The sequence below is a fragment of the Neovison vison genome, chromosome 1 (assembly GCF_020171115.1).
Source record: "Neovison vison isolate M4711 chromosome 1, ASM_NN_V1, whole genome shotgun sequence".
Lineage (NCBI taxonomy): Eukaryota > Metazoa > Chordata > Mammalia > Carnivora > Mustelidae > Neogale > Neogale vison.
In genome coordinates this window covers 122,013,073-122,085,161 of record NC_058091.1, presented here as the reverse complement: position 1 = coordinate 122,085,161, position 72,089 = coordinate 122,013,073, and the positions used below count along the sequence as shown (strand labels likewise).

The window sequence follows — 72,089 nt, the reverse complement described above, 5'->3', positions numbered from 1 at the left end:
CTTCTTTGGAGAAGTGTCTGTACGTGTCTTCTGCGCATTTTTTGACATGATTATCTATTTTTTGATTGCTGAGTTTGAGGAGTTCTTTATAGATCTTGGATATCAGCCCTTTTTCTGTAGTGTCATTTGTGAATATCTTCTCCCATTCCGTGGGTGGCCTCTTAGTTTTATTGACTGTTTCTTTTGCCTTTGGAGATGTGTCTTGAAAGAACTCCTCAAACTCAACACCCAAAAAAGAGATAATCATGTTAAAAAGTGGGTGGAATACATGATCAGACACTTGCTGTGTCTCTCCCTCTCTGTCACATAAATAAATAAAAAATCTTAAAAAGAAAGATATGGTTCATATACACAATGGAATATTATGCCTCCATCAGAAAAAAAAAAAGAAAGGATGAATTCCCACCTTTTGTATCAACATGGACAGGACTGGAGGAGATTATGCTGAGTGAAATAAGTCAAGCAGAGAAAGTCAGTTATCATATGCTTTCACTTACTTGTGGAGCATAAGGAATAACACAGAGGCCATTAGGAGAAGTAAAGGAGAAGCAATTGGGGGAAAACGGAAAGGGAGATGAACCATGAAAGACTGTGGACTCTGAGAAACAAACTGAGTGCTTTGGAAGGAAGAGGGGGTGGAGAGATGGGTGAGCTTGGTGGTGGGTATCAAAGAGGGCATTTATTGCATGGAGCACTGGGTGTGGTGTATAAACAATGACTCTTAGAACACTGAAAAAAGAAAAGAAAAGAAAAGAACTCAAAACACATGTGAGATATATATATATATATATATATATATATATATATATATATAACCATTACTCAGCCATCAGAAAGGATGAGTACCCATCATTTGCATCAACATGGATGGAACTGGAGGAGATTATGCTAAGAGAAATAAATCAACAGAGAAAGACAGTTATATCACTTATATATGGAACATAAAGAATAGCATGGAGGACATTAGGAGAAGGAAGGGGAAAATGAAGCGGGGCAGGAATCAGAGTGGGAGATGAACCATGAGAGACTACGGACTCCAGAAATCAAACTGAGGATTTTAGAGGGGTGGAGTTGGTTAGGGGATGTGTTAGCTCGGTGATGGGTATTAAGGAGGGCATGAATTTCATGGAACCCCTGGGGGTTATACACAAACAGTGAATCATGGAACACTACATCAAAAACTAATCATGTACTGTACGATGACTAATATAACATAATAAAAAATATTTTAAAAATCATTTTAAGAAAAGAGAAAACAATCTCCTCTTGGGTGGGGAGCCCCAGCTCTTACCTCAAAATTCCCCCTGAGCATTCCTGCTACCACATTATTGGCTTCAAGTATTGATGACAGTTAAAAACCAAAAGTGCAGAAAGAAAAAGAAAAAAAAACTGAAAATTTGCCAAAGCTTTATTAAAAGCTAGAATAACAAGGAAGTAAACACAGTACCATATGAAATGCCTGGATGGGTCAGATTGTTGAGTGTCCAACTACTGAGTTTGTCTCAAGTCATGATCTCATGGGTTATGAGATGGAGCGCCTCTTCAGGCTCCACACTCAGCAGGGAATCTGTTTGGAGATTCTCTCCCTCTGCCCCTCCTGCTGCTCGCTCGCTCTCTCTCTCTCTTTCTCTCCCAAATAAATAAATCCTTTTTAAAAACACAGAATATCACATAATATTAACTAAATAACAGCTTGTCAGGATGCTGAGGCACTGTGTCATCCCCATGTACTTCTGGATAGACGATAGTTCCCACGTTTACTTCCTTCAGCTCTCTCTCATACCTGGTTTTTCTTTTTCCTTAAAACTTCTGAGAAGCAATCATTTCACCATGAGAGAATTGCCTCACTATTGTGTCTAGGATGGACACAAATCAATGATTTTCAATTAAAATACAATTTGAAGAGTTATTATAATATGCTCTATAGCAATAATTGCCACTATTGCTATGCTCAAAAAATAGCAATAATTGCCACTATTAAGCCAGCTCAAAAAATAAGTTATAATCTCAGAAACAAAATAATAATTAGTCATTCCTTGTTTGTCAAGGAATTACCATTGAATCAATTACATACATCACCAACTGGATGTAAGTGAGGGGTAATGTTGGTGCAAAGTGTTGCCTGCACCCTTTTTTTTCTCTATTGTCTGACTGACCCTCTCAGACCAGCCTTTTTTCCCTTAATGTTTATTAATGCAATTCCAGCACTTGGCCTGGAAACTGTAGGTCCTTTGAATTCCCACTAAGAAAATTTTTCAAATGATAAGAAAAAGAAAATATTCTCTCTTCCTCTTCAGTTGCAGAAAAGCAGATTTAGTTTTGTGACACAAAATTGAACTTACAAATGTAGTTTCTGACAAATACATCCCCTAAAACACCTGGCCTTCAAAGAGCATTGCTCTGCCCTATAAAAGTAACCTGTAACATCCAAAAAATCTATAACTGTACTTGATTGTCTAATAATTGCTTTCTGGATGTTAATATCAAAGCAAACTATATTTAAACAAACTCTTCCCTGTTTGCTCAGGAATTTCCCAGTTTTAGCACTGAAAGTCCCACATCCCAGGAAAACTCTCAGTTCCCGGCAAACCCAGATGGTTGGCCAATGTAATCAACATCTCTGTGTTTTAGAAGATACAAATGCAAACCAATGTTCTTTGTAGAGTCAGAAGAATATTATTGGCATGTTAATTCTTCCACAAGCAGGAAGATTTGAAACCTGTGGTTGCAATATTTCTTGCTTAAATGAAGAGGCTAAGAACATGTATTTCACTCAATACAACCAACTGTAAACAATAAATTTCTGTGATAATTCTAAAAAAGTCAACATGCTCCAAGTCCCCAAATTGGGCATTTATTTTTGTGCTCAAATACTCATAACAAAGGCTCATAACAAAGGAAACATATTGGGCGCCTGGTTGGCTCAGTGGCTTAAAGCCTCTGCCTTTGGCTCAGGTCATGATCTCAGGGTCCTGGGATCGAGTCCCACATCAGGCTCTCTGCTCAACAGGGAGCCTGTTTCCTTCTCTCTCTCTCTCTCTCTCTGCCTGCCTCTCTGCCTACTTGTGATCTCTCTCTCTCTGTCAAATAAATAAATAAAATCTTTAAAAAAAAAAAAAGGAAACATGTTAAGTCTATGATGTAATAAAATAGATTTATGATTAGTTTTAAACTGCTAATTAGTAATAGTTTTGGCATTTATTTAGAATTTAGAGGAACTTTGAGTAGAATGGATTAATGGATTCAATAAGTTTCAAAATTAGAAAAATTGTAATTTTTTTCCCTATTATTTTTTTTCCAATTTATTTATTTTCAGAAAAACATTATTCATTATTTTTTCCACCAAGCCCAGCAGGGAGTCTCCCGGAGATTTTCTCTTTCTTTCTCCTGCTGCCCCTCCCCACTTTGTGCTCTCTATCTCTCTCTAAAATAAATAAATAAATCTTTAAAAAATAAAATAAAATGTTAAAAAGGTCTCACGTTGAATGAAGCAGTAGTACTAGATTAGAATCAGGAGCTTCAGTATGAACTCAAATGTAACTTCATATAAATACAAATAGATACAAAAACAAGTATAGACATGTGTGTCTACATGGGTTTGTATGACACATGTATTACCTAGCTTGGTCTGCAGGGAGGGCCTAGAAAAAATGATACCCCAGTAGCACATCCAGTTCCTGGTCCTGGACCCACAAAGAAACATAAAAGAGCTTTTGGTAACAAGAGCTGGAACAATTTGAGCAGCAAAATAAGTAACATAGTATGGGATCATAGCTTAGAATATGATATAAATATGAGATTACACCAAATTTTTAGTAAAGGAATAAAAGAAATGGCTGAAAAAGAGTGTGGACAAAAGCAACAAAAATTCCACCCCACCCCACCCCCAATACAAAAGTCCAGTAGAAAGAAGGCAGTCGGAAGATTCTGGCAGTTGATTAATGAAGATGGAAACATAGATCCCATCACTCATAGAAAGAATACAAAAAAGAAGAATGCCAATTTCCTCCATCAAATCCTGAAGATGCTCAATCCTGAAGATATCAGATGCAGAATAGGGTAGAGTTGAAAGACAGGCCTGACACAAGGCTTTGATTAAAAGTTTGTATGTAAAATACTTATGTCCTCCATCGCCTTCCACACCCCAGATGTAAAATCCTAGAAACCTACATTCCCATTCTCCAGAGGGTCTCTTCTCTAAGAAACAGAGGGGTTTCATAGAATAGCTGATCTCTGAGACCATACATAAAATCCTCAGAGATGGTTGAGAGATTTAGCATCTGTAAAACAAGAATTAGACACTGGTTTTCCCTGCTGATAGGAGTTTCAGAAGTGAAAAAGAAGAAATGGAAGATGAAAATTATCAGAGAAATAACATTAGAGAATTTTCCAGAAATTGAAACACAAGTTTACTTATTTATTTTTTTGTTTGTTTGTTTGTCAAAGAGAGAGAACAGGCTCACAAGCAGAGGGAGGGGCAGAGGGAGAGAGAGAAGCAGACTCCCTGCTAAGCAAGGAGCCCCATGTGGGACTCCATCCCAGGACCCTGGGATAATGACCTGACCTGAAGGCAGATGCTTAACCAACTGAGCTACCCAGCCATCCCAGAACACAATTTTTTATATTGAAAATCCCCACTGTATGTCTAACATACTGAAAGAAAGACAAAACAAAACAAAAAGATGTAGGGAACATTATTAGAAATTCTGTAACACCAAATTTGAATAACACAAATGAGAAAATACAGGTTATCAACCAAAGAATAAGAATAACATCAAGTTTCTCTTGGTAACCCTGTATGCTAGAGGACGCAGACCAAAACCTTCAAAAATATGAGAGAAAATGATTATCGGCAATTAATTCTCCACTTTGCAATATTCTCTGGCAAGTATGAGGTAAAATACAGGTATTTTTGTAAAGGCATGAATTCAAATAAATTCTCATCAGACCAAACTTTTCTAATTCTACTTGACCATATGCTCCAACAAAATAATAAGCTAACCATGAAAAAGAAAGTTATAGTAACCTGATTTGGTAGATTCAACCTGAAAAAAAAAAATGGTGAAGGAGTGTTCCCAACTGGCAGCTAAATAACAGATCTGGGGAAGAGTCAGGCCAGCAGTCTAGAGCAAAGGAATACAGGACCTCAAGTCAACTCCAAGGCCCTCAAGGAATAAAGGGGAGGAAGACAACTAGAACACAAAATATAGTAGAACATTTAGAGGAACTAAAGTTATGTGGATGGAATTTGGGCAAAAAAAAAAAAAAGCACCTAGAAAAATGTTAAAGTATACAATAATGAGTGTATTCATAGATGTACTGGGTTCTGATCACTTAACTTAGCAATATATCTATAGTAGGAAGAGTGGAGGAGAGGAGGTGAGTGTTCCAAAATCAATAAATCCCCACCAGTCAAAACAGGAAGTCGATAAGGATTCTCTCAACTTGATTAATAAGAATATAGTAGTGTAAGCATATCATTGTAAGAACATAACCACTGAAAATAAAACAAATAAAAGCATTAAAAATGATTGCTCCTTTAAAGTTCCTGTTATGGCTCTTGTTGCTATAGTAAATGGAATCGATTCTCTCATTTCCCTTTCTCTATTTTCATTGCTAGTGTATAAGAAAGCAACTGATTTCTGTACATTGATTTTGTATCCTGCCACATTACAGAATTGCTGTATGAGTTCTAGTAGTTTGGGGGTGGAGTCTTTTGGGTTTTCCACTAAAAGATCATGTCATCTGCAAAGAGAGAGTTTGACTTCTTCTTCAGCAATTTGAATACATTTTATTTCCTTTCATTGTCTGATTGCTGTTGCTAGGACTTCTAGTACTATGTTGAACAACATAAGCTACTTGGGAATAAACCTAACCAAAGAAATAAGGGATCTGTACTCAAGGAACTACAGAACATTCATGAAAGAAATTGAAGCAGACACAAAAAGATGCAAAAGCATTCCATGCTCATGGATCAGAAAAATAAACATTGTTAAAATGTCTATACTGCCTGGAGCAATCTATACTTTCATGCCATCCTGATCAAAATTCCACTGGCATCTTTCAGAGTCCTAGAACAAACAAATCCTAAAATTTGTATGGATCTAGAAGAGACCCCAAATTGCTAAGGAAATATTGAAAAAGAAAAACAAAACTGGGGGCATCGTGGTGCCTGATTTCAAGCTTTACTACAAAGCTGTGATCACCAAGACAGCATGGTACTGGCACAAAAACAGACACATAGACCAGTGGAACAGAGTACAGAGCCCAGATAAGGACCTGCAACTCTATGGTCAACTAATCTTCAACAAAGCAGGAAAAAATACCAAGTGGGAAAAAAGTCTCTTCCGTAAATGGTGCTGGGAAAATTGGACAGCTATGTATAGAAGAATGAAACTGAACCATTCTTTTATACCATACACAATGATAAACTCGAAATGGATAAAAGACCTCAATGTGAGGCAGGAATCTACCAAAATCCTAGAGGAGAACATAGGCAGTAACCTCTTCGACATTGGCCACAGCAACTAGTTTCAAGACATGTCTCCAAAGGCAAAGGCAATAAAAGCAAAAATGAACTTTTGGGACTTCATCAAGATCAAAACCTTCTCCACAGCAAAGGAAATAGTCAACCAAACAATGGTTGGGAGTGGGAGAAGATACTCTCAAGTGACACTACAAAGGGCTGATATCCAAAATCTATAAAGAACTCCTCAAACTCAACACCCAAAAATCTGATAATCACATCACAAAATGGGCAGAAGACATGTACAGGCACCTCTCCAGAGAACACATACAAATGGCTAACAGACACATGAAAAAATGTCCATGATCATTATCCACCAGAGAGATTCAAATCAAAACCACAGTGAGATACCACCTTACACCAGTTAGAATGGCCCTAATTAACAAGACAGGAAACAATATGTGTTGGAGAGGATGTGGAGAAAGGGGAACCTTCTTACACTGTTGGTGGGAATGCAAGTTGGTGCAGTCACTTTGGAAAACAATGTGGAGATTCCTTAGGAAATTAAAAATAGAGCCACCCTATGACCCTGCAATTGCACTCCTGGATATTTACCCCGAAGATACAGATGTAGTGAAAAGAAGGGCCATCCATACCCCAATGTTCATAGCAGCAATGGCCACAGTTGCCAAACTGTGGAAAGAGCCAAGATGCCCTTCAACTGACAAATGGATAAAGAAGATACGGTCCATATATACTATGGAGTATTATGGCTCTATCAGAAAGGATGAATACCTAACTTTTGTATCAACATGGACAGGACTAGAGAAGATTATGTTGAGTAAAATAAGTCAAGCAGAGAGAATCAGTTGTCATATGGTTTCAGTTACTTGTGGAGCATAAGAAATAACACGGAGGACATTGGGAGAAGGAGAGAAGTGAGTTGGGGGAAATTGGAAGGGGAGACAAACCATGAGAGACTATGGACTCTGAGAAACAAACTGAGGGTTTTGGAGGGGATGGGCGTGGAGGGTTGGCTGAGCCTGGTAGTGGGTATTAAGAAGAGCATGTATTGCATGGAGCACTGGGTGTGAAGCATAAACAATAAATCTTGGAACACTGAAAAAATAACATAACGTTTAAATTTAAAAAACAAGACTTATGATCAATGTATGACTCACATTCCTTCTTGTTTACCTACAAGACCTTGACTAATGTATAACTTTCTTCTTCTCCTTTTGTGGCTGTTATCTTGTATCTAATAGATACAGGACTGAGGAGTTGTTCTGGGCCACAGTCCTTTCAGCTGTCATCCCCTGCTCCCTTTCTCTTACAACTGACTTGTTTGTGCCTCATTCTTCTCCCATGCACCATTAGGAAGTGGCACATATGTTTTCATTTCATTAATTGGTATCTTTTCATTTCCATTTGAAGAAATCTATTTAGCATTTTTTTATAAGGCAGGTCTAGTGGAGATCAACTCCCTCAGGTTTTGTTGGGAGAGTCTTTATCTCTCCTTCAATCTTTATTTTTTTTAATTTTTTTTAAGATTTTATTTATTTATTTGACAGACAGAGATCACAAGTAGGCAGAGAGGCAGGCAGAGAGAGAGAGAGGAGGAAGCAGGCTCCCTGCTGAGCAGAGAGCCTGATGCGGGACTCGATCCCAGGACCCCGAGATCATGACCTGAGCCGAAGGCAGTGGCTTAACCCACTGAGCCACCCAGGCGCCCTCAATCTTTATTTTTAATTAATTTATTTATTTTCAGCATAACAGTATTCATTATTTTTTCACCACACCCAGTGCTCCATGTAATCTGTGCCCTCTATAATAACCACCACCTGGTACCCGAACGTCCCACCCCCCCGCCACTTCAAGATTTTATTTATTTATTTGACAGAGAGAAATCACAAGTAGATGGAGAGGCAGGCAGAGAGAGAGAGAGAGAGAGGGAAGCAGGCTCCCTGCTGAGCAGAGAGCCCGATGTGGGACTCGATCCCAGGACCCTGAGATCATGACCTGAGCCGAAGGCAGTGGCTTAACCCACTGAGCCACCCAGGCGCCCCCCCCCCCCCCGCCGTTCAAACCCCTCAGATTGTTTTTCAGAGTCCATAGTCTCTCATGATTCATCTCCCCTTCCAATTTACCCCAACTCCCTTCTCCTCTCTAACACCCCTTGTCCTCCATGCTATTTGTTATGCTCCACAAATAAGTGAAACCATATGATAATTGACTCTCTCTGCTTGACTTATTTCACTCAGCATAATCTCTTCCAGTCCCGTCCATGTTGCTACAAAAGTTGGGTATTCATCCTTTCTGATGGAGGCAAAAACCAGAGCCCAGGATCTCTCCTTCAATCTTAAGGACAGCTTTGCTGAGTCAATATTCTTGGTTAACAGGTTTTTCTTTGAACACTTCAAATATATCAACCCCATTCTTATGACGACTAAGGTATCTGTGTTAATCTCTTCAATCTTGCTGAGCCTCATTGAAATAATTATTTTGAATTCCTTTTCAGGAAACACAGATCTCCATTTCCTTGTGGTCAGTGCCAGAAAATGATTGTGTTCCTTTGGGAGCATCATACCTGCTTGGTGTTCAGTGTTTCCAGGCTTTGTGTTGATGTCTATGCATTGTAGGGTTAGTCACCTCTCCCAGCCTTTTCATACTGCCTTCTGAATGGAATGTGAGGAAAGGCTTTCATGTGAAGGTGGTACAGGAACATTGTCTGGGTGGGTGCAGCATTTCCAGTTCTGGGAAAGGAGCAATGGTTTTTGTCTCTGTGCACCTCCATCAGCTGAGGTCAAGATCTGCAAAGACCTTGGGGTCTCCTTTGTTGCCAAGTTGTCACCTGTCTATGATGGCAGTGGAGGCTGGGGCTGCTGGGTATCCTCAGTAGCAAAGGCTGCTAGGGTCCTCTTCTTGCTTGTGGGGAGAATTTGTAGTCAAGGGATTCCTTTTAGTAGTAGGTCTGGCGTGCTGGACCTCACATTGGCAGTGGAGCTGGGATCTCAGGCTTAGAGGTGCACAGACCTAACTGAGCACTTGGAGCCTGGACACAGGAGCAATTTCTGTGGCAATGGCACCAGTGCCTGAGGTCTGGGCCTCTGCGCATCACTCATAGAACCAGATTCTCTGTGGCTTAAGTAGTGACTCAAGCTGTGACGGGGGCCGGGGGATGAGAGGGGACCGCAGTGGCTGGGACCCAGGGGCATGGCACAGAAGCAGGATGCCTCAGGGATGGTGGAGCAAAGTCCCTACTTAGGTCCCTTAGGTGGGGCATAGGGCATTAGCAGTCTGGCCCTGTTGATGGTGTGTCAAAGCTGTGACTCAAGACCCAGTGGGCAGGACACAGAACAGCAGCAACATGGCCCCAGGATGACAGGTCAAAGCCCCAGTTTAGTACTCATGAGGTGTGCGCAGAGCAACAGGACTGCCTGTATGATGTTGGGTCAAAGCCCCCATCAGGACTCAAAGGGATGTAGAACAGCAGTTGCATGGCCCTAGTATTGTTTGCTCAAACCTCCAAATGTGGAACAAGTGGTAGAGCCCAGTGCAGCTGCATCTCCAGCCCTTGTAGATGGTGAGGTTCTGTGGGATCCTAATCCTGGAGAGTGGAGCACAGCAGGGACTTGGACCGCTGGGGGCAGATCTCACCACAGTGAGAGCTCCAGCGCTGGGAAGGAGATGAAGCGGCAGGACTCTGGGGGCTCCTGCTCCCCCAGATCCATCAGGGGGTTCAGCATTGGTGGAGACTGTGGGAGTCTTTGGTTGCACAGATGCAGATTCCACAGGTGAGCAGATGGCTGGAGTCCTCCTGTTCTCTTTTCCTGCAAGTGAAATCCCTCTGAGGGCATCTTCCTTGCTCTGAGCTGCTCCAGACTGAAGGACGGATGACCAGGTCAAATGCTTCCTGTGCTTTTCTGTGCAGCCATTCTTGGGTTTGTGCTCCATATGGTTCTGCTGTTTCCTCAGGATAGTCCAGAGCTTTCCCAGAGCCACGGTCATCAACTTGTGTTGTTTATTTATTGTTTTTTGTTGATGTTTTTACAGAAGCAAGGGTGGTAGCCTCTTATGTTATATATCATCTATCTATCTATCCTTACCTTTTGATTTTTTCTGTTTCTTGTTTATCAGGAGAGAACAGATAGATCTTAATCACCTGACTTCCGCTGGAACGTCTGTAAGACTGTTGCCTTAATGTTTTTCTCTAGCAGGTTTGCCTTCTCTTCTTTCTCAGACGGTTCTACCATTGATATTTTTTCTTTCAAAAGTCATATTTTCCTGATTCTTTGTAGCGTGTGCATTTTTTTGAAAACTGGACATTTCAATCCTGGTAATAGTTGGTAATAATACTTGGTAATAATTAATAATCCTAGAAGTTTAGATCCTCCCCTCCCCTGGAGTCTGCAGAGCTTTTTTTGTTCCTATTTTTTGCTCTTCGTGTTTGGTCATTCTGTTATGTACGTAGTCTCTGTCCCCAGGAATCCACATAAGGTGCCAACTTAAGAACCTCTCAGGTCATTTATGAGTCTGCACCTTTCCCTGGGCAAGGGTTAGCTATCTAAATGTCCCTGTACCTGCGGTTGCTTTTTCCATGCTCTACTGCTTTATATGCTTGCCTCCCAAAATGCAAAAAAAGGGGGAAATGAAGAGGAGTGAAGCCCCCAGATGTTTTAAATACTCTTGAAGTTGCTTCAGCCATAGGAGTAAGGGCTTGTCCTATTGGCGGTGAGTTTGCAAGCACGCTGGCCTGCATCTTCGCTGCATCGCCCCCTTGACCAAAACCCTTGACCAAAACCCGCAAGTGGCCATCAGAACATTCATTCCTGATGTTTGGAAGACAGCATCATAATAGCTCACCTTAGCTTCCTCAAGCTGTGTTCAAACTGCTGTAGGGACTACCGCTAGCTCTAAACAACAGACTGGGGGAGGGAGATGGCAGCCTCATGTCTGGGCCAGGCTGAAAATGACTGAAATGAACACCAGTTTACCCTCCAAGCCTTCCCCCTGCAAGCTGCAGCCTTCAGTAGACCCCGTGTTTCCACGACAGTCACATCAGACAGATCCCCAGTGCACCTGCTGTCCAGGAGGAGACGGATCACAGATGCTTCCTGCTTCTCCATCTGCCTGACAGCTCTTCAGTCAGTCAGTGCAACTTAGAGCTTCCCGTGGATTCAGCACACTCTCTCATTATGGGTTTTTTATTACAGCTTTACCGAGATCTTATTCACGTATCATTCACTGATTTAAGGGTACAGTTCAGTTGTTGTCAGTATATTCATAGAGTTGTGCAACCATCACTATAACGAACTTCAGAACATTTTCATCAGCCCTGAAGAAACCTTGTGTCACTACCCCTTTTCTCCCATCGCTTCTCCCAGCCTAGGAAACCATTCATCTACCTTCTGTCTCTGTAGATTTGCCTTTTACGGACATTTGTTAAAAACTGGAATCCTACATGCATGGTCCTTTGTGACGGGCTCTAACACATAGTATGTTGTCAGGTGCATTCATGTTGTCATTAGGGTGTTAATTTGCATTTTCCTCAGTGAAGGAGAGAAAGCACATTTCCATATGCATGTTTATCTTTTAGATTTCTTCTTTGTCCCTTTCCCATTTATCTCCTTTCCCAGCGTTCACTGTACTCTGTCCCTCGGGAGACAATCCTCCATGGACCACTTACGGACTGAGCTCTTCAAATGTTCCCATGCCTTCTGGCTGCCACTTGAGTGTGGCAAATGGGAGCTTCAGGGCATTTACTCTGTAAGCAGTCTGTCTGATGCTCACTGACCAGAGCGGTGCTTGCATGTCCTGTGGACTGGTGTTTGGTTGCTAACATGTGAGGCAAAGAATTTCTCCTCATTTGTGCCTTGTCTTTTCACTTTCTTAATAATGTCTTTTGTGAACAGCAGCTTGCAATTTTAAGCTAATAACAAATGAATTTTTTCTCCATTGCAAACATCTTCTATGTTCCGCATAACAGTTCTTTCTTAAATCAGAATCATAAGGTGTTTCTTGTAAACTTTTCTGAAATTTTATGGATTTTAATTGGTTTGTTTTTGCATATATATGGTGTGAAGAGAAGGTTCAAATCTAGGGTTTTCCTTCATGAATAGCTAGTAGTCGATTCACTTTTTATTGAAAACTCCATCCTTTCTCCTCTGTCCCTAGAGTCCTACTGTGTCAACAATCCAGTTTCCACATATAGTTTGGATTATTTGTAAACTCCTCATTTTGTACACTGGTCTCCTTTTTCATCTCTTTGACAATTTTCTTCTGATTATCCTAGCTTTATACTTTGGGTTGCATTAGATAAAGTAAAGACACCAGAGTGTCTTTGCAACTTTTTAAGTTTGAGAAGCACATTTCCAAGTTCTACAAAATGTTTCACCTCAGCTGGGAACATGCATATCAGGTGAATAAATGTGTTTGTTGCTCTGTGCGTGTCCCTGAATGATGATGAAAGTCCCATGCATATTGATTGTGGGGTTAAAACAATTTTTAGCAACTAGGAGAATTTGCAAATACAGAATCTGGGAACAATGAGGACTGACTAAATTTGTAATTTTTGGCCAAACTGATGATGTGTCTGATGGATGCAAGGGGCTGAGCATGAGCGAGGTGGGGGCTGCTCTTCCATTCCATGGCTGTCACGGTCAGGTAGTCAGTAAATGTAAATCCCAATAAACAAAGCAAACCTAAAATATAAAAACCATGAAGGTTTTTAATTCTTGACAATCCCAACCTACATTGGCCCTGTTAGCGTTCTTGAATTCATTTCTTCTCGTATCACCCCCTGAGGAGAAACATTCTGTCAGCTTATCGACTATGTAGACTATTGATCAAGTAAAACTACTTCCCAGAATTAGGGTAAGTCTTAGGTTTGCTTCCTAAGCAGGAATATTGATCGTGAACTTTCCAGACCCTACTTCCAATATTTAGCGCTTTTTCATGGAGTACCTCATTCCTGCCTCCTAGTATGCCTGCCAGATTTCGGTACTGTATCTTCTCAGAGGCCAACCTGCTCAAGAAAATCACAACCAAAGGAAAGGAGGAAAGAGTAAGCTATATGGAGAGCAGGAAAGGAAGCATATATCAGGAGTAAGAGAGGCTTAGAGGGATTCATGGAGAGGAGTGCACTTACTGAACACTCCCACTCTAGAGCATATTCTCTCTCCCCTACACACATGGACACATATCCCCCTTTTCTCCACACATAGGCAGAGACCTCTGCGAAGTCTGTGCAGCATTGCATTGTGGTGGCCCAGCTCCTGGTGGAGAACTCCCCAGCCCTTATCCACCGAGGGTTGCCCCAGGAGGAGTGATGAGTCAGAGATGAAGGATGTTTTCTGTCCTTGGGAGGAAATCAGACTGTTGAGAGAAGGGACTGTCAACATTGTTCTAATATCCTTTCTCATGAGGACTTTCGTGGTATTCCCGCCGCCATTTAAAGATCTTCCACAAGTAATTCTTGCGGCTACCAACCTATTTCACCGAGGCATGGACACTGAGCGATAAACACCTCTCTCCAACTACCAAATGCCTGAGGCTTCCCACACTACATGCATGGGGTCAGCTCCACACCCACAGAGCATCCTAGTGCCCCTACCACCCCTGATTTTCTATGTCTTCTCACCTTACATCCTCACCCCTTCTTTTGGGTGTCTTCCTACCACGGGCTCTTCCCAGGGCTAACCTCTGCCTCCTTCCAGGTGGCCGGAGCAGGCCAGCTTGGCCCCAAGGGCATGGCCATCACATTTGTGCAGATGAAATGATGCCAGATCCTCACTGATGTGCAGGATCGCTTTGAGGTCAGTAGCAGTGAGCTGACAATGAGATGCACATCTCCTACAGCGAGTCTGGATCTCAGGAAACTGGCTTCTCCAACTCTTCAGTCTGCTTGTTCCTTGGTGTATGCCATTGAGTGCTTGAAGTGGTGCCGAGTGCTATGATGGCTGCATGACAACTTTGTGCCCTCGACTTGATTCCATGTTGGATATTTGTTTATTTCTGTGTGGGGTCCTCTCCTCTCTCATCCAATTATATATCTTTATGCACTCCCAGTCTACCCTCTGACACCATACCCCACACAAACACTCGCATGTGTAGGGTGTCTGAGTTTCTACCAACCCACATGGCCTCTCCACGACTTATTGTAACTTCCATCTTTTCTCTGCAGGACACTGCCACAGGAGAGGGCTCACCCATCCCTTCTGGAATGTGACACTCTGTTCAGGAGATGACAGCAGGCATGAGGGTCGGGGGGACACTACTCCGACCTGCACCCCCACGCTACCCCATGACTTCCCCCTTCTGCATCACCACCCCTCCTGAACCCCATTCCCCTCATTTGTCAAAATTTATCAAACAACATTAAAATGAAATGTACACACATCTGTGGTATCTGTTAAGTATCAGAGTCTGGGGTGAGGGTCTTTTAGGGCAGGATTCATGATAGATGTCTGTAAGAGCTTGGGACTTATGTACCATGCTGCAGAGCCCAGGCAACTGGCCAGTCAGGTGCTTTCCTTTTCTTGTAGTCCCTGTGCCTGCTTTGGGATGTTGGACGTGCCAGCACCATGGATGAGCAGGAAGAGTTCTCTCCTTTTCATTGTTGGAAGACTTTGAGAAGGGACTGGTGTTGAGTCTTCCTCCAATGTTTCGTAGAATTCACCAGTGAAGCCACCTGATCCAGCACATCTCTGTGATTTGATTACTGATTCGATCTTCTTACTAGTGATGGGTCTTGTCAGGTTGGCTGTTTCTTCATGATTAGTCTTCATCGGTTGTCTGTTTTCTACGAATTTGTCCATGTCGTCTAGAGTTTCCAATATTTGCATTTATTCTTGTTATTTCACTATGGCTTTTCCCTGTTCGTTAGCTGCTGGTTTTTAATTGTTAAACTCTTTTACGTCACAAAATATAGAGTTCATAGAAGTTGTGAAATTAGGAGAAGTTTTTCAAAGACGTAGGATAACTCAAACATCCATGACCCATAAATAAAAATTGATATGTTTATATTTTATTCTTTCTAATTAATTTCTTTAATTTTTTTAATTTGAACATAGTGAACACACAAGGTTACGTTAGCTTCAAGTGTAAAACACACTGATCACTTCTTTTTTTAAATTAATTTATTTATTTTCAGCATAACAGTATCATTATTTTTTCACCACACCCAGTGCTCCATGCAAGCCGTGCCCTCTATAATACCCACCACCTGGTACCCCAACCTCTCCCAGCCCCCCGCCACTTCAAACCCCTCAGATTGTTTTTTCAGAGTCCATCACATTGATCACTTTTGTGATCGCACTATGCTCACCACGGTGTAGCTGCCGTCTGCAACACAAGTGATGTGACAGCAATTCCCTGTGCTGTGCCTTTCATTCCTATCACTCTTCATTCCAGAACTGAGCCTGTGTCTCCAGCTCCCCTTCTCCCATTGTGCCCATCCCCCACCCCCGTTGCCTCTGGCAACCATCAGTGGGTTCCCTATATTTACAGATCTGATTCTGCTTTGTTTTTTTTAAGATTTTATTTATTTATTTGAGAGAGAGAGACAGTGAGAGAGAGCATGAGCGAGGAGAAGGTCAGAGGCAGCAAAGCAGACTCCCCATGGAGCTGGGAGCCTGATGTGGGGACTCGATCCCGGGAGTCCAGGATCACACCCTGAGCCGAAGGCAGTCGTCCCAACCAACTGAGCCTCCCAGGCGTCCCTGATTCTGCTTTTTGTGTGTTTCTTTTTCCATTTGTTTTGTTGTTTAGATTCCACAGTATGAGTGAATTGTATGGTATTTGTCTTTCTCAGTCTGTGTTCCTACATTTAGCTGACATACCACCCCTGTAGTTCCATCCATGTCAAAATACAAGATCTCATCCTCAATTATGGCTGCATAATAGCCTATGGTTTGTATGTGAGTGTGTGGGTGTGCGTGTGTGTACCACATCTTCCTTGTCTATGTGGACTCTGGGTGGACACAGGGCACATCAGTGTGGTTTTGAAAAGACTTAGCGTTCTGAACCTCACATCTGGATGAGGCGCCCCCTAGTGCCTGGGGCCCTCCCCAGTGCCTGCAGCGGAGGGAAACCCTGGGGAGGGCCTGGCTGAAGAGGAGAGAAGACCCCAGGGGTCTTCTCTCCTTGGTCCTGAGGCCCCCACACAGGGAGAAGGGGTAAGGGAGTCCCCACCACTGCTCTGCTCTCAAATGGATTCTGACGGAGAAGCCTGAATGGGGTCTGCACTGAATGTCAGGTAGAGATGTCTGAGCAGAGGCCTGACATCAGCGGGGACAATGAACAACCTTCCAGACAGCCCTGAACTCCACAGGGGGTCAGGCTCAGGCAGAGGTGGCAGGAGAGGAAAGCTCAGGAGCCCCGGTGCCTCTTCTGTGGATTCTGTATCCCTCTAAAAACTCCTCTCTCCAGCCCCTAGATGGTAATCCGAGGGAAAACCACAAAGTAGAATGTCTATTTTTGACTCCTTCTTTCTGAATTTTTCTAAACTCAGTTAAACAAAAATCATTTTTTATTTGGGAACAACATCTCAATATCTACATCCTACTCCACAGTGTGGACGTGTGCACTGGTGTTAGAGGACTAAGATCCCAGCTGCCCTAGGCCTCATGCTCCCTGGAGAAGATATAAGAGGGTACGCTGCGCTGGGCTTATAGCTGGTGTCACAGAAGTCTCTCTCCCAATGCAGGTGACAGGCAGAGCTGACATCCTGTGTGAGTGCACTCCTGCCCCACAGGGGTCAAGATTGAACCCATGGACTTATTTAACACCATTCTTACCCAAGGATTGCCTCTCATAATTGAGGGTTGAGAAAAGGTCCATATGTAGAACTAAGACCCAGTCACCCCCAAACCTCCTCGTCCTAATGACAGAGCCCAAGTGAGAGCCCCAGCCCCTGCTCCTCCCCATCACCTCTCACACACCCACCATCACCATCCGCCTGGAGTCCACCAGGGACTAATATCATTATGTCCCTTCTTCACCTCTGTTGGTCACTCATGAACCCCCAGATATCCTGCACTCTCACTCCATGAGGCCTCTGCACACCCTGTCCTGCCTCTTCAATGATCCCCCCTGCTCCTGAACCTTCCACTGTGCCCCCTGGAATGCTTAGCCCATGATCTGCAAATATCCACAATCCTTTCAGGATGTTCCCTTCACCTCACAACTCTGACAGAAACCAGGTCCCCTAAAAAAAGAAAAAACAAAAAACAGGTCCCTCTGAGAACCTGACCTCCCTGGGTAGTGCTCTCCCCACGGGGTGTCTCATCTCCATGGACCTGGCATCCCTGCCCTGGCGGTGTGTGGGCTCTCAGTTCATCCAATATCCCTTCCCTGTTCTTCATTTCTTCGTTTTTAAAAGATTTTATTTATTTATTTATTTATTTATTTGACAGAGAGATACAAAGAGAAAACAAGCAGGCAGAGGGAAAGGGAAAAGCAAGCTCTCCGCTGAGGCAGGGAGACCCACGCGGAAACTCATCCCAGGACCCTGGGATCATGACCTGAGTTGAAGGCAGAGCTTAAATGACTGAGCCACCCAGCACCCCCCTTCCCTGTTTTTCTTCTGCAATGATCTTGTTTCTATGTCACCGCAGACACACTGAACACATTAGAGGACAAATGTACAGATTTCTCCCACCATATGCTCATGTCCTAGCATCTGTCCCCATGTGATGGGCCTTCCAGGCCTTTAGGACAGGTGACCCATTCATGCTGGTGCCAGCAAAGCCGCTCCCTCTACTGCGGCCCTAGACCTCATCCCTTCTTGTCTAACTTACAGGTACTTGTCTGGCAGTCTTCCTCTGTTCTCTTTTTCATCATCAGTGTTTGTTCTCAACTAGATTATGGTGCTGGCTGTGAGAAGACACATCCCAGACACTCAGCTTGAGGGTATTTAACTGATTCTCAGCCCCAACTGTGTGCTCTCAGATCTGATGCCATATGCACTCTGAGATGACACTTTCTATGGAGTTCCTCCAGCCAGTGCTTGGGAACAGCAAGGCAACTGAGGCAAGACTCTTCCTCTTCTGCAGGCTGACTGAGGCCCCAGGGCTCCCCGACATCCTGATGAACTTGCCTGACTCTGCACTGGGTCTAGGACACTTCCAGCCAACCTTCCTTCTCTGTCTCCTTCCCTCAGATTCAGACTTGCATCACGATTTGCTGTTCTCCCAGCCTTTCTGGCTCCTTCCCCATGTCTTCTCACGAGGCTTTCTCCTAACAGATTCCTGGCATCATCATGTTGTACTGGGGTCTGCTCCCCACAAACACTGAAACACAAGTGGCATCAGGAATGGTCCAAGAATTCAGGCAGAAAGATGGGGATTGAGGACGAGCTCACACACTGCCTGGCAGACCAAGAGTCCATCAACCACGCTGGAAGGTGGGACACAAAGGGCAGCTGAATGGTATTGGAGGCAGGTGTTACTGGAGGTGAGCTGAGAAACTGTCCTGGTCTGGGGGAAAGCTATGGCAGGTGGGATGAGAGAAGCCGGTGGAAAGTAACTAGGGGGTAGGGGGCTGCAGAATCAGGGGAGGTCCAGGAGGAGGTTCAGGTTACTGGTGATCTCTACTGATGCATCATACAAAGATCATGGGAATCTGAGGGCTATTAACAAGCAGTGAGTGGCTACACAAGAGAGTCTCTGCAGTATCTTACAGAGGCAGCCGTGTCCAGTAGAGGAAGGTGCAGAGAGCTGAATGGCAGCTGAATCATAATGGGAGAGTGGAAGAACTCCAGAGAGGTTTGGACCGTCAGCCATGGCAGACCCGTGATGTGACAGTCAGTGCCCCTGTGGGGAAAACTTAAGTTCCTGCAGAATTGATCAAGTTCCTCCCAGTGGATGCCCTTCAGGACCCTCTGGACACATGAAGGAGGCTTGCCCTTCTCTAGTAATGGTTAACACTTCCTGTGCTGGAAGATGGTGCAGAAGTCTCATCCCTAGATGCATGTGGTATCCACTCAGGAATTTTGCAAGAACGACCCAGCAGCATGTGTAGGAGCATGAGCAGCAGCTGTGGGACTGGATTCTGACGTGCTTGATTAGGGGCCAGAATGTCAGGCTGGAGAAGGAAAACTGCATTGACTGGGGGCACTTTTCAGGATGTGGTTTTATCCTGAACCAGGGACATGAGGCAATCTCACTGTTGGGGTGGCTCTATGTAGACCGGAAAAAGTGTTCAACTCTCCATAAGGTAGACCTGGTAGTTGCCCCAGTAGACAGACAGTAAAGGATGGGATAAAGAAGCTGAAGGAAGTGGACATGCGGAATGCAGGCATGATATGAGGCCAGAACACTCCCCCCCCCCAGAGGATTATGTTCCTCAAGAAGATCCAGAAGAATCACCTTACCCAAAGCCAAGGTGCCGGCAAGAGGAAACTGCATCACTAAGAAATTTGAGGGTATTTTCCTATATAGGGCAGGGATCATGTCAGGGACAGAGATCCTAGAGTTAGCTCATTAGTATCAGTGGGGATGAAAGGGCCTTGAAGAGATGAGTGGGAGCTCCGTGACTAACAGATTGGATGAAGGACATCCAGTAACTACCCCTGGTTATTCCCCTTCCACCCAGTTATTCAGTCAAACACTCAAGTAGGTGTTGCTGGGCAGCGACCTTGTTGATATAAGGTCTCAAATCAGCAGACTGTAAGACAGGGAGATTCCCTTAGATTAGAGGGTCCTGATCAGTGAGTCTTTAAAGGGCTGGGCTGTTTCTGAGCAAAAAAGAGCCTAAATGTGAAAAGGATTCAATGTGAAGGGTTTTGTTTGTAGTTGGCTTTGAAAATGGAGGGCAAAATGGCAAAGATGCTTGTGGGGATGAAGACCATTCCAGCTGGCAAGGAATTGGGGACCTCAGTCTTCTAACTGTAGGAAACAGAATTCTGCCAACAGTTCTGTATGAACTTGAAGGAGAAGCTCATCTCAAGATGAGAACACAGCTTTGTGAAATCCTGAATAAGGACCCATCTACACCATACCTGATTTTTTTTTCTTTTTCTTTTATTTTTAAGTAGGGTCCATAGCCAACATGGGGCTCAAACTCATGACCCGGAGACCAAGAGTCACACACTCTACCAACAGAGCCAGCCAGAAGCCCCCCATGCCTGGATTTCTGACTGAAAAACAGTAAGCTAAAAAACTGGTGTTGTTTTGAGCCATGAAGTTGTGGTAATCAGCTGTGCAGTAATAGAAAATGTATACCCAGGCTCACTGTGTAACAAATAAACACATGGCATTTCTTCCCCTGAAATGAATTTATGAGCTACTGTGCACACTAACTGCATGCAACAAAATCTTTCTCAATTTTTTAGTATACTCCCCTTTGTGATTTTTATGGAATGAATTAAGTTCTAATACAGTCATATTTCATTCACTCATTCATTCATTCAACAATTAACTTGGTGTCTACTATGTACCAGGAACAGCTTTCTTTGCTGTATATACAGTTTTCACCAAAATAGTCCAAAGCACCTGTGCTAGTGTGCTCTACATTCTAGAGGGTTCCCAGGAATGAGATGGAGCCATTGGAGCATTTTCAATGAGGACATGACATGAGCTGACTCATGTCAGCAGGATCGCTGACCCCTGTGGGGAAAAGGGCCCTGGGTGGCAGGTGATGGGGAGGCACCAGGGCCCCAGTTCAGGAGTGAGAGATGGTGGAGGAAGGGGAGGGGAGGGGCCTGAGGGATGAGAGAGACAGAGAGAAGGGCTGCAGACAGCAGACGCAGGCTGAGGGAGAGAAGCAGAGGTAACAAATTCTAAAACAGCGGAATTCTCAGACTTTAGGTTGGTACATAGATTTTTAATTCATAGATATGTAAAGGGCTTAGCAAGATATTCTGTGCATCTGGTATAACTACTCTCTGTGGGGCTGCCTGAAAACCAGTTGCCTTCTTGTGGTAATCAGATAATGCCTAGAGCCCCAATAACCACACCCATGCCTTAGATGCCCACACACACACAGGCAATGCACAGACACGGGGGAAGAGCATTTCCACTGCACTGAACAGTTGTCACTTCCAGGTGATCCAAGCTTGGACAGGCTTCCAGCTGAAATACACGATAACAATTGTGCGTCCCTGCACTGAGGGTATGTCCAGGACAGTCACAGACAATCTCCAGGCTAGGGAATGAAGATTATTTCAGAATACAGCTGTGACTGATACTGTTTGGGGAAACTGAAGAACTTTGTGAGTCTGACTACTGTGCTGTATGGTCGCATTTCTTTTTTTTTTTTTTTTAAGATTTTATTTATTTGACAGAGAGAAATCACAAGTAGGTGGAGAGGCAGGCAGAGAGAGAGAGAGGGAAGCAGACCCCCCGCTGAGCAGAGAGCCCGATGCGGGACTCGATCCCAGCACCCTGAGATCATGACCTGAGCCGAAGGCAGCGGCTTAACCCACTGAGCCACCCAGGTGGCCCCTGTATGGTCGCATTTCTGTGGAAGGAGCCAAAATCACTTCCACGGACTAGACTGCTGATGTTCAGGGGTTATCAAGACTGTGCTACCACGACAGTGGATCCACAAAAAGGACACTGGGCTCAGTGAGAATCTGCAGCTGGTGCACCAGACCCAGCCTCTCCAGGTGTAAAGACAAAGCCCTCCATCTCTGTTCCCAGGGCTGCCCTCTCTCCGGTAGCAAATGCCCTGGGGGTGAGTTTTCTCTAGAAGAGTCCGGAAAGAGAGACAGAGGTGAGGGCTGAGAGGTAAGAAAGTCCAGTTCAGCAAATATTCGGGAAAGGACTGCGGAGAAAAGGGGCGGAGTCCAGCCTGAGGGTCTCGGCCTGATTTCCTCAGAGCCTCTGGGCTCTTTTCAGGAAGACAAGGTGACAAAGTGACTACCTGATCACCGTGCAGGAGGAAAGGGATCAGGGCAAAGTCTCAGATCCCCAGAAGGGACTGGTCTTCAGAGTCTCAGGAGCAAGGGCAGCGGCGGTGTAGGGAAGCCCAGCGCCAGGGAGTCCCCATCTCCCCGGGTTTCATTTCTCCCTTTCACAGCCTGTATCTGGTCCTCCTGCCTGGATACCCATGACGCGCAAACACTTCGCACTCCCATTGGGTGTCAGGTTTCTGGAGAAGCCAATCAGCGGCACCGGGGTTCCACGTTCTAAAGTCCTAACCAGGCCCGCCAGGACGTAGCTTCTTCTCGAACCCGAAGGGTTTGGGTCTTGGGGTCCCGAAACATAGTCCTGCTGCTGGCTTGTGCCCCGGCCGTGACCGAGACCTGGGCGGTAGGAAAAGGCAGCTGCGGGGCGGGAGCGAGGGGACCTCCCGGCGGAGACGCGGGACTTCTGGGAAAGTCGCCTCACCGCAGCCCCTAACCCCAGACACCCATCCTCCCCCGGCCGTCCGGGGCCTGTGCTCCCCCGTCCCTCCCGGTCTCCGCTCTGCTCTCCCCCACTCGGTGCCCGCTCCCTCTGCCCTCCAGGCTCCCTCCACATGAGCCCGGACCCCGCGCCCAGAGGAGGGTCGGGCGGGGTCGCAGCCCCTCGGCGCCCCCAGGCTCCTGCTCGGTGAGGTATTTCCACACCGCCGCGTCCCGCCCGGCCCGGGAGCCCCGCTCTGTCCCCCACTGCCCTCCTGCCTCTCGCCCCCCAGTGCCCTGCATTCTCCTCCCTCATCTGCTCCCCTGTTCCAGCAGAGGGGCCTTCTCCATCCCTGTCTGTGCCTCTCTTCCCTGGGAGCTACCGCTCTTGATCTCTGGTTGAAATTAAAACTCTGGATGCAGTTTGTTTTCTTCAGTGCTTGCCGAGAGGGGTTGATGGGTTACTTAAAAAACGGAGGATTCCTAATGTTCCAGAGAGGAAATAAAAGCAGTGAGAGCCTTCCAGATTCCCCAAGTTTGCTGGGCTTCCTCTGGGGGTGGGGACAGGAGAGGCCATGAGGAGCCAGCATGGAGGGACTGTGTCCAGCCTGTGCTAGGTGCATCCTGGGCTTTGACATGGCCATTCCTCTGCTGGGTCATCATCCAGTTCAGTGGAACCTTGTCCCACCTGGCCCTGGGGTGACAGGCCCTAGGATCTCCCCTGTCTCCAGGACCTTGTGCAGCAAGAGCTTCCTGTGAGCAGGACAGCCCAGACTCAGAACTGGGTCAGGACTCAGCCCCCAAGTTTTATGTGTGTTTTCTCCTCCCCCTTGCCCTCCCCATCCTCCTCCTAGTCCCCCTCTCTTTTTTGTTTTTTGTTTTTTGTTTTTTGTTTTTTTTTCATTTTCCTTGGAGACTTAGGCCGGTTCTTCTCCTAGTCCCTAAGTCTGTGACAGCCCCAGGGCTCCATTGGCCTCTCATTGTCCCCACAAGGCCCAGTGAGCTCCTGTACACAGGAGTGTCTGAAACTGAAAGATGACTTTTCAGACCCATCCCATCCCTTCTCATTCTAAGACTGTCCTGGATCATTATTTCCATCTTTTCCCCCATAGCTTCTAGAAAGCAGATTCTGGAATTAGAGACATGATCTGGTAGTTTCTTGTCCTTACTAAACTTTGCTTAGTTTCTGTCTTCTCTGCTCACCTACCTGCCCCCCTGCCCTTGGCTCTGGTGATCCTTTTTCTGGTTCTGCTCCTGATTCATAGAGTGATAAAGCAGTGTCTAATCTGAATCCACATTCATGTGACATATATGACCCATAAGACTATGCACATCTTTTCTGAAGGAAGAATTGTCATTGTTTCCTGTGCTGTGCAGGAGGGATGGTGTGGGAAGGAGGACATAGGGACATGGAGGAGACCACAACTGGTGAAAAAAGTGGTAGCTGCCACAAACAGCTGTGGCTTGAGGGTCATGTAGAAGAGAGAAGTGCTCTTTGCGAATCATTTCTCCAAGTGATATATGAGCGTCAGACACAGGAACACTACTGGAGCATCTAGGACACCTCAGCGAAGTAGAAACAGACCAAATGGGCCCACCTGGTGGGGCGTATGTGCTGGTAATGAGGGACAGACTGTGCTAGTAACTAAGAGAAGTGTGTGTTAGAGGTTGGGAAGTGCAGTGAGGAAGGGGACCCAGAGGAGACCTGTGTGGGAATAGGAAAGATGGCTACTAAGTGCAAGCCTCACTGAGAAGGTGACCTCTGAGGGAATTGAAGGACATAGAGGAGGTCTGCAGGGAGTTCTTTCCAGGCAGGGAACCTCCGGTGCACACTCACTAGGGCAGAAGCGTGTCCTGTATTCAAGAAAAGGTGAGGAGGCCACGGAGGCTGGAGTAGAGAGCAGGTGACATGAGGCCAGATGCCCAGGATTAGAAGGATTTTGAGTTTTCTCTGAGTGAGATGGAGTTAAAGATGGTTTGGAAGAGATGATCCACCTGGAGGGCTTGTTTTAGAAGCATCTGTTTGCTGCTGTGCAGAATCGAGAGGTACAGGGCAAGCACCAGTAGGGAAACTGTAGGAAACCAGTGCAGTGTCAGGGGCCTGGGTGGTTCAGTTTGCTAAGCATTTCCTTCAGCTCGGGTCATGATCTCAAGGTCCTGGGATCTAGCCCTGCACCTGGTTTCCTGCTCAGAGGGGAGCCTGCTTCTCCTTCTCCCTCTGCCCCTCCCCCACTCCTGCTCATGCTCTCTTGCTCTGCTCTTTCTCTCTCACTCAAATAAATAAATAAATCTTTGAAAAAGAAATGTGGGAGATGTGGGGTGTGGTATAAGGAGAGAAAGTAATAGGAAGTGATTGGGTGCTAGAGAGAGTTAAAGATGGACTTTGCAGGATTTCCTAATGGATTCATTCTGGGTGGTGAGGAGGAGGAATCAAGGAGGAGATCCAGTATTTCAGACTGCAGGTAGAAATGTGCAGTGCCTTCCTTGGATATGGGGGAGACTCTGGAAGCAGGATATTTGGGGAAACAGCAACATAAGCATCCAATTTAGGAATATTAAATCTGAGATATCGACTAGAAATGCAAATGAGGGGTTTATGGGTGCCTCAGTACACAGAGCATGTGAGTCTTGGTTTCAGCTCAGGTCATGATCTCACGGTCCTGAGATTGAGCCTTGCGTCAGGCTACCCACCCAGCTTGGAGTGTGGTGGAGAATCTGTCTTTCCCTCTCCCTCCATCCTTTCCCTGCTCATGTTCTCTCTTTAAGTAAATAAATAAATAAAGTAAATTTTTTTAAAAAGGAAAGAAAGAAAGAAATGCAAACAAGGTGCCAGTTTGATAGTGCAGGAGAGGAGAAATACCTGGGTTGGAGAAATAGATTTGGGAGTCATCATATACATGATGACTAGAACTTTCAGCAGAGATGAGGTCACCAGGGGGTGAGGGCCATAGAAGAGAAAGGAACAAGACCAAACCCTGGACTCCTCAGCACTAAGCAGGCTGATCAGAGCGCACACCCAGAGCGCACTGCACAGTCTGGTTCTGCGTCCAGAAGGCACAGAGACCAGGGAGGCCCAGCCCTCAGTGTGCACAGGAATTTCCTGGACTATGAAGTTCTAGACAGTCTGGGGTAGAGCATGAGATTCTGGGTTGATAACAAGGTTGGTGCTGCTGCTGCTGGTCTTCAGATCCCACACTGAGTAGTGAGCACACAAAGCAGGATCTCCACATGGCCATGCATCAACTTCTCCTTTAGGGCTGCTTAAGTAAGTGATTCCTGGGCCCTCACCTACATTCTAAGATGGTGGGTCTGGGGAGAGACCTGAGTATTTGGTACCAAAGCCACAAGCAATCCTGGGGCTCTGCCAGAGAGGGGGGAAGCACTGAAGTCCTTGAGGAGAGCACTCATTGTGGGGAAGGGTCTTACATACCCATGTATTGGTTTTTTTTGTAGGAAGAAAATGCAAGGCATGCTGGGAGATACATATTTTTTCTCTCATGGAGTCCAGCCAGGTGGCAGACTGAGAATGTGGTTATAAGCTCAACATAAAGAAAAAATCTGATTGCTGAAAGAGTAGGTCTTAAATGTTCCCACCACATGCACACACGCACGCACCAGTAACTGTGACAAGATACAGGTCTTAGCTAATGCTGCAGTGGTAATCAGTTTGCAGTATGGAAATAAATCAGATCCAAAGGTTGTGCCCTTAAATTTATAAACTATTATGTCAATTATATCTCAATACTACTGGAAAAGATTTCTGAATCCATGCTGTCTGAAAGAATTCCTTCACACATTACTCCTTTTCTTCAAAAAAGAGTCCAAGTTCTTTTATTTGAAACTATATATATTTATAAAGAATACATTTGTATAAATGTATTATCAGGGAGAGTTACCTATCTATAATTTAACATATAAAATATAAATTATATATAATAAAATAAATAAATTTTAAAACATATTTTAAGAAGATGAGATATTAAATATAAATTAAATCCATATATTATGAGTATATATATTTATAGGGAAATATATCTATTATATGTATATAATGTTAGAATAGTGGGCCTCATTTTATTTCATGGAAAGCCACAGAACAGGCCCAAGACTGCACAGGCAGGAACAGAATCCACCATCACACCCCAGTTCAAGGACCAAAGAGGAACCACTGCCCCCGGTGCTGGGCACAGGTCCCGCTGTTCACACCACCGCACCCTGAGTCCAGGACTGCTGTCACTGCTGCTCCTGGCAGCGGGATGACACGACGGCCACTCACACCACCTGTGCCAAATGCATGTAGGACTGTCCCAGCTTCTCGGTCACACACATCCTGAGTCAGAGTCTGGCACGTGGTCACCTGACTGGTGGAGCCTCAGGCCCTGTCCCCCTGTAACTACGTGTGACATCCCAGCTCTGATCTGGATTCCTGGGGAGTGATCACCAACATCCTCGCACTTGAGCTCTTCATTTGGTCTGCTCTCTGCATTCCTAGCCATAGGCCTGTGAGAGGTCACGCATTCAGGTGGTTCCCAAAGTCACCCCTGCTTGTAGGCAGATCCCACGATGGCTCCGGTGTTCCCATCCTCCGGTATCCATGCCCTTGTGTAATAATACCCACTTTGGGAACAGAAGCTGGACATAGTGACTTGCTGGTGACACACAGAATAGAGTGACATTATGCAGTGAGTATCTGGAATCACCAGCACACAAGATATGAGGCATTTGGGGTCCACACTCTCAAGGTGGGCCGTCCAAGACAGCCTGGGTAAGTGCAGGTTTCTGGTGGAACCCCATGACAAAAGACCCTGCATTCCTTTTTCCTCTGAGGGGTTTCTCAATCCCCACATATCTCAACCCCCACAGCCACTGCCCTCAGACAGGAGGAAGAGGAGGAAAGGTCACCAGCAGGGATTCTCATCCTGGATGCAGTCAACAGGGGACTTATATAAAAAGTACAGGAAGGGAAGAGAAGAAACACAGGCCCCCAAATTTAACAGCTGGTGAGTCCATGCATGCCCCCAGGACAGCCCCAGGCTACAAAGGTGAGAGGAGAACAGTCTCCAGTCTCCCTGTGCTGCCCCTGGGGCCCAGCTCTCCCTTCCTCCAACACAGACTGTCCCAGGGAGCCCCCAGTGCCGCCCCCTGTGTAGCTGTCTCTGCTGATCTCCAGAACAGACCACCATGGCCACGCCCTCCAGGAACCTGTCCCCTCTCCATATGCATTAGTTCAGTTGTGTGCCACAGAAACCCAGCTAACAGTGGTTGTCCACGGGACAGCAGCTTGTGTGTGTCCCATGAGTGAGGTAAGCCGTCTGGGACTGTAGGGTCGCTCTGTACCACGTGGCTATCCAGACACGCTGGTGACGATGACCCTGGGAAGTTTCCTTATTAGCATGACCAGGGCACTTAAGACCATGTCTGTGGTCCGTGAGCAGGGCAGGGAGAGCAGAAAAAGTCGATGTTTCCCTCCTTTTAGGACAAAACCTTCTACCACATTCTGTGTCCCCACAATGGCAAGAATGTAGTCACACAGACAAAAGTCGCCTCCTGGGAGAATGAAGGTGTTTTTAATCTGAGGGAACATGTACTCCATGAAATTGTGTTGCTGTGGAATGAGGATGATTGCTGCTCTACTTAAATTTTAAAAAATCACCTGTGGCAGAATTGTCATTACCAATACCTAATATCAAAATCTAATCCTGAATGAGTTTTGTATGTAAAAAACTAGGATCTTCTCAGAATATATTGTTATTTGAGTAACAAAGTTAGAGGTAGATTATCTGGTAAAATGCCACCCCCTAAAATGGAAATCTCTCCTATAATAATACTGCGGAAACTGGTAACAGCTCTTATGACCTAGGAGAGAGTTTGGAAGAATTGTGGAGGGAATAGAGGAGGAAGTTTACTTTTCACTGTATACTCTCTTGTGTTCTATAAATGTTTTCAACCTTGTGCATGTCTCAGTCTTTTGTAATAAATTCTGAATTGCCCAAGAAACCCCACCTCCATTTAGCAGACACATAATAGGCAGAGCAGATGTCAGACTCTCTGTTAGGCTCAGTGAGAGGAACATGAAGGAATTCAGAGTGGGGTGAATACCCTGGTAAATGTAACTATCCTGATGAGGTTTGGGGAAGCAGCCTCCACGCAGAAGCTATCTGAGTGCCTACTGTGGGCCAGACATTGTACTACATGCTTGGGACAGGAAGAAAATACAGGGACACACCTTTGTGACCTACCTGTCTCATGCTCATGAGGTTCTATAGCAACTCCTGACTCTCCCTGTATGGGAAGGACCTGAGACTTGGAAAGAGAACCTTTGCCCATTAGGTCCAAAAGTTATTAGGAAGATTTAATTAGAGAATAGTGACTTCCTAATGTAACTGACTCATCAATACAAGAGAAAACCACTAAAAAATCATCTGGATGAAGGGAAAGCAACTGACAGAGTGGAATCACAAGAAATGTCTTGGTGGAATCCCGGCTGAGGCAGACCGGCAGAAATAGTAAGAGACGAGGGTTAGCCAGGCAGCACGATGCAGGAAAGAAACAAAATGGTTGAGTGTAGTGATCACGCTTCCTAAAGATTTAGAAGGTTTGACAAATGAGGAGGGAAATATTCAGAGAGGATGACCTCTCAGGATCTACAAAGTTGAGACAGACCTTTCCAAATGAGCGTGATTCTCGTAGCTAACACCCTGCTTGGATGACACAACTCAGCCTGCAGGTCATCTTCAGCAGGGCACCCAGTTATAATTATGTTGCTCAGTTACTCTGCAGGGTAACAGCCTGGTAAGTACAGATTTATCTGTACTTACATCCAGTGTGTGAACACATCCAGTGCAGAGACCTTCCTACCCCCCATTCCTTCCATCTGTCACCTGGAACATCCCTGTGCAGATTCTATATTAAGGCCCAATGATCCCCACCTCCTGATCCACATGGGCTTGTGGAATATCCTCCTACTGAGTATGGGTGGGACCTGGAATATCTTCTAACCAATAAAATATATATGAATATATATATGAATATATATGATTATGAATTGCATTTTGCTGATGAGTTTTTACTATCTTCTCCCCTTGTAAGCTTTGCTGAAGCAAGCAGCTGTGTTGGAAAGACCAGAAACTGAGGTCAGCCTGCTGCCTACATCCAGCAAGACGCTGAGGCCCCAGTCTACCAGCCCACAAGGAACTACTCAGTCCTCCCCAGAGGGCAGCCCTCCCCTTTCTTGAAGACAGACATCCCATTTTCTCTTTCCAACATGAAGGTCAACTTCTTACCATCCTACTTGCTTTCCTCTCACTTGGAGCTACTGTCAGGCTATCAGGAAGTGCCACCTTCACATCACTTCTCACCTCGGAGAGCAGGCGTCACCAGGAAGTCAGCTGGAAGAAGACAAGTCAGAGACAGCAGGATTGGAAGGTCATGAGTGCTCACCCCCGTGTCCCTCAGGCTCACTCAGGCTGTGCTTTCAGACTGTGAACAAAACAGTACGTGAACTCTGCCCACCCACGGCTGGTCTCCCCACTTCTGCATGCTGAACAGTCCACCTCACACCCCAGATGTAGACTCCACTGATTCCCTACAGCCCAGATGTGCCCTCCCTCCCCTCCACCTCCAGCAAACACACTCCATCTGCCAACATACAACCAGCTCTCCCGTCCCCTCAAACCCCATGGACTCCCCTTCAGGGACAGTGAAAAATGCATACGGAGAAGCTGTCAGAGCCACAGAAGGTGGTGACCCTTACTGAGGCCGGTGAACAGTGTCCAGGGGTCAAAAAAAAATGGTGGGCACTTGGACTCAGCACCTGACCATTTTGTTAGAGTCATGGCTCAGCCAATTGACTCAGCTAACCTCATAGTGACCTTGGTTTCCTTCCCTATAAATTGGAGCTGGTACCTTTCCCTATCTCACTGGGTTATTAGGAGGTTTTAAATGATTCAATTCATGTACATCCTTTTAACCAGTGTCTGATGCTTTTATCAAGCAGAACCCTGGGGAGGAAGTGAGTCCCACCAACGTAGCTCCTGTTTTCTTCTTCCTACCATGACATGTACCAGTTCGCCCCTCACTCATCACCCTGAGCCCCTTTACTTTCTCACCTGCTGCAGATGGAACTTGTAACCCATGTGGTGGGGGTGGGGTGGGGCAACCATGAACTGGCCAGGGTGGACGCAAGGATGAGGAATTCTCAGAGCAGAGTGCGCGCGCGCGCACACACACACACACACACACACACACAGGTATGTGTATACACAAGAACACTCATACATGCTTGCACGTGCTCACTCAGACACACATATACAAACCTCCACACAAACTCCTATACAAATTTCTGCAGGACTGTGAATCTGCCCCCAGACAGACATATGTACATGACATGCTTGCATCACGTTTCCCACTTTATTTGAAGTCTGGCTTACTCTTCTTTCTAAGAAATCTAGGATCTGAGGGCAGTTGTGCATCGACTGATGAATTGATAAAGAAGAGATGGTGGATAGATAGATAGATAGATAGACAGACACAATAGAATGTTATTTAGCCATCAAAAAGAAAGAAACCTTGCCATTTGCAATGACCTAGATGGAACCAGAAGGTATTATGCAAAGTGAAATAAGTCAGCCAGAAAAGGATAAATGCCATTTGATTCCATTCATATGTGTGGAATTTAAGAAACAAAACAGATAAACATAGGGAAAGGGAAGAAAAAATAAGATAAAATAAAAACAGAGATGGAGGTAAACTATAGAGGATCTTAGTGAGGGTTGCTGAAAGAGAGGTGGAGGGGGAGAGATAATCGGGTGATGGGCGTTAAGGAGGGTACATGATGTTAGGAGCACTGGGTGTTATATGCAACTGATTAATCACTAATTTCTACCCCTGAGCCTAATAATAAAGTATATGTTAACTAAAGTATATGTTAACTGTTAAATACAAAACAGTTTTTAAAATTTAGGATCTTGAGGGAAAAGGACCCGAGAATTTTTTTACCACCACCAAGTGACCCGCTCCCCAGAACTCTGGTACACTCTGATTCTCATGCATGCCTGCTCCTGGAACCCTCCTACAGGAGTGGGAGATGTGACCTTAGATCGAGATCCTGGAATCCAGAGGCAGCCAGTGCATTGCCCTAGGTGGTGTTGGGACTCTGGGTCCAGCAGGTCTCCAGCCTCCCACCTTCTCCTAGCCTGCCCTCCCACCAGCCAGGGAAACCCCCATCCTGCCATCCCCCATCAGGCTTGCTGTACAGCCTCCATATCTCTTTCAGAATAGATAGGAACAGGAGTTTCAGTTGAACCCTTGGGGTGAGACGGGCCGATCAGAATGAGGAAATTAGATGTCCTCACCCCCTGAGTTCTTATTGTTCTAGAACACAACTGTAGCAACTATAGTTCCAACAATCTAAACCTCTGCTAAAACAACCCCAGTGATGAGAGCATCAGGAAGAACCTTGGCAGCAAATGCCACCTAGGTGAGCATGGTGAGCTGGGCAAAAGGATCAGAGGTGAAAAGGAAAAGTTAGAGGTGCCCCTGTGCCCTGACTCTGCTGAGAGTCTCTTGAAGGCTCCTGGACCCCTGATATGGGGCTCCACTCCTCATCCCCAACCCCCATCTCATGGTAATGGGCTCAGGCAGCCCCTCATGCTGCACACAGCACGTATATCTCTCTTCATCTCCAGAAGGCATCACAATGGCCACCTACTTCTGGATGGTTCCATCCCCTTCTGCCTGGTCTCCACAAGCTCCTTGCATTAGATCTGGTGCTCCCTGGCCCACTGACAGGTCACAGTCATCTCCACAAGGCAGGAACCCAGGGCACACAGCCCCTCAGGGTGACCCCACGGTCAGCGGGTTGGGGGTGGGTCACGTGTGTTCTGGGAGGCTCTGTGGAAGAGCAAACAGGGACCGTTAAGGCAAGGCCTTCTGGAAAAGCATAGACTCCACAGACCTAGATGTGATACCTGCTGCCTGCCAGGGTGAGGCAGGAAGTGTTCCCTCTCAGGGGGCAGAAGGAACCAGCACTAGCCAGGCCACGCCCAAGACAAGAGGGTGGGAACTGCCTCTGACGTTTTCCTCCAAGGGAAGAACCGTTTCAGAGACTCTCCACCCTTTTATGAAGCCTATAATTCAGTATCTCTAGCTCAGTATTGATAGGTCCTCAAAGCTGCTCTGTCTCTGCTGGGAAAAAGCCTGAAGAAGGAGAAAACTCCATAAGCCTCAGAGCTACTGCTGTGATCTCCAAGAGAACATTCCCCAGCATGGGCTAAGAAGAGTGTGTCATGCCCAGGAGACTCAGGATGGGCCACTGTCCTCAGCGCATGGCCCCCCGTCCCACACTAGATGTTCTCTATCCCCGTGTGTGAGTAGCTCTGGAGAGAGGTCAGCCCCAGGCTGGGCTGGGAAGAGCTGCAGGGCTGGGCTGTGGGGAGTCCTTACCAGTGCGGCTGATGTTCTTGTCCCAAACCTCAAGTGTCTCTGCAACGACAGGAAACACGTATTCTTGAGTCCATCTCATCCCTCCACGAAGTGCCCACTGGACTCCCGCCCATGGAGACTACCATGGATGGCAGAGGCTCCATGTCCAAGTTCAGTCACTGTCATTGTCCTAGCCATTCTGTCACTGCCCCAAGGTCCCATTGTCCTCCTGGAGCTCCCAGCCACGGTGACCTGCAGGGTGGGGGGGACTGCCCACCTCCTCCCCAGGACTAGGCACTGTCAGTCAGGGCAGGGCATGCCTCCAGAGCCCCCCAACATTGGTCCTTGCACCCCACCCCCACTAGCTTCTCCATAGGGAACATTCACTGTGTAGACTGTGCTAGTGTGACACAGTAAGAAGGACATATTCGGTCTTGCTCCTCAGTTCCTGCACAGCTCTTAACACCTCTGTAATGGCCTGAGTGATGGGAGTCATAGGAGCATCTCTTCCTAGATTTTGTTCCCAGATCCTAAAAAAGTTCTGGAAAGATCCTGGTCCCATCCTTACACACTGTACCAAACCTCACTGCATACCATCTCTCTCCTCTGATGCTGTGAGCCCTGAGAAGGCAGGACTGAAACAGAACTCAGGGCCTGAAACAGAACCATATGGCCAACTGTGGAATTCACACTCCGGTATGGGAAAGTCTGAGCCCTAATCATGCCTCTCACTGGTTTATGCCTGGATCCCACATGCAAGGCCTCCCAGTAACTGTTTCATATACTAAAACCTCGAGACATTAACTAGAAATGATTAACTACACCTATGTCCTGACCTCCCCATGTCCAATGTCACCTACACCTTGCCCAGCCTGACTGTTGACTGCTTGGGACCTCACCCCCCATCAACCCAGATCGTACACACACATCAGGGTCTACACAGAGTTCCAGCTCATTCATGAACCTTCCCCAGACCACTGGGGGTCTGGCCTATGAACCCTGTAAACCATGTCTCTGCTTCTCGTGTGACATCTAAGGAGGCGTCTGTCTTCAGTAGCTCTCAGTCTGCCTCACACGCTCAGTCACGTGCTCTCAGAAGGGTGGGCGCCTCGCCATCTTCACTGTAGGCTCTGTAAGGACAGCCACTAGCTCATACCTTCTGCCTGCCCCAGCCTGACAGGGGGGAAGGGGGGCACCTGTCAAGAGGGTCACATGTCCCTGGGGTGGGAGGTGTGCTCGACTCTATGCTTTCTCCCAGGCCCCAAGCTGCTGGCTGTCATGGGGTTTGTTGGTGGGATTGTTGCACATTCCTCAGGTTTCGGGGTTCCTCTTCATCTGGCTCACAAATATCTTGGTCTCGTCGTCTGAGGAACTTGGCTCCTGCATACACCACTGGACTCCAGACTCTGTCTCCCTCTCTCCAGGGTCATGGTAGAGGAAGGTGGCTGGTGTGTGGAGCCCAAGGTAGGAAATGCAGGGCCTCCTGGAGCAGCTCCGACCCCGCTGAGGGGAGATACTGCAGAGAGCACTGTCCCAAGGCAGGAAGCAGGGGGGTTGGAGGAGGCTCCAGCTTTCACTGAGTGAGGACCTAGTGATGCACATGTGGGTAATGCGTGTGTATCTGTGTTGTGTGTGTGTCTGTGTGTGTCTGTGTGAGTTTGTGTACACATGTGAGTTGTGTGAAAAGAGAGACGGGGCATACAACATAACACAATGGGAGATAACGACACAACATCCCTCCCTGTCCCCCGCCCCCTGGGACAGTCATATTCCAATCCCACACCCATGGTGCCCCCATAGAATGCACAGATTGTATGTGATTTCCGGCAAAGCAAACACTATTTGGCATATCCAGATTTAAAAAAAAAAAAATCTGTGCTCCTTTTGTCGAAACTCACTGGTGTCTTGCTCTTGCCAGCCGTGTAAGGATGACATGCAGATTACGCCCAAAGCTGTGTGAGAGCTGAACATGTGAGCACGTGCTGTCCGCGCTAAGGACGCAACAGAAATCATCGGCCATCGTCAAAAAGAACCGTTTGAAGAACATTATGAATGAGCTGCATGCAGGAACATCCTGGGAACAGAAGAACTTGCTATAATGGTACTGACGGGTGATAAGAGCAGCAAACACGGAAACAGTGTCATCAGAAGTTTGCGCTGTCCTCTGAGCTGTGAAGCCAAGTGTCAAATACTTACACAGTGCACTTTCTGTTCACAGGATTCTCTTGTTCACAGGCATTACTCCTTCAGTAAATGATCATCTGAGAAGGTTGCCAGAGGGGAGGAGGTGGAGGCTGGAGACATAGGGGAGGAGGAGTGGGGACACAGGCTTCCAGTTCCAGAATGAATAAGTGACAGGAATAAAAGGTACAGCACGAGGAAGACAGTGGATGACACTCTCAAAGGGCTGCATTGGGCAGGTGGGAGCTACACCTGTGAGGAATAGAGCGTGACGTGCGAACTTGTCACATCATTACTTGTACACCTGAGACTACTGGAACATTCTGTGTCAACTATACCCCAAATTTAAATACTTTTTAAAAGTTATTTTCTTATGATTTCAGCTGTTTTAACATTTTACATTAAATTAATATACACAGCAAATTCTAATATTGGATAGGAGAATTGATAAAATGTATAAATATATATTTAACTTACACAAAGTAAGCTGCAAACAAATTAAAAATATAAATAACTAAACATCTGAGAAGATTCAATACTGTATATGAATATTTGGATGGAAAGCATGACACTGGGCAGGCCTGGTCCTCCCACAGCGCTAAGATGGAAAAAGCCATTGATCATGGTGTCAACTCTGTTAGAGTTCCTTAATAAGAAAGCGTGCGATGGAGAAAAATGTTTGGGAAATAAACTTTTGTTCAGAGAGTTGGCTTTAATGACTTGTCTGTGAACAATGATGTCAGTACTGTCTTTAGCCTTAGCAGAGAGATGTGTTACTCATTATGGAATCTGGATTAATTTGAAAAGAGGAATTAATTAACATACAAAAGTCATAAGAAAATTGAAGAGGAAAAGCAGTCCGTATTACTTTTCAAATTTAACTGACAGGATGTCTGTCATGACAGATGCATGGAGAGGACCAGGGGGACACCCTGGACAGTACAGAGTCAAGCGTTCAGGGAGCTTCAGAGTGTGAAGGGCAGATGGTGTGTCAGCGGAGCCGTCTAGAACCAGAAGGAACAGCCACGCAATGGAACACAATTGCAGCCCTGCTGGGGCTTCTCCCGCCCCTCCCCCCGCGTGGGAACCTGCGAACTCAGGCACCAGGGCATCTCCACGTGATCACCACAGCCGGAGCACAGCAGAGCTGGGCTTATTCCTGAAGCCCAGGCCTTGTTCCTGGGCCTTGGTGGCCGCCGCTCGCTCTGCTGCAGGGCTGCACCCCTGTGGGCAGAGGTCAAGAACACCTCAGTGCCTAGCAGCTCGCGGTGGAGGGAGGCTTCTCCCATCTCTTCCAAGCTAAGCCCTCCTGTTGTAGCAGTGGGAAGATCACAGGTAAAACCCAGGCTTGTCATTCCCCCCGCCTTCCTTCCATCCTCACTGTGTCCTGTATTTTGTTCAGGATGAACTCTTCTGGTGTTGATATACCAGAGCCCAGCCAGAGGCCCCTATCTCTCCCTCCCTATACCACACTTTCCTTATTCATGTGTCCCCTAGAACAGCAGGCCTAACTGCTCTTAGGGAATGGGACGATGACTGCTCTGATGCTTCCTGCAGAAATGGGGTGGCGGGCTGTAAGGCAGTTAGAATCCATCCAGGATCCACCTAGGGAGCCCATGGTATGGCTCAGGCGGTCATGATGGCCATCAGACAACACATGCAGCAACACATGCAAAAGAATAAGCATAACACAAATATCAAGCTCCAAATTGTGATCACATCTCTTAGGTAAGATCCCCAATTACCAATTCCATCAAATAGACCAGTGGATAATTTTGACTTTTTAAATTGATCATGAATGTCCCCTATGAAATGGGACACTTTGTGAGAATTATCTGTAATGTTGAAACAACACATATAAAGAAACCCCTTGCATCCTAAATGGTGTAGCAATAGTAGATAATCCACAGTGGCCCGTTCCTGAGAAATCCCTCTCTGACTTCACTGAATTCTTGGCTGAGTGTATCTAGTGCCTGGGACAGATATTTAGAGTTCTGCTGAGGAAGCACGCTGTTTTGCTTATTTCATGTTGTAGCTCCTGTGGTGAGACCTAGAAGTCCCATAGTGAGCGCAGAGGGCCTTTCTACCAGGGGGGCTGTTGTATGCTTGGATAAAGCCTTTGTAATTGGACCCCAGGAGAGGTGGTTTCTAGGACAAATATGTCTAAGGGATAAAACCATCAAGAAGCTCTCTTTGTTTGAGCTCTAACCTTCACAATAGCCCAACCACAAGGAATCACTGGTAAGTGGGAGAAAACTTGACACAAGAGATAAGGGCATCCTCAAATGTATCATCCAATCCAGCCATAAAGAAAGTGGCGTCACCCATGAGCTCCATAAGTCTATAGTTAACCCCATGCAGTGGGGCACGCTCTGGCTGTAAAGGAGTGATTCGGTCGTTCCAGCCACACAGAACTTGTCAAGTTGCTAGCTGAATTATACAATTGTTAGGGAATGAATCCCATTTTTCTGGTTTAAATAATCATATGCGCAAAGGGTCCTGTTATTATCCCCACAGAGTGGCAAGCAAGAGAATTGCCTATACATGAACTATTGTGGCAATTTCTCTAAAGTTTACCTCAGGTTGTCTAGCTTCAGCAAACAACAAATGTTTAAAGATGATCAGAGCTAGAATTTAACATCCAAAAGACGTTACTAAAACAATTTCTCTCTATTATAATAGCCCTCATTTTCAGAGATGACCAAATCAAGACTAATTTTTTTAAAGTAAGTCCATTTTCATGAACTTATTTTAATTATTTATGTAAGCTCGGCAAGAATAGCAATTAGCTGTATAGATCTTTTAAAATGTTTCCTTTGTCGGAAGTTTTTGCAAGAAATCTCTAGGTGGAACTCTCCGTAGCCTCTCCAGGCCAGAAGCCAAGCCAAGAACGTGCCATCAGACACGTCTGCAATAGTTTTGGATGAGGGCAGCTGAATTCCTCTTCACGAGCTCCCAGAGTGTCTGAGGTTCCTGTGCCCACCAGGAAGTGGCATTATTTACTCACTGCTGAGGCTGCTGGGAACTCTGTAAGCAAGGTATCAAGCCAGCAGTTCCAAGGGGCTTTAGGGCTCCAGGTTTCATAAAGTCAACCTCAGTTCCTTAAAGCTCTTTGGTCATATCTGAATCCATGCATGTCTCTCTCAAATACGACATTCCAGTCAAAGCCTTGGTAAAATAATCCCTGTTTCCAATGCTGTCCTGTTGTAAAGAGAACAGATTCTTATTGAGCTTATGCAAATGAGTATAGTTGCCATGGAAGAAAGAATATTTATGTTATCTTAAGAAAAAAGTTTTCTTAACCCTGAAGACCAAACACTGGAGAACGAGCAATGTTTTAAACAAGAGTCACAAAACTATAATCATTTTCTTAGTTTATTTAGTCCCATGTTACTGATTCTTGTTTAGTTTAAATACAGCTTTTATTTAGTTCAAGAGATTCTTACTCACTTTAGTTTAGGATTTTAAAGATACCAAAAACCTGTATTTCTTCTAAAGTACCTTTAAAAAAAAATCTGACAGAGGGAAAGGGAGAAATAGACTCCCTGGTGAGCAGAGGGCCCGATGCCAGGATTCATCCTGGGACTCTGGGATCACGACCTGAGCCAGAAGCCAAGGAGAAGGCAGACTCTTAATCAACTGAGCCAACCAGGTGCCCCCTGAAAGTCCTTTTTATGAATCTTCTTGAAGATGAATCTCATTTTATAAATGACAAAAGACTGAAATGCAATTGACAAGGAAATTCAATTATTTCTGTGACATACAACATTTTAATAATTTGAATGTTGTGATGACCCTATTACCAAAACATATTAAAACTTGAAGAATTGCATATCAGGGACTCCTGGGTGGCTCAGTTGGTCAAGAACCTGCCTTTGGCTTGGGTCATGATCCCAGAGTCCTGGGATCGAGTCCCACATCGGGCTCCTTGCTCAGCAGGGAGCCTGCTTCTCCTTCTGCCTCTGCCTGCCTCTCTGTCTGCCTGTGCTCACTCTCTCTGACAAATAAATAAATAAAATCTTTTTAAAAAATAAAGAATTGCATATCATCTTTAGAAGAATTATAGCATTTGCGCAGATAACATAACCTATGGTTTATCATTATTTGTTTGAGGGTGCTTTCCTGGTAACTTAACATACCAAGTAAACAAGCTCAACTGGTCAAAAAACCTCTTTTACAATGTAAATTTTGTGGAAGTTTATGAGAAACTTCAGTTATAAAGCATATGCCTAAGTAGGACTACAAATTATTGTAAAACCCAAAACTTTATTATTTATTGGACCAAAGTGACTGTAAGATTCCAAAGGCAAATAAGCAGGGTCATATAGTTGTTAGCAAAACTTACCTCCCTTAAAACTGAGAAGTTTTTCGTGCCTGGGTGGCTCAGTTGGTTAAGCCACTGCCTTTGGCTCAGGTCGTGAACCAGGAGTCCAGGGATCCAGTCCGGCATCGGGCTCTCAACTCCACAGGGAGTCCGCTTCTCCCTCTGACCCTCTCCCTTCTCATACTCTCTCTCACTCTCTCTCAAATAAATAAATAAAAATCTTAAAAAAAAAAAAAAACACCTGAGACGTTTTAACTAAAGAGACAAAATACAGAAACTGATTTTCCTGGGCCGGTAAAGAAAAGAGAAAACAACTTTTTTCATTTTCTAACCAAGAGGAGATCATTAATTTAAGAAAACTTTGTCTTTTTTAAGTGAAAGGAAGTGGAATTTCAACCTTCTATCAGTGCACCTTTAAAACCCACTTATTTCAGGGATACCTGGGTACTCAGGTGGTTAAGCCTTTCAACTCAGGTCATTGTCCCAGGGTCCCAGGGTCCTGAGGTTAAGCCCTGCTTGGGGCTCCTTGCTCAGTTCAGTGGAGATCCTGCTTCCCCCTCTGCCTGCTTCTCTCTCTCTCTCTCTCTCTCTCTCTCTCTGTGCCTCTCCTCCTCTCTGACAAATAAATAAATAAAATCTTTTTAAAAAATATTTTTCAATCTTAGTCCATTCTGACCACATATGACAATTCTTTTCCAAAGATTTGCCTTTACAAATCCTCTAAAACTTCTTTTTGCATTTAGATGTTGTCCTGAGCCATTTCTTTTGAAATAATCGATCTTTTTTAGCACAAAATTACCTTTTTTTACCTTTAACAAAAATGTATTCCCATTTCTTAAATCTTTCTTACATATCTCCTGCTTTTCTACATATAGAGTTGTTTCCCTTAATTTCATCAGTATTAATTATACTTAGCAGAATTCTGCACTCTTAGAAACCTTAGTCTTTAGTGAAAATTAAGCAGTAACCAATTGTAAACTGTTATACCAGAAGTTTATGGACAACAAATTTATGTATCAGTTAAGCACAAAACATGTTTAACAACAAACTCAAATATTCTTAGTTTCTTTGTAATAAGAAGTCAAAACCACAAGTCTGTACCCAGTAATCAATGCTTTAGCACTTTATCCTGCTTGAAAAAGACCTACATGTCCAATGAATTTAATCCCAATTTATTATCCAAGCAAACCTTTAAAGCTTCAGGTTAGCAAAGACTTTTAAAGCTAACTTAACCAATTATTCATGAAAACTCCAAGGCATAAAATTAACCATCATTTTAAGTTATCTTTCTGTTAAAAAATTATAACAGAGATCACAAAAGCTTATTTGACCTTCAGTAAATCTTGGTAGAATAAATAAATAAAATAAAATAAAATAAAAAGTTAATGCTGATAACTTTAAGGACATGTTTATCTTAATTAAACAAATAAACTTACATTAGTTTAAATACCCATTATATTTCACTTGGATTCTCCTTTAGAAATCAATCCGTTTGTTCCCCATTGTCAATTTTTACCTGAGACCCTGGTGAGGAATCTGAAATGAGCAGTGTGTTCAGGCCACACCCCAGGTAGTGCAGAACCAGGAAGAGGGGGAGGGGGAGGCAGAAGAGGCAGAGTGCCCCCCAGAAGGCAGAGAATGTTCCTGCTCTAAAGCCTGTCAGCTGGGACAGATGAGCAGATGCAGATTTCTGTTTGTTTGTTTTTCCACCGGAGTGGAAGTAGGCAGTCCAGGTCAGGCCAGAGAAGACAGGGAACTTCCCCAAAACAAAGGAAGTTTCAGCAGCTGCCTGGGAATATTTCCTAAAGTCCCCCTCCTGTGGTAGACTAACCAGAGACAGTGGGTTCCAATGGTAACCATTAACCTGGGAAATGAGGCAGAAGCCCCATATCCATTAGAAGGAATGGAGAGAGAGAGAGTGAGAGTCATTGTCCCCTTTGCCAGGGAAGGCCTGTGTTTTTTTCTAGGAACCTGGGTTTATTCTGAGGAGGTCTACTTAGATAATTATCATCCAGTATATCAGGAGGAAGTTGACTAGCCAGACACTTTGGGCAAACACGTTCTACAAAAGACTCTTATGTTGGGGTCCTGATGCAGGGCCCTGTTTTCTGCAGAAGAGATTTAACTGATAAATCCTACTGAGGCCATGCAGTGTTACAGGAGATCAGTCCTTTCCTAAATTATATAATCCAAATTGTTCCAGTGGGTTAGGGGACACCTGAGTGGCTCAGTCAGTTAAGGGTCTGTCTTCGGCTCAGGTCAAGATTCCCAGGTCCTAGGATCAAGCCCCTCATCCTTGGGCTTGCTGCTTAGTGGAGAGCCTGCTTCTCCTCTCTCCACCCTCTGACTGCCTCTCTGCCTACTTGTGCTCTCTCTCTGTCAAATTAAAAAAAAAAAAAAAATTACTCCAAGGGAGAGCCTTTGGGAACCTAAGAAGAGACCTTGCCTTGCTGGGAAGGTCACACCTTATTTTATCTTGCCTTGAAGAACCCCCTGTGTTTGACCCACGGGAAATACTAGAAAAGGTTTACAAGGGGAAATTACCCAAATTTGCATTACATAGGCCAGAGAAGTCCCTGTGAGTGATGAAGTGTGATGATTTTCCACGCCAACTCGCCACATATGTTACAGGATGACAGGGTTCTTTGTCTTATGGAGTCGAAGAATGAATCTCACAGACACAAAAGGGTCAAGGGAGGGGCGCCTGGGTGACTCGGTGAGTTAAGCCTCTGCCTTAGGTTCAGTTCATGATCTCAGGGTCCTGGGATTGAGTCCCACATTGGGAATCTCTGCTCAGCAGGGAGTCGGCTTCCCCCAGCCTGCTCCTGTCTGCCTCTCTGCCTACTTGTAATCTCTCTCTGTCAAATAAATAAAATCCTTTTTAAAAAAGGGGTAGTGAAGTGAAGTGAAGTTTATTAGTGAAGGTGAGAACAGAAAGGAAAGAGAAAGCTCTCTAGAGTGAGAGGGGTCCCGAATGGGTTGCTACTGAGGGTTTCAGTGGCAGTCTCTTCTTGAGAACTGACTGGGAAGCTCGTGGCCTTGAGATTCCTGTGACATCTTGGCTTGAGCAAGGACCATTGAGAAACCATTAATGACTTACTTCTTTGGGGTTTGGTCATTTTCTGTGATACACTGGAGCTGCCAACGAAAAATACTGGTGACCATTCGACACCATTGGAGGCCAGGGGTCTGTTTCCTTATCTCTTGCTGACTCTAGCTTAGAGCTTCTGCCTGCCAGGAATAGTCTCCCAGCCAGGGGCCCACTGCCTCTCCCTGCCTACACCTTAACCCTTTCCTTATCCAATACCGGATGAATGCATCAAATGTCAGACTTCATGGTTGCCAGGGCACTTGGAAGTCTTGGGGAAATCTCAGGAACAAAGTAACCACAGAGAAGATGAGTGTCATAATCTGAGTAGAAACTGAACATCCTGAGTGGCCACTAATTGCACAGACAGAAGGCAGCTCACTCAGGACCCAGGGTGAAAATGCAGCCACTAGACGCAGAAAAACAGGGCACAGGCAACAGCTGTCAGCACTGCAGGGGCTCAGGCCACAGTGGGGTCTGAGCAGGTTAAACAATTCTAGGAAAAGAACAGTCTTCAAAAAAATAAAATAGATTTCAGATTTGCTTAAACATAAAATGCATAATCCACTTTGAAAGAGCATATTACCAGACATACAAAGAAATGTATGACTTATTCAAACAGAAATGTGTGACTCTAATGAGAAAGTCAACAGAAAAGTATTCCCAGTGCGCCCAGATGTGGGAATCAGCATCAAAGGCTCCCACGCATCCTCAGGAACTATGTTCAAAGAACTAAATAAATATGTGTTGAAGGAATGTAAGAAAATCTTGCTATTAATGTTGAACAGAAAAGAAACGGAAGCAAAGAAGCAGAATGAACTAAGAAGACCAAATAAAAATTCTAGAACAAAAAGAAAGATATATAGTAAATTCCATGGGTAAACTGCATTGAAAGCCTGGAGAGGCAGACTGAAGAATCAATTTGTTTGAATATAAATAGATAATCCAGACTGGAGACTGACAGTGGATGGAGCGTTCTCCTGTGTGCACAGCCTTGTATCCCTCCTGGGGAGCACAAGGAGACCCTAGGGAGGTTCCTGGGGAGAAACTCAAAGGCCCTTCAGGTCTTCTGCCCTCAGCCCTGTGGCCACAGTGGGGGCGCTGCTGCGCTCCCGTCCTTCACCGCCAGGGGGCACACGGAGCTGAGCTGAGTCAGGTACAGAGGGAGGACCTGCAGACTCCGTGTCCTGGGGGAGAGAATGTAAGGGACCTTCTCAGCAGCCTGGAGGCAGGTGCAGCGGTGGGACAGGGATCCGGAGAGAGCAGCGCTCTGGAGCCCTGCCTGGTGTCTGAGTTGCCATCTGTCCTCCCCACAACACCTCTCTCCAGCCCCTGCATCGCAAGTCCAGGAAAACGCAAAAGTAGATTCTTTTTTTTTTTTTTTAATTTTATTTATTTATTTGACAGAGAGAGAGATCACAAGTTGGCAGAGAGGCAGGCAGGGCTTCCGCTGAGCAGAGAGCCCGATGCAGGGCTCAATCCCAAGACCCTGGGATCATGACCTGAGCCGAAAGCAGAGGCTTTAACCCACTGAGCCACCCAGGCGCCCCTGAAAAGTAGATTCTTGATCCTCCTGGACAGACTATCTCGCTTATGGCTATTTTACAAACGACACTCTTTTATCTTAGAATAGTTGGGGATTTACAGAGAAGTGACAACGTTAGTGCAGGGTCCCTGTGCACCCCACACTCACTTGTCCTGTCCTAAACCCCAGTCTCACCATCGTGCATTTGTCATAGCTAATGACACAGTATTCATACATTACTACTGATCTCCACGTGGGATTTGCTGTCATGGTTTTGTTTTCTCTCCCCAGATCCCATCCAAGTTGCCTCATTGAGTCCCATCATGGCTCCTTTCAGCTGCTCTGGCTGTGACTGTGTCTCAGACTGCCCTGATTTTTCATGGCCTTGACTTGTTTGAGGAGGATGGTTCGGGTACTTTGCAGACTGTCTCTCATTGTGAATCAGGCTGACTGAGCCTGTTTGGGAAGACCACACCTGGGTGGGCGGTTCTCCACACAACATAGCAAGAACATACAGTGATCACTCGCTCATCATAGATGAAGTTCACTTCCACCCCCTGGCTAAGCTCGTCTAACCCAGATGATCCCTGTGAAGTTCCTTCTTTGGCTTTGTCCCTGTCCATAGTCTTTGTAGGAAGTCACGAAGTACAGTGCACAGGTGAGGGCTGTTCCGCTGGGACAATTTGCATGCAGGTTGTTGTGCAAACATGAGTTCTCAAATGACTTGGAAAGTACCTTACAGCGGGACCAGCAGGTTGTGTGCTTAGTCTGCATCTGACTTTATAAGAACCTGCTGACCGTCTCCCATAGTGGCTGTGCTGTTTTTTCTTCCCACCATTAGTGACTGAGGCTTTCTGTGGCTCCCTGTCCTGGTCAGCAGGTGACACTATCATTGTCTGGATTTCCACCATCTAACAGTGTGTGATGGCAGATTACTGTTGTCACTTGCATTTCCCTGATGACACCTGCTGCTGAACATCTTTTCATGTGCTTATTACCCATGAGTACATCTTCTTCGGCTCTCCATACTTTTGCTCGTTTTTAATGAGTTGTTTTCTTATTGGTCCTTTCTAAGGGTTTGATGAGTATTCTAAAACAAGTCCTTTATCACACTGTGTGATTTACAAATATTTTCTCCCAGTTTGTGGCCTGAGCCTGTTTCCTGATATAACAGTGGACATTAGGGCACAGGTGTATTTTTCAAATAGGAGACACGACAAATGGCTGACTGTGCTGGATTTTGGGTAGAGGATGTGGGTGACTGGAGGATGAATGGTTACCATATGACTTCTTTATTTTTTAGTATCTGTATGTATCAAATTCTCTTGTAATGATTGAATAATGTTTAAAAAAGAAACTACCCTAAAATCCCTAACACCTGACAGATCATCCTCAGACCATGATTGAAGACTCAGGTTCTGAGTCTTTTCACTGAACTATTAAACTTTTGAATTTCTTTTTCTGAACCAGGTGGGCTAGATTACATGGATAAATTCTCCCACTAAAATAGTTTAAAATGCATGCAATGTAGAAAAACCATCATCTTGAAAACATGAAAAGACATGATAATAATAAGTAAAACAATAAGCACACCCCCCAAAAAAGGGAGAGACTCTTCTTGGCCCCCCAGAGAGCAGGGTCCTACAACATCATGCAAAGGCTCTGTTGAGTCCCCTGCTCAGAGCACAGATGGGCAGGCCGAGCCCTTACAGCTCTGTGCCCTGAGATGCTGATTTTCCCACCATCTCCTTCTCTTTAAAGCATTTACATTCTGATTATGATGCGTATGTATGATGTATAATAACACGTATAATAACATGATGTATAATAACATGATGTCATCTATATTGACCATAGAAAAATTGTAAGATGGAAAAAGTGATAAATGACAAAGTAAAATTGATGTAATTCTCACATTTGGGCTATCTTGTTGCACTTACTTCTAGTCTCTTATCTATCATCCTGCTGCTCGAAGTCTCTCTCTCTAAGGGGAAGAGCACAGAGTTCAGGGCCCCAGCCCTGCTCTCTCCAAATGCCATTTCCCCAGTCAGCTCCCTGTCACCCTCCTGAAAGGGCTGCATCTCACTTCCTCCTTGCTCCTCAGCCTCCTTGACTCCCTCCCTGCTCCCCTCTGAGGGGATGAGCTCATTTGTTCCCCACTCAGAAAAGAAGGACTCGGGTGAGAATTGCACAGACGCTCCACCGCACTCCCCACCTGGGCATCTGTGTCCTCATCTTCTGAGCAGTGATGGGGGAGGAGCCCTCCTGTCTCAGGCTGTCCCTCCATGTGGTCACATGGCCCCTCACTCACCCTACATTAATGCACTTTCCCCTCTCTCTGGCCTCAGCCATTTCTCCTACAAACATATTGGGATGACTACCATTCAAAACATGAAATAAAACTAAACAAATCAAAACAAAATCATTCCATTAACCCAACACTTGCTCCCACGACTCCTCCAACTCCTGCCCCATCTCTGTGGCCTCTGTGCAGAACTCTTCCTGACCCATCATCTCACCTACCATATTGTCTTTGTAGCCAATGGTTAGAGGCACAGAGTTTCACAAGTCAAATCCTTCTGCAGTCCTTGATATCAAGACAGATGACCCCAAGCTTCGAAGACCCCATTTCCTGAATCTCAGAGACTACCTGCGTTAGTTCTTCTGGCTGATTCTCTGATTATTGCTTCTGTGCCTGCTTCTTAGACTCCTTCTCTGGTCTTCAAGTTTATGCGTCATCTTTCCTGAATTGGATCCTCTTTCACATTCTCCCATCTGCCCCATGTAATTATTTGATAATTTTGATGAGCTCAGTGTTCAGTGTTTCCTTTATTATGACCATGAAATACTAGTCACAACTGAGTCTTCTATAGACTTATGATTGCGATCCCTTTTCTGAATCAACTTTTTATTTTCCCCAGAGTAAATAAATATCTTATCCCTTCATTTACTTTTTTTCTCTTGGGCCCCTTTTAAATCCTTCTTCCATTCCCCCTGAGTAAAATTTCATGAACATACTCGAGCCCATCCCCTCCTCTTCCATCTTCACGTCTGTGCAGCCGCATGGCCTGAAGCCCTCAGTCCTGCTCCATGGGGAGGGGATGCCTGCATCCCTGGGGAGGGGCTGATACCCAGACCCCCTGCAGCTCCTCCTGGGGGAACTAGACCTCTCTCCTGCTGGCTCCCTGTGGCCAGGATCCCATGTGCTCCCCTTGTTGGTTTTCTCCATCATTTGTCCCACTCTGCCTACTGCTGTCCTGTGGAAGGAAACGTGTAAAGGAAAACAGAAACTCTCACATCTGAGTAGACTTTCACACGGTAACATGACAGAGACTCTGCTAGACAGAAATGATGTCCTTGGGATTTGGGGGCCTTGCCTCATGCCTTCCAGCCCCCAGGCCTGTGTTGTTGCTTCTTGGAGTTTTCAAGGCATCTACCCTTCCACCCTCTTTCTGACATTTCATATGATGTGTCCTGGTGTGGGTCTCCTCTCATCTGCTCTAGGTAAGAATTTGGGTGGGTCTCTCAACAAGTGTGTTCGTCCCTATAAAGTGGGAGGAACATTCTTGACATTTTTTTCATTTCCTATTCACCTCATTTAAAAAAAAAAGATTTTATTTGACAAAGAGAAACACAGTGGCAGAGGGAACACAAGCAGGGGAAGTGAGAGAGGGAGAAGAAGGCTTCCTGCTGAGCAGGTAGCCTGATGTGGGGCTCGATCCCAGAACCCTGGGATTATGACCTGAGCCAAAGGCAGACGCCTAATGACTGAGCCACCCAGGCACTCTTCACCATAGTTTTAAAAAACTGTTGTTATTAACTTGTTGGAAACATTTGACTGAGAAACAGATCTTCTCTCTTGCTACCATCACATTCCTGATTGTACGACTTCAGGAAAGGAAAACAGTATATCCACTCGATTATTCATTTCTATGCTCATATTGTTAGTTTCCCAGAGCTCTTTCCTGTTCTGGAATTGTACAGCACTGTGTGGAGTTGTGTTTTTGTTTCACATCCATATGCCTGTTGCATCCTGTAGATGTGACTGATCCTAATGGTAGGGGACCTGCTAGGTCTCCCGGTTCCTGCTTTTGTGATATCATGACCTTTCTCCACACAGCACTCATCTCAGGAGCAACCTGCATTCCCTCTGTCATTTCTTCTCCATGCCCACTCCCACATGACCCTGCCAGTGTCCGGTCACTAGAGTGTCACCCTTGCTCTGCGCTGTGGCTCCAGAGGCCAGCTGATCCTGAGTCCCTGGAGGCTTCAAGATGTCCACTGGATGATGGACTTTAGTGTGACTTGAGCAGCCAAGTCACATTGCTCCTTAATGTCCTCCTAGGCTCTGAGCCTCACAGCCTCCCACACAGAACATTCTGGAACATCGTGACAGCTCACGTACCTAGAGTGCACAGACAACAATCCCCTGATAGACAGGATCACAAGTCAACAAGGTCTCTGGGAGCAAACCCTTTGGGCTGAACACTGGCTCCACCACATCCTCCTCTCCCAGTCTCCCTTTCCCTGTCTGAACAAACGGATGCCCTATGGGTGCCTCCTCAGTTGGCTTTCATGATTAAGTTCGACCCTCTGTGTAAGTCACTTGGTTAATCCTTGACACATGCTTATGTTCCACTATTTGTACTCACCTTCATCATATTGATTACAGCAATTATATAACTTCTGTTCTTTGTTTTCATAAAACACAAGTGAATGCACATCCTGGTGAACTGTGTGATTATCTCTTTAGAATAAACTCCTCAAAGAAAATGTGTTTCACAATATAAGCACATGTTTGTGGAAACATTTTTCTAAAGCACCCATTGAAAATTGTGTCCCAGTGATCACTTCCATCAACCTTTATGACAGTGTCTTCCTGACCCTCTGATGAACACTCTCATTCCTTACTTTCATCTTTTCCAGGTACATAGATTTATTTTATAGCTTTATTCCTATTACTTATTCCACATTCTCATATTTGTTTATGTTTTCTTATTACAAATACATTGGTTTGGTGTTTCATTTCCAACTTCCCAGATTGCTTTTTAACATTTTTTATTCTCTTTTCTTTCTTTTTCTTTTTTCATTATTTGACGGCATTTGACAAACAACGTTATGCTCATTTCAGGTGTACAACATAGTGATTCGCCATATAACCCAACAATTCCACTCTTTGGTATTTACCCAAGGAAAAGAGAAATACCGATTCTATAATTGTGTTTTGAATCAGTTGTAGCTATTTTAAAATATGAAATTTAACAGAGAAGAGCCAGCAGCCCTCAACATCAGGAGCTGGTCTGACACTGACAGTCAGGCTCAGTGTGGTCAGAAGATGTCTAATGTCTACCGCTTGGCCATATTCTTCTCCTGTGGGACATAAGTCAGTCACCTCACAGAACATCAGCATCAGACAGGGACACACTGAAACTACAACATCACTCTGTGTCATGACAGACAAAACAAAGCACTGCACAACCCACAGAATAACACGCATCTCCCTGTGTCAGCCAATGTGAGCAATCGCTGCTTCTCCACCATGACTGCTCTCTCCTCGCTCTGGTCTGGCCTGCTGGAAGCGGACTCACTGAGATGCTCAACCATGGGATTGCCTACATACCTTGACAACATGCAGTCAGGAGTGAGCCCCAACTTGCATGGGTCCTCTCCAAATCTCCCATCCAAAGCCATGTCCCTTGGGTTCCAACACCTTCATATTAAGATGCCCCGTGGCCCCCAAAGGGGCACGTTCTCTCTCACTGCAAAAGGTAATAGATCCAACTTGAGGGCCTGCAGGAGCTCCTGGTGGTCTTGGTTGAAGAACAGTAATGAATGTTACCCTTCTGACTGTCAAGATTGTGTTTGTGTCTTTTAGTTTGATCATGGCATGTGTTTGTATCTTGGTGAGTATGTGGTTGACATGCAGATATTTCAAGTTTTTCTTGATGGGTTTTCATCACTGGGCCGTGCTTAGAGAATTTCTTCATGTCAAAATTGTAAGCATTTCACGTATATTTCTATCTCAGTAGAAATGAAGAGCACAGGGCTTTAAGGGTGAAGGGAAACACAGAATTGTTTGAATTTGAGCAAAAGTATGGGGAGGAGACAGAGGTAAAAGATAATAACGTAATGGAATCTAAGATGTCCATCTTCTGCTTTATGACGTTTACCAGCACCTACAGAGCCTATGAGGTATCTGATATAAGTGTGTTCAATAAATCTCTCACCTGGGCTTGGTGAAGACTTATGTGTCTGCTTCTATTTATCAGATGAACACAGACAAGACCCAAAACACCCAAGTAATAGAGGCAACAAAGAGCTCCAGGGATGGGCATTTTTGAACACATAATGACCTAGATGTGATACATCATGTTTTGGTTCATGTCTGTACACCAGCTGTTACAATGCATGGTAATTACACTTAGGTGCTGTATTTTAAGCATATGATATGTTTCAGACCCACACAGATAATCCATGTCTTCAATTTGAAGATAAATTTAATACGTGTATTCTTATGAGTCACACAGTATCTTCTTTGAGGAGGATCCTGACAACTAAGAGCGTTCTAGATACGTATTGTCTGAATAGTAGCTATGAGCCACCTGTGGCTGTTTAAATTCATATTCGTTCAAAACAATTAAAAATGCAACTGCTGGGTGGCTCAGTGGGTTAAAGCCTCTGCCTTCAGCTCAGGTCATGATCTCAGGGTCCTGGGATCGAGCCCCACATCGGGTGGGGAAGCAGGAGCCTGCTTCCTCCCCTCTCTCTCTCTGCCTGCCTCTCTGCTTATTTGTGATCTCTCTCTGTCAAATAAATAAATAAAATCTTTTTTTTTAAATGCAACTGCTCAGCACACCAGCCCCATTTCAAGTGTCACCTGCATGTCAAGAGCCACATGCATCTCGTGGCCACCATACTGGACAGCGCAGATACAGAACAATTCCTTCCACATAGACTGTTGCTTTGGAAGTTGCTGTGCTTCATGCTTTGTGAGTCTCGAGTCAGAGGCATGAGACACATGTAAACGGAGAAGACCAACATGATTTCTCTTACAGACAACATCAGATTTCTGTCTGGGATGTGAATACATATGAAGCTGGTGGGTCACAAAATCAAAGTTGGTTATGCCTGGGTCTGGTGCCTTCAGGGGCAAACTGCCCCCAGTTACAAAAGGGAAATCCCTGTCCCTCCACCTCCCTTCCCAGACTGGGGACCCTCTCTGCCATCACGTTTCCAGGAGATGAGATCTCTTCTAGATGCACTCAGGGGCTAGAGTCAGAGCTGAGTTTTCAGAGGCAAGAAGTGCAGCTCAGGGAAAGGGATTCTGCTGAGTGAGGAGGAGGCCAGAGCAGGACCAGTGGGAGACTCTCCCAGGGTTTTCAGAGCAGCCGTTCTCAAAGTGTGGTCTGGGGAACACCTGAAGTCACAGAGGCCCTTGCACAGAATCCATGAGGTTAACACTATTTTCATAACATCACTTAGACATTATTTGCCTTTTCACATCGTTGACACTCGCACTGAGGTAAAACTTAGCAAGAATGGAGGTGATGGGTCCACAGGGCAATTGTTATTCTTCACCACTACTCACTTCCATTAAAAAAAAAAAACAAAAAACAAAAAACACTCTTTCTGCCATTTTCCCAAGCCACCATAATGGTCCCATGAGTGTCCCAGCAGATGCTCTTAAGAGAGAGTATTAATGCCTAGAAGAGAGGCAAAGGCAGGTCTTCTTAGGCTATGCTCCAAAGTCATCTTCCTATTTCTAACCGTGATGACAAAGGTTATATTGGGAATTTGAAATCACTGCTGATTACAGAGCTGGGAATACTGCTGTGAACCTTATGGGCAGGTTAAACCTGAGTGAAGTGAGCAGCGCAGATTTGATGTACAACTCAAAGATCTACCAAAATAGCAGAAGAATCTGTCCCCATCCCTCCAGTTTGGTTTCATTGTTTCCACAACCTCAGCTGGCATCATGGACAATGAAGAAGCAAGACGAAGACTAACATGAGAGAAATCCTGAGATTCTTTTTCTAGGGAGATAATACCTACATGCAAATAAAATACCCCCAAAACAAAAGTAGGACAAAAAACTAGTATCACATTCAACATGCTGATTAGTGCACTAAATTATCATCTTTAGTAATTATTCTCAAATCCACATTTAAACATGTCATATGAGATAGCATGGGATATACAGCACTTCTACGTACATAAACCCCAAAGAAAATAATTTGTGTAAAAATTAACTGCCTCTTTTTTTTTCTCTCTCTCTCTCTCTTTTTTTTTTTTTTTAACAGAACGCCATTTTTACCCAAAGGAATGAACGACACAGAACTTGGATTATTTAGACTAGGACAACTGACCAACAGTGTCTGGAAAATGAACATGAAGTTAACCTTTCATGAAAATCAACTCATATATGACAGATGAGAGTACTTGTTGCCTTGACCAAATGTAAGCTCTCAAGAGAAAAATCAGAATCTTGGGAAACTTGTGATGTACCAATAAACTTGACAGCTTCCCGCTACTGATCTATTGGGATCTGTGATAATATTGAAACAAATACAACTTTTGATAATTCAATTTTAACCTCATCAACACTGGAACACATACATAACTTAAACAACACATTACTTTTTAAAAAATCATGCATTAGTACAAGATCCATTCAGTGTGCAAGATGGGCCTGTGGATTTTAATACATCAGAGGACAGAGTCAATGATGCTCTTTCAAGTTACACTTTGCAAATAACCTTAGAGAAAGTACAACTTGTGTCATTTGAATACAGTACCTAAGATGAATAGCAGTAATTATCTGAGGTTATGAAACATACTATTCTCCCATATTTGTGTAAGATTGTAAATTTTTTCATACACATCAACCAAAAGAACACAATAAAGGCAGAAGCAAATCTGAACATCCAGGGCTCTTCTAAGGAGACAGACAAGAAAGGGACTTGAAAAGATGTAAAATGCAAGAACATCACTCTTCTCACTATGGTTTTTATTTGTAGAAGTAGTTATTTTCCATAAAAGCAGTATTTCTGCTTTCATGCGATGGATTATTAATATGATTCTAAATGAGTCAATGAATTTTTAAACCTGTTTTATTCCTACTACGGTAAATACTGATAGAAATAACCCACAGACACAAAATGATCCTTGGGATCCTCAGTCAGCTGTGAGACTGTGTAGATACCCTGTGAACAGAGTGTTTGAGAATCACTGACTCACGCAGCTCCTGGGCTTCGGCTCAGGGGGACAGTGTGACAAAGAGCGCTCTGTGCAGTAGGTGAGGGGTCGGCGCAAGGTCCCAGGTCCCTGGGTCGCCTCTCAGGCCCCAGGGCGGTGTCTGGGGTGGGGAAGCCCAGTGTTGGGGAATCCCCATCTCTCTGGGTTTCACTTGTCTCTCTCCCAACCTGTGTCACCTCCTCCTGCCTGGATACTCATGACACAGACCCAGCGGGCGCTCCCATTAGGTGCCGGGTTTCTGGCGAAGCCAATCAGCGGCCGCGATTTCGGGTTATAAAGTCTCCTCACCCGCCTCCGAGCCCAGCTGAGACTCACCGTCTCCTCAGACTCTGGAGGTGGAAGTTGTGATGCCCCGAACCCTCCTCCTGCTGCTGTGTGGGGTGCTGGCCGTGACCGAGACCTGGGCGGGTGAGTGCGGGGCGGGAGGAAAGGGGCTCTGCGGGGCGGGAGCGGGGGGACCGCCGGGCGGGGACGCGGGACCCCGGGAAAGGCGCCTCTCCGCCGCCCCCATTCCCGCTCCGGCCTGTGCTCCCCCGTCCCTCCCCGCCTGCGCCCTGCTCTCCCCCTCTCGGTGCCCCCTCTCCCTGTCTTCCCGGCCGCTTCCACGCGGGCCCCGGGCCCCGCGCCGGGAGGAGGGTCGGGCGGGGTCTCAGCCCCTCCGCTCCCGCAGGCTCCCACTACCTGAGGTATTTCTACACCGGCGTGTCCCGGCCCGGCCGCGGGGAGCCCCGCTTCATCGCCGTCGGCTACGTGGACGACACGCAGTTCGTGCGGTTCGACAGCGACTCTGCCAGTCTGAGGGCTGAGCCGCGGGCGCCGTGGGTGAAGCAGGAGGGGCCGGAGTATTGGGACCGGCAGACGCGGAACTTCAAGGACACCGCACAGACTTACCGAGTGAACCTGAACACCCTGCGGGGCTACTACAACCAGAGCGAGGCCGGTGAGCGACAGGGCCGGGTCCAGGTCACGACCCTCATTCTCCGATATCCGGGTCAGCTTCACCCCGAGTCTGAGGGACCCTCCCGCTGCCCCTCCGCCGTCCCCGCATCCTTAAGCCGGAAGAACCCGCGGGAACGTTTAGGCGGTTTTACTTTCTGTTTGGACTTAACCGCTTGCCTGTCGGGGCGGGGCCAGGGTCTCACACTATCCAGAACATGTACGGCTGTGACGTGGGGCCCGACGGGCGCCTCCTCCGCGGGTACGATCAATACTCCTACGACGGCGCGGACTACATCGCCCTGAACGAGGACCTGCGCTCCTGGACCGCCGCGGACATGGCGGCGCAGATCTCCCGGCGCAAGTTGGAGGCGGCCGGTGCGGCAGAGCAGTGGAGGAACTACCTGGAGGGCACGTGCGTGGAGTGGCTCGGCCGGTACCTGGAGAACGGGAAGGAGAAGCTGCTGCGCGCAGGTACCAGGGGCCACGGGGCTTCCCTGATCGCCCCTCCCCTGGGGCTGGCTTCCCACCAGGAAGGGAAAATAGTCTCAAGTCAGAACGACGCCCTCCCATGGGAGGGGAGAGGGAGATCCGCCTGGGTGTTCTGGTTCCTACTAAAGAGTGACTGAGCCAGAGGGCAACTTTTTTCTAAAGGACAATTGAGGAATCCAGTCTCTCCCAGGAGACAGGTGGAGACCATGCCTACAATAACCCATCAGTGGTTCCCTTTGACCCTGGCAGCCACCCTGGAAACCATGACAGAACCTCTCAAGGCCTTTTTCTCCAATACAAACATCTCTCGAGGTCTGACTGGGGGTTTTGAGTCATTCAACCCCGGCCAATTCAGGACCATTAGTGCACACTCTCCCTTAAACCTACAGTCTCCTATCCTGGACTCTCTCCCTGAGTCTAGAACTTTCCAGGATTAGAAGATCCCAAGGGCTGGGCTGGTGACTGGGCTTTGTGCTTCTTCCATCTGAACCAATACCCAGTTCATCTCCGGATGGTCACATGAATGCCGTCTCAGTGGCCATAAAGGTAAACCCAAGTGCGGATTTTCTGATTCTCTTCCTCAGAACGCCCCAATACACAAGTGACCCACCACCCCATCTCTGACCGTGATGTCACCCTGAGGTGCTGGGCCTTGGACTTCTACCCTGCAGAGATCACCCTGACCTGGCAGCGAGATGGAGAGCACCTGACCCAGGACACAGAGCTTGTAGAGACCAGGCCTGCAGGAGATGGAACCTTCCAGAAGTGGGTGGCTGTGGTGGTGCCTTCTGGACAGGAGCAGAGATACACATGCCACGTGCAGCATGAGGGACTTCCCAAGCCTGTCACCTTGAGATGGCGTAAGGAGGGTTTTGGGTAGAGCCTCTTCACAGGGAAAGCAGAAGGCCTTCTGGAGAACTTCAGCAGAGCCAGGACACTTACCAGAGCTCTGCACCCCTCTCCTCTCTATTTCCAGAGCCACCTACCAACCTCATCACGTGGATCATTGCTGGTCTGGGTCTCCTGGCTCTCCTGGCGGTCATTGCAGTGCTTGGATTTGTGATCTGGAGGAAGTGCTCAGGCAAGGAATGGAGTGGGGAGATCTGAGGTTTCTTGTTCCTCTGGGGGGGTCTCCTAGGTAGCAGACTGTCCTGCCTTGTTACTGGGAAATACCATCCTCACAAATGGACTTGCCTGCTCTGGAGCAGATCACAAACACGCACTCTCTAGCAAACACTTGTGAAAATGAAAGACACATTTCATCTTGTTAATTCTGATGATGGGGACCTCATGCCCAGCAGTCACAGGACAGAGAGGGAAGTCCCTGCTAAGGACAGAACTCCAGCAAGTCAGGTGACCCAGTGACTCCTCACCTCATTTTTCATGTTCTCTGTCATGTCCTCGGTGGTTAGTTACAATTCTGGAAACTTCATTTACAACCAGGACTGGGAGCTTCCTCTAGGATCTCATGGCCCAGCCCTGTCCCAGGCCTCTGACATGATATTTTTCCCCCACAGGAGAGAAAAAACCAGGCTACTCTCATGCTGCACGTACGTATGGAGGGGTGATCCCTGAGACCCTGGGATAGTGTAGACAGGACCCCATGGGGAGTTCACACACCCCATAGCTCCTCCTTTAGTCTCCTCTCCTGTGGGCTCTGACCACGTCCTGTTTGTTCTCCCCTAGGTGATGACAGTGCCCAGGGCTCTGATGTGTCTCTCACAGCTGCTAAAGGTGAGACCCTGGAGACCCTGATGTGGGGAAGGGTTGGGGCACTAGGGACACTTTGCTCATGAGGGGGGCTGCTGAGATGTCCCCACTTATGGGACTGACCTCAATTTGTACATGATTTTTTTTTTTTTTTACAGTGTGAGACCAGTTGCCTTGAGGGGACTAAGAGATGGAAGATTTCTTCACACCCCCACTTGGTGACATCAGCAATCTCTTTGTGCAGAAGATGTCAGAATGTGTCTGTGTTCCTTTGAGCATATGTGAGGACATGAGGAGATTTGCCCACCCTGCCCACCAGACCCCTCCCTATTCTGATTTTATTCTCCTTTCTGATGTGCTTTCCTGTTCCAGCAGAGGCAGGGCTGAACCATCTCCATCCCTGTCTTTATTTCATGTTGGGCTGAGTACAAATGACTTACTTCTGTATTGAAAATGAGAATCCAGACATGAGTTGTGTTTCCTAATTCTTTCATATGGGGTTGATTAGGTAACAAAAGAGGAAATTTGTAAAATTGAGAAATCAAATAAATGGAACCGCTGAGACCATGCGTTTACTGTGCTGAGTCTGTTGAGGGCGGGGGCAGAAGGCTGTGAGGAGACGAGCGGCGATGGGTCCTGTGCCCAGTGTGTGCTCAGTGCATCATGGGGGTGACTTGCTCACCCCTCAGCTGGGTGAGGAAGTCACCCAGCTGACTTGTCCAGCAGCTCTGTGTCCTTGGCCCTTGAGCAGAAGCTTGTCTCACTAGGAGCTATGATCACAGGGACTTGGACGTCACCTGTCACCAGGACCTTGTGCAGCAAGAGCTTCCTGTGACTGGGTCAGCCTCGCCTCGGGCCTGGGTTGGGTCATAGCCCGCATTCCAGGGTTGGCTTTTTTCATTGTTTCTCTAGAGCGTCAGGCCAGCTCTTGCTCTTGTGTACTAGTTCTTGTCCCATTCTCCCTGGGTCACCCTGTCAGTTATAGCAGCAGGTGTGCTTTGGGCTATGCTCCCACAGGCCTAGGTTGTCCTCGGCACACAGGAGTCTCTGTGGTACGGAGAGATGAACTTTCAGATTCATCCATCTCTTTCCCTCACTCTAGACCTGTTTTCTAGATTATTCTTAAGATTCTGGAGATAGAGGAGGAATCTGAAAGTTTCTCAGCCTTAATAAACATCAGTTAATTTCTCTCTGTCGGGAGCCACGCTGGCAGATTAAGAGCAAAATGGCGCATGCGCTTTTGAGGAACAAGATGTGATTGGCTGACAGCTTATGTAAGAAGAGGTGAATGAACACTGCGGGACCCTTAGGTGGTGGAAGGGAATGAGCATGTGCGCGCTGCATGATAGGGCTGCTCATTGGCTATTACAAACCGTATATATGTGCGTGAACTTCCGTGTAGGGGAGGAGCTGCGGGGCCCCGGGAGCGGTGGACCAGCACGGGTTCCCGGCGCTGTGGCGTGGTGCGCCTGGCGGAGACCCCCGGGGCCCCGGACGGGGCTGCTTCCAGTGGGGCGTCCCAGGGACAGGGCTGCCCCCAGATCGCGGCGCAGGAGAGCGCAATAAAGAAGCTTGCCACCCTGTGTGCCCCCGGGTCGTTCTTGATGGTGAGAGCGACACTCTCTCCAGCTGCTCTGCCTTCTGTCCCCTACCCTTAGTTCAATGATCCTAGTGCTGGCTTGGATCCAAGTTCATGGATCTATAAAGCAGAGTCTAATGTAGATCTCTTTGTGGTTGGAGAAAAGCACCCAAAGATCCTGAGTACAGTGTTTCAGGAGAGAGAACTCTGTGTGCTGTGCTGTGCTGTGCAGGAGAGATGGTGTGGGGGGAGGGGCTGAGCAGAGAGAGGGAGGGGAGGGGAGCCCTGTGCGGGGAAAGAGACAGCAGGGATGGGGAGGTGGGTGCACGTGGGGTGGGAACTGCCTCGGAACAGCTGTGCCTGAGACTCATCTAGAAGAAGGACTCCTCTAGCTGCTCATTCATTCAACTGATAACTGTCATGTGCCTCCTACAGGACATGCTATGTTTGCATCTGGGCACCTCAGTGAGACTAAAAGAGGGAAAATGTGCTGGTCTTGTGGAGAGTATTTCTAGTGTAAGGGGCAGACTACACTTGATCCTCTGATGGGGCAGTGACCCCTCGTGCAGTCAGCAATCCAAGTATAGCTTTTGATTCCCTCAAAACATAAGAACTAATAGCCTACTGTTGCTGGAAGCCTCACTGATAACATGAAGAGTCACTTAACACATGTTTGTGTTACATGTAGAAAAGAGTCTTCTAACAATGAATGAAGCTGCAAAAATTAGTCAGAAATCACAGAGATGAGGAAATGCATGGACAGGACTTACTGTAAAAAGTCCGCACACAGATGCACACACACTGTGCAAACCAGTGTCATCAGAGGTGAACTGTGTATTGTGTAAGCGCAGTAATAAGGGAAGTGTTTAAGTTGGAAGTTGGCAGGAGCTGTGAGGAAGGAGACCCAGAGAGCACCTGTGCTGGAACGGGGACCATGGCTCCTTTACTCCAGGGATCAGGGGAGCCTCACTGAGAAGGTGACTTCATCATGGAGGTCTGAGGATATTAGAAGGCTTTTGAGTTTTCTCTGAGTGAGAAGTGGAGTTACAAGAATGAACACATCAATGGGATTGACTTTCTAAGCAGCTCTTACTGCTGCTTAGATTGCTCTTGTGAGAATCGAGAGGAGCAGGCCAAGTGACCAGTGGGGACAGTGTAGGAAACCAGTGCTGTGACCCAGGAGGGGGATGTGGGCTGTATGTCTGGGGTGTGAGGAGGGAAGATATAGGAAGTGGTTGGGTGCTGGATATTTACAGATGGACTTTGCAGCATTTCCCAACCACCAAATCTGGGTGGTGAGTAGGAGGAATCAAGGAGGGCATCCAGTATTTCAGACTGCAAGTAGAAATGGGGAGTGCCTTCCTTGGATATGGGGAAGATTCTGGAAGCAGGTAATTAGAAGAAGCAGCATCACAGGCATCCAATTTAGGCATGTGGAATCGAAGATGTCCACTAGAAATGCAGTGAGGTTGGCAGTTGGATACAGAGTGCAGGGGAGGAGAGATACCCGGATTGGAGAAATAGATTTGGGAGGTGACAGCATATACATGATGTTTTGTGCCTTCAGCATAGATGAGGTCCCCAGGGGTTGAAGGCCGTAGAAGAAAAAGGAACAGGACCAAACCCTGGACTCCTCAGGGCTAAGCAGGCTGATCAGAGTGCACATCCAGGGCGCACTGCAGAGTCCGGTTCTGCGTCTAGAAGGCACAGAGACCAGGGAGGCCCAGCCTTCAGTGTGCACAGGAATTTCCTGGACTACGAAGATCTAGACAGTCTGGGGTAGAGCATGAGATGCTGGGATGATAACAAGGTTGGTGCTGCTGCTGCTGGTCTTCAGATCCCACAATGAGTAGCGAGCACAGGAAGCAGGATCCCCACATGGCCATGCCTCAGCCTCTCCTGTAGGGCTTATCACGTAAGTGATTCCTGGGCCCACATCCAACATTCTAAGGTGGTGGGTCTGCAGAGAGGCCTAAGTAATGGCATAGGCAATCCTGTGACTCCACCAGATAGAGAAGCACTGAAGTCATCGATGAGAGCCCTCATTGTGGGAAGGGGTCTTACAGACACATTTAAATGGTTTTTGCAGGGCATCTGGGTGTCCCACTCTTGGTTTCAGCTCAGGTCATAATCTCAGGGTCATGAGAATTAGCCCACGTTGGGCGCTGCACCCAGTACAGAGTCTGCTTGAAATGTCTTCCCTCTCCCTCTACCCCTCCCTGCCTCTCTCGCACATGCTCTCTCTCTCTCTCTCTCGCTCTCTTTATGTCTCAAATAAATAAATAAAATCTTCAGATGTCTTTTTGTAGGAAGAAAAATGAAAGACATACTGGGAGATGCATTTTTTCTCTCCTGTGGGGCACAGCCAGGTGGCAGACTGAGGAAGTTATCAGCTCAACATAAAACGTCTGATTACCGAGAGTGTAGATCTTAAATGTCTGCATCACACAAAAGGAAATGGTAACTATGTGACATGATGCACCTGTTAGCTAATGTTATGGTTGTAATCACTGTGCAATACAGAAATGTATCAATCAACAGGTAGTACCCCTAAGCTCACCCAATGGTGTATGTCAATCATATCTCTAAAAAGTTGGTAAAAAGTGTCTGAAATCTTGCTCTTGGAAACTTTTCCCTATGTGGGTTTCTGACTCCTTGTGATACATACATACAGTTACAGAGAGACTTAGGGAAGAGAGAAAATATATGGGATCTTGCTTTATTTCCAGGAAAGCCACAATACAGGCTTGAGACTCACAGTCGGGAGCAGAATCTACACTGGACCCTGGATGGAGGCCCACAGACAGTCAGTGCCTGCTACTGGGTATCGACACCACTGACTCCCCTGAGGGAGGCCACTGGACCCTGCAGCTGGGACTGCTATCACTGCTGCCCCTGACAGTTTCATGACATGACTGTGACACTGCTCAGACCCCCTGTGCCTAATGCGGATGCTGTCCCAGTGTGTCTGTCACATGTCCAGAGTCAGAGTCTGGCAGGTGGTCAGGGGACTGTTGAAGCTTCATGTCATGTCCAAGTGCTGGACTGTTTGGCAAAGTGGGCTCTCCTCTCTGTGGATGGACGTGTCTGTGCCCCCAATAAGATTGTCGATGTGTGGGGGAGCCTGGGTGGCTCAGTGGGTTAAGCCGCTGCCTTCGGCTCAGGTCATGATCCCAGGGTCCTGGAATCGAGCCCCGCATCGGGCTCTCTGCTCCGCAGCGAGCCTGCTTCCTCCTCTCTCTCTCTCTGCCTGCCTCTCTGCCTGCTTGTGATCTCTGTCTGTCAAATAAATAAAATCTTTAAAAAAAAAAAAAAAGATTGTCGATGTGTGGCATTCCTGTATGTGGGAAGAGAGGTACAAGTTCTGGGAATGGACATAGGGGTTCAGGAATGGAAAAGAATGACAGATTTCCACATTTGGAGCCATGGTCTGAGACTAGAACTTGATCTGCACACTGCAGGTACTCAAGTCTGCTTGGATGAGGAGTGACTCATAAACGGCATCTTTCAACTTATTCCTTTGATGGTTGTTATGGGCCAGGTTTGTCCACTCCAGTCCCTACTCACAGATGAGTGGAGTAGCATTGTTGGGTCATGAAGCGATTGCTCAACACATCTTCTTCTGGCCTTTGTATCTTCCACGGATTAAAAACCCAGTTCTGTGTCACCTCAGATGATCCTCATATACACGCAGACATATGATGTTTCTTCATACATGCACATATTTCTGGATATCTATAATATTATTAGGTTTTATGTGGCTTCCACAAAGGTCTGAAAAACCACTCCCTTTTAGACACTGTCCTACTTCATCTCTAGTCCACGAATAGCTATAATCACAGTGTTTCAGCAGATCCAATGACGTGATACCCATGCTTATTGTTGCTTGGAAATAACCAGTCTCGGACAGGAGAAGGTAGAGCTTAATGGCTCACACTCACTTCCCAACTTCTGTGCGTACTTTCTGTGGCCTGAGTAACAGTTCCCAGGCCAGGGCTGGCTCACAGGAGACACAGATCAGCACTGGTTTAGGTGACTTACACTCTAGCATTGACTCAGGAGCCTAAAAAAGAGCAGAAATGAAAAATACTTACTGAGGATTCCATTTCCACCTACACAGTAGACTAAGGTTTAGGGCTTCCCCCACTCCAGGTGAGGTGATGAGCACTGATGTTATATGCAACTGATGAATTATTGAACTCTACGTATGAAACTAATGGTGTATCTGTTGGCTAATTGAATTTAATTAATTTTTTTAAAAAATAACACTGCCTCTTCTCCTAAAAATGAAAATGATAGAAAAAAATGTAAAATCACCCCAAAGTGCAGAACAATCAAGAGAAAAATCAATTAACCCAAAATTTAAATATGGGCCTTAAGCCCCAGAGAATAGTTTTTCTGATCCGTAGAGTATTTTTCAAATCTAGAAAATCTTAGCTTGGCTTCTCAGGCTCAGGAGCTTCACAGAGAGGAGACAAGGCCCAGAGCTGCTTCAAGTGAGCAGCAGGAGAAACATGCCCTCCCTGAAAATCTGGGAATCTAAGATTCACATCCTTGGAACAGAGTGACACAAATCAAATCTGTTCTATCATCAAGTGTAAGAACACTGTAAGGAAATTTGGTTTTCAGTTGGGAAAAAGTGAGCAAACAACTATTTCAAAAATTTGCAGACACGGACTAAGCCGTCTGTGATTTGTAGTTCAAATTTGCTTTCCCATTGGCTGTTGGGCCAAAATAGCTTCAGGTCGTTAGCTTAGTTTATAATTGTCCTGGATTGGTGATGCCCCCAAAATTTTAAGAAACAAATTTCTCTAGAGAAATCTCTATTTAACATATGTGTCATAAAACTTATACTGAAAATTGCACAGAGAAGAATAGCAACTCCTAGGAAGAAAAGTAAAGGTAAAATGGAAAAAAAAAGTGATTAAGTAACTTTAGAAAAAATGAGTAGTAAAAAGCTCATGAAACTTCAATATGGAACCATAAGATGCAATATAGCAGGACCAGGATATGATATAAATATATAAAGATGTTATTTGAATATATATTATGCATATGATATAAAGAAAAAATTACAAAATTTAAAATATAGAAAACGTGGCAAAAGCAAAAGCACCTCTTAAGAAAATATCTACAAAATGAAGTGGCTAATGATTAAATGATAAAAAATACTGCAGTTTATGCACTGAATAAGAATTTATCAGTAAAAGAAGAATGAGTGGAGGGACACCTGGGTGGCTCAGCTGCTTAAGCATGTGCCTTCTCCTCAGTCATTATCCCAGAGTCCTGGGATCAAGCCCAGCATCTGGCTCCCTGTTCAGCGGGAAGCCTTGCTGCCCTTTCCCCCATCACTCTGCTGTTCCCCTGCTTCTGTACATCCTCTCTTTCTTACCTCTCTTAAAGAAATAAAATCTTTTTTAAAGAGAGAGAGAGGGACGCCTGGGTGGCTCAGTGGGTTAAAGCCTCTGCCTTCAGCTCAGGTCATGATCCCAGCGTCCTGGGATCGAGTCCCACATCGGGTTCCTTGCTCGGCAGGGAGCCTGCTTCTCCCTCTGCCTCTGCCTGCCATTCTGTCTGCCTGTGCTCGCTCTCCCTCTCTCTCTCTGATAAATAAATAAAATCTTTAAAAAAAAAAAAAAAGACAGTCCCCAAAGGCAAGGGAAACAAAAGCAAAAATGAACTTTTGGGACTTCATCAAGATAAAAAGTTTCTGCACAGCAAAGGAAACAGCCAACAAAACAATGGAAGAAGATATTTGCCAGTAACACTACAGACAAAAGGTTGATATCAAAGATCTATAAAGAACTTCTCAAACTCAACACCCAAAAAACAGATAATCAAGTCAAAAAAGGGAAGAGGACGTGAGCACACACCTCTCTGAGGAAGACATACACATGTCTAACAGACACGTGAAAAGTGTTCATCATCACTAGCCACCAGGAAAAATAAAATCAAAATCACATTGAGATACCACCTCTCAGCAGTCAGAATCGCTAAAATTAATAAGTCGGGAAACAACAAATATTGGCAAGGATGTGGAGAAAGGAGAACCCTCCTATGTTGTTGGTGGAAATGTAAGCTGATGCAGCTACTCTGGAAAATACTGTGAAGGTTCCTCAAAAAGTTGAAATTAGAGCTACCCTACAACCCAGCAATTGCACCACTGGGTACTTACCCTAAAGATACCAATGCAGTTATCTAAAGGGGCATGTGTACCCCAATGTTTATAGCAACAATGTCCACAGTGGTAAAACTGTGGAAAGAGCCTGTATTTCCATTGATGATGGATGGATAAAGATATTATACACACACACACAAGAATATTACTCAGCCATCAAAAAGATGAAACTTTGCTATTTGCAATGACATAAATGGAAGTAGAAGGTATTATGCTAAACAAAGTACGTCAACCAGAGAAAGACAATTATCATATGATCTCACTCATATGTGGAATTTGAGAAACGAAACAGAGGCTCACGGGGGAAGAGAGGAAAAAATTCATTTGTCTCTCTCACAGTGAGAGAAACAAACTATAAGGGACTCTTAATCATATGAAACAAACTGAGGGTTTCTGGAGGAGACACAGGTGGAGGGATGGCGCCCCTGGGTGATGGACATTAAGAAGGGCACATTTTGTAATGAGCACTGGGTGTTATATAAGACTGATGAACCACAGCCCTCTACTCTGAAACCAATGAAACTTTGAATGTTAATTAACTGAATTTAAACCAATAAAACATTAAATATTAATTAATTGAATTTAAATTTTAAAGTGTTGAAAAAATTAAAAGATAAAAACAAAAAGATAAAAAGAGGACTCCTAAAGTTTGAGTGAGGAAATAAACAGGAGCACTGAGAGCCTTCCAGGGTCCACAAGTTGGCTGGGCTTCCTCTGAGGATGGGGATGCAAGAGTGTGTGAGGAGCCAGCATGGAGGGGACTGTGCCCAGACTGTGCTCAGTGCATCATGGGCTTTGACATGGTCGCTGCTCTGCTGGTCATCCTTGCTGCTCCTTTGTCCCTTATCCCATCAGTGGAAATTTGTCACACCAGGCCCAGTAATCACAACAACTCCGATCTCTCTTCTCTCTAGGACTTTATGCAGCAAGATTTTCCTGTGAACAGGGTTGCCAAAGCTTAGGCCTGGGTCAGGACTCAGCTCCCAAGTTTTTGCTGTCTTTTTCCTCCCCTCCTCCTCCTCCTCCTCCTCTTTCTTCTTCTTCTTTGCTTCTATGGAGAATTAGGCCTGTTGTTCTTGGGTACAAGTTGTGGTCTCATGTTCCTCTGGTGTTCCCAGTCTGGGACAGCCCCAGGGGTCCTCTGTCTCTCATTGTCCCCACAAGGCCCAGGGGGCCCCTACACACAGGAATATCTGTGGGGTTCAAAGGTGACTTTTTATACCAGTCCATCTCTTCTAGGGATCATCTCCTTCTAGGGTTGTTCTGGATCATTCTTTCCATCTTTCCCCATCTTTTTTTAAAAAGCAGATTATGGAGTTAGAGACAGCAACTGATAATTTCTCATCCTTATTATATTTCAGTTAGTTTCTATTTTCTTGGCTCACCCACATGCCCCCTTGTTCTTGACACTAGTAATTCCAGTTCTGGTTCCACTCCTGATTCATAGAGTGATGAAACAGTGTCTAATTTGAATTCACATTTCTCTGGAATACATGACCCACAAGCCTAGATGCACCTTTCCTGAAGGGAGAACTGTCATTGTTTCCTGTGCATGCAGGAGAGCTGAGGCAGGGAAGAGGACATGAGAGTGTGGAAGAGACCACCACTGGTGAGAAAAGTGATAGGTTCCATGAACAGCAGTGGCCTAGGGCTCATCTAGAAGAGAGAGGTTCTCTGTGCAGATCATTTCTCCAAGTGATAACTGAGTGTCATACACAGAAACTCCTTTGTAGAAACTTCAGTGAAGTAGAAACAGACCAAATGGGCCCACCTGGTGGGGTGTATGTGCTGGTAGTGAGGGGCAGACTGTCTGCTAGTAACTAAGGGAAGTGTGTGTGTTAGAGATTGGGAAGTGCAGTGAGGAACGGGACCCAGAGGAGACCTGTGTGGGGACAGTGAAGACGGCTACTTTACTACAGTGGTAAGTGTGAGCCTCACTGAGAAGCTGACCTCTGAGAGATTAGAAGGACATGAAAAAATTGTGTAAGAAGAGGTCTGGGGAGAGTTCTTTCCAGGCAGGGAGTCTCCAGTGCACAGGCACTAGAGCAGGATCCTGTCTGTGTTCAAGGAAGGATGAAGAGGCCACTGTGGCTGCAGCAGAGAGCAGGTGACATGGTCAGATACTGACCACATCATGCAGGCCTGAGGGTGTGAGAAGGGTTTTGAGTTTCCTTTGAGTGAAATGTGGAGTTACAAGAATGAACAGCTCAGGGTAGGGGCAAGATGGCAGAGTTAGGGGACCCTATTTCAACCAGTCCCCTGAATTGAGCTGAATAGCCATCAGAGCACTCTGAACACCCATGACATCAGCCTGAAATGTAAGATTATACATCTGGATCTCTACTGGGGCAAAGGATCATCAGTCAAGAGGTACAAAACATGGAGTTGGGATTGTGCAGACAGATATCGGAGGAGAAACAGAAGGGGGAGGGAACCACCATTAGAAGGGGGAGAGTAGCCACATACATTACTCACTGCTTGTCAAGGTAAGTGTATACTTACTCCCCTCCACCTGTTTCACCCAAACCCCATGTCCCTACCCACCACCTCTCTGGTAACCATCTGTTTGTTCTCTATGGTTATGTTTATTACTATATATCTATCTATCTATATGTTTATATTCCATTTTTTTATTTCTCTCTTTTTCTCTTGTTTTGTTTCTCAAATTCCACAAATGAGTAAAATGATATGGTCTTTGTCTTTCTCAGACTATTCTGCCTGCATGATACTCTCTTGATCCATCCATGTGGCTGCAAATGGCAAGATTTCATTCTTTTTTTATGGATGAGTAACAATTCATTGCATAAATGTACCACATCTTCTTAATACATTCATCTATCGATGGATATGTGGGCTATTTTCATAATGGGACTATTGTAAATAGTGCTGCAATGAGCTAGGGATGCACACAGATTTTTGAATTAATGTCTTCATATTCTTAGGGTAAATACCCAGTAGTGAAATTCTGGATCATAATTTCCTACAGAAACTCCATACAATTTTCCACAGAGGCTATACCAGTTTACATGCCCATTAACAGTGCCAGAGGGTTCCTTTTTCTCCACATCCTCACCAACACCTGCTGTTGCTTGTGTTTTTTATTTTAGCCATGTTGACAGGTGAGAGTTGATGTATCATTGTGGTTTTGATACAGGGACCATTACTCAGCCAACACAGGGAAGGCATGGAGGAGAACAGGGAGGGCCCCTCTGGCCAGAGTTGTCACTGGAGCAAGGAAAGCAGAGGGACACAAGATGAGAGAAGTCACTGCAGGATAGTGGCCAGTTCACATTCCATCTAGGAGATCTGGGACTGGAAAAGCTGAGAAGACAACAGCACCAAGGTCTTCAGGCATTTCCACTATAATGGGGAGCTCTTTCTCTCTTATGATCTGAAGATCCATGGATGGACACTTCCCTGATCCTCTGCTCAAACCTTGGTTATGGAAATCAAGAAGTCCTTGGATGCAGATGGCTGTCAAAGCTAGGATTTCTCAGCCTATGTACAGGGAGAGCTTTGTAAAACAGCAGAAATATCTGGAGTCCTGGATGAGTTTCTTTGGCAGAAATGGTTCAGCCCTGGGGCAGAGATTTTCTCTGTTGGATCCATTGAGCCTCCCCCCAACAACCCTGTCCAAGGAAGCCCTCTTTGTCTGATGTAATGCACATATGTTCTGCTGGTGCATTGTACTGTGATCCATCAGTCATCAAGACTCTTAATAAAGAATATAGACACCAATCATATAGAGACAGAAGTGAATCCTCCCAGGGGTGCCTGGGAGGCTCAGCTGGGTGAATCCGCTCTTCATTTCAGCTCAGCCCATGATCTCAAGGTTGTGAGTTTGAGTCCAGTGTGGGGCTCCATGCTCAGTGTGGAGTCTGTGGGATTCTCTTTCTCCCTCTCTCTCTGCTCCTCTGCCTGCTCATGCAATCTCTTGTTCTGTAAATCATCAATCAATCAATCAATGAATAAATAAATATAAATAAAACAAAAAAGAACAGGAAGAAGAGGGAGAATAAGAAGGAAAAGGAGGAGGAAGAGAATGAGGAGGAGGAGGGGAAGAAGTAGTGATTCCTCATAGTGTCAACAGTCTAGGGAAGTAGTGGTCCTCCTCCAGAAAGCTGAACCAGGGAACATGGGCATCAGGCAGGAGAGGAAACCCTAGCCTCGCTGTCACAAAGAGTTGTTTCCTTATAGTGCCCTCAGCCCAAGAACCCATTATGGCCCACCCCTGTGCATCAACACATGGATCCAACAGAGTGAGGCCTGGATCCTGGGTCCAACAACATGCCTGTCCAAAGGAACTGGGTCCTATGAAGCAGAACAGATTTGGAGAATGAGAGCTTCAGCCAGAGGTGGAAAGGTGAGAGAAACAGCCCTGATTTCTCTCTCTCCCTTAGAAGGGAGCAGGGCTAACCCTGTACCTCACTGGCTCTGTGCTTTCTTCTCCAGTGCTCCCAACACTGAACATGACCTGCAGCCAGACCTTGGAGGGCAAGGCCAGCCTGACAGACTGGGTGTTCTGTTTCTCTCCCAGGAATATCTCCCTGACCAGTATGCCCAGCAGTTTATGGGAGTTCTGCCTAGTGGGAACGGGGCCTACTGGATGTGTGTGGCCATAAGGATTCCTTAAACAAAGGATCAGTGGTTCACTTGCTACATGGAAGCCACAGGGAATTGCAGTGCACAACCTGTGCCCTCGCATTGTGGGCCTGGCCAGGACAGGAGGCAGTGTGGGGAGAAGACAGCAGTCCTGTGGTCCTGGGGTGGCCAGGTCAATATAAGACCCTATTCTAGGAAAGGCCCTGGTGCATCAGAATGGAGGGACAACCCTCTGCTTTTCTTATTGTTGCTGGTTTCCTTATTGTCATTCTTGCATGAGTCCTCTCTCTAAGAACAAGAAGTCAGCAAGGAGCACTGGGTGGGGTGCAAAAACAATGAATAGTGTTACACTGAAAAGAAATTAAAAAAAAAAAAGTCAGCAAGAGCTGCGGGAGCCGGAGTGACAAATCTGGGCAGTGGGTGGGATGGGAGGGGCTCTCCTGGGATATGGGCGGTCCCTCATGTCTCCCTCTGCACAATATGGAGGGCACAACAAGCCACTGTAACAGGAGCTGAAGTCAGAGTGCTGAAAGAATGGGAGCCACATGTGCATATCCATCCTTAGCCCTACACAAAGCCAAGGTCCCTGGGGCCCATGACCTCTCCTTGCTCTGGGTGAGGACTGGGGATTGAGGGTCCCCGCTCTGACCTTGTCCCTACTTCTCTCTATTCTCAGGCTCAGCAAGGTTGGTCCAGGGACATTTCCAGGTGGGAGGTGGAGAAGAGGGGATGACAGTGGCAGTTTCAGGATGCAGAGGGTGGATAGAGAGCCTCAGAGATGGGGGCCTCAAGAATCTCCTACACCTCATTTACAAGAAGGTTGTAAGAGGCACTGCCTGAATTGCCCGGGGAGTCCCTGCTAGGAACAGGGCAGGAAGGCTCTGGCAGCCTCAGCCAAGGAGCATTTGGGGAGGACCTATGATTCCAGGTGCGAGTGGACCAGGAAGGAACAAGAAAGGCCTCGTGCACCAGGACCTGGGTCAGGGATGAGGGTGGAGGGCTGTGAGCATGGGGTTTTCTTGACTCAGGTCATGTACAGACCCCACTGGAGCCTCTTTTTCTAGACTGCCTGACAGTCATCTGAGCTTCCTGATGTGCCTTCCAGATAGGAGTGTTGGCTCAGGGGAGAGGAGGGAGGAGGCTGAGCTGCAGGTGGGGTCTGTGCCTGTAGCTGAGCATGGACAACAAGCAGACCACAGCCCTGGTGCACAGGTAGTTATGCAAGTGGGGATGTAGCCACCTAGGGAGAGAAGGTGCTGTGTTTGTGACCACTGCCTGGCCTCAAGGAAGAGGTAATAGGACCCGTCTTTCAGGGATGCCCTGTGCTCCTTGGGTGGATGGCTTGGGGCTTGAGAGGAGGGAAGGCTTTGAGTTTCTCCTCCAGAGTGCTGTTCTTGGTCCAGGGCCCTTTCCTGCTCAGTCTTGTGATTGGTGGAAGCAGGCCCAGGTGACAGTGCTGAGTGATTATGTGGGGCAGCAGAAGACTAGCACAGGCTGAGAAAAGATGTGAGAGAGAGAAAATAGTGAGGGTGTTATCCTCCTTCAGAGAAAGGCAAAGCTGAATTTAGACAACAGAAGAAGTCCTGAGAGCACACAAAGCAATATTTGGCTCCAGATGGGCTTCTATTGGTTTCTCTTTCCTCCCTGAGCTTGTGAGCCTTCAAGACCTGGATTAACACCAGATGGCACCAACGGGCCGCAGTGGCAATAAGCAGCATTTAACAGCCTCAGCATACTCCCCATTGAGAAGCAACATATTCTAGAATATTCTAGACCATTCAGATTTCCAGATGACTGTAGTCCCAACCCATGTCACACAGAGCAGAAGAGCTGTTGCTGGGCCTAGTTGACTCACACAATGAGAGAGAATAAAAGGTGATTGTATTATTTGGAGATTATTTGTTATCCAGCAATAGGTAACAGCAATGTCTAATGTACTACTATTATTACGTTTTATTTATTGTCTGTCTTTCCTGTGAGATGGGAAGCATTAGGACAATATGTGCTGTGTTTCTGGCATTAAATGATTACCAGGCCTAACACAGAGTTTGGCTCAGAAGCATTCATGGAATATACCTAGACAAATGAATGAATGAATGAGTGAATGAATGAATGAATGCTGTGATCAGAATTCTTTCAGGTTGGGCTTGGAGCTGGTAAGAGGAAAGTTAATAGGCATTTCACATGGGGAGTTCTTTATGAAGTGTGTGTGTGCATGTGTGTGTGCGTGTGTGTGTGCGCGTGCACATGTGCGTGAAACTGCACGAGTTCCTATATGAGTTTCATATGTACGTATTGGCCTTGAATGCCTGAACAAGGAACCAAGAATATGAAGAGTACCCCCTGCACTCATATTCCAAACACATGGGCAGTATAGACAGGTAGCACCAAAACACCAGATGCCTCTGAGATGTCTTGGGCTCAGGAAGGGGCTTTAGTTATGTTGTAGGTCATTGACTCAGCTGCAGGGCTTGAGGCCCTTTGGAGCATGTGGTGAGCCACCATTAAATCCCTGGATCAGCCATCAGGGTAGAAATGAGATCTAAGGTTGAGTAGCAGAGCTCCTATCTAGCTGTTAAGGGTAGCAGACAGTGGGACCTGAGGTGGTCAGGACTGAAGATTCTGGCATTCACATCACTTGACATGACTGAGGAAAGAGCCAGCCTCTAACATCAGAGAAAGCAGTAGGAATGAGTAACAAGAACTCATGTCCAAAGCCATCTCCATGGAAAGTGGCAGTGTGTTTACTGGAACATCCGTCATATTTGTGGGGCTGGCTGCAGATCTGGAAATCAACAGTTCTGGCTTGGAAACCTCTCTGTGCCCTAAGGCCAGAATCCCAAGGCGCTCAGTGGGGAGGAAACATCAATATCATTGTAGATTTGGGGGAAACACTTTACAAGCCAAACATGACCAGACATGCATTGCCCCTTTATGTAGGGCCCTGTGCTAGTGTCATAGGTCAGGGACTCACAAGGGAGGTAATGAGTGAACAGGAGAAAAG

At 46.0% G+C, this 72,089-nt stretch overlaps 1 protein-coding gene across 1 annotated transcript; it reads left to right on the top strand.

Annotated features, from left to right (window-relative positions):
• Positions 1 to 53,906: 53,906 nt before the first annotated feature.
• Positions 53,907 to 57,295, top strand: LOC122911837 (DLA class I histocompatibility antigen, A9/A9 alpha chain-like). The gene is made up of 8 exons (XM_044256919.1): positions 53,907 to 53,996; positions 54,259 to 54,528; positions 54,723 to 54,998; positions 55,601 to 55,876; positions 55,993 to 56,097; positions 56,534 to 56,566; positions 56,703 to 56,750; positions 56,885 to 57,295. Exons 1-8 carry the CDS (start codon positions 53,936 to 53,938, stop codon positions 56,887 to 56,889), a joined length of 1,074 nt encoding a protein of 357 aa, XP_044112854.1. The 5' UTR covers positions 53,907 to 53,935; the 3' UTR covers positions 56,890 to 57,295.
• The last annotated feature ends 14,794 nt before the right edge of the window (positions 57,296 to 72,089 follow it).

Bases quoted from the DNA above. Each gene is read 5' to 3' on its own strand.
- LOC122911837 (XM_044256919.1), top strand. From the start codon at position 53,936: ATGCCCCGAACCCTCCTCCTGCTGCTGTGTGGGGTGCTGGCCGTGACC. The intron at 53,997-54,258 runs GTGAGTGCGGGG...CCGCTCCCGCAG, and splicing joins CGTGACCGAGACCTGGGCGG to GCTCCCACTACCTGAGGTAT. The intron at 54,999-55,600 runs GTACCAGGGGCC...TCTCTTCCTCAG, and splicing joins GGAGAAGCTGCTGCGCGCAG to AACGCCCCAATACACAAGTG.